This window comes from Sarcophilus harrisii, chromosome 6 (assembly GCF_902635505.1).
Source record: "Sarcophilus harrisii chromosome 6, mSarHar1.11, whole genome shotgun sequence".
Classification (NCBI taxonomy): domain Eukaryota; kingdom Metazoa; phylum Chordata; class Mammalia; order Dasyuromorphia; family Dasyuridae; genus Sarcophilus; species Sarcophilus harrisii.
This window is the reverse complement of record NC_045431.1, coordinates 236,440,657-236,512,745: the sequence shown is the minus strand read 5'-3', so window position 1 is coordinate 236,512,745 and position 72,089 is coordinate 236,440,657. Positions and strand designations below refer to the sequence as shown.

Genomic DNA, 72,089 nt, shown 5'->3' with positions numbered 1-72,089 from the left:
AGGTGAGACACATGTACCCCCATCTTCTCTAAAAGATTCATTTCTATACCTCTCTGTCCCATCATGACAAGAGGGAGATGCAAAGGGGAAAATGAAACCAGCTTTTTCTAATGATCTACTTGAGTCCTAGGCACAATGTTAAGCACACCACAAATACTGTCTCATTTGATCTAAAGATCTCTGTGAGGTTCCTGCTATTTTTGGTCTCATTTTGCAATTTGGAACGCAAAGGACACAAAAGTTGTATATGTCCAGGGTTACACAGCCAATGTAAGTAATGACAAGTCCTGGAGACAATTTGGGGGTAATTAATAATGGGTTTTTAATGATGGCTGGGAAATAAGACATTGAGATCAGGATCTTGGCTGGAAGCCAAAGATGCCTCTGGAGAGTATTGAATTCTTTAAAAGTCTTTAGAAAGGAGGCTATACCTGAGGGTGGAAACCAACAATCCTCGAGGAAGTGGCCCAGGAGCTGGACAAGAGCCTTCCTGTCCACCTGCTGAGGGCATGAGGAGCTTTAGCTGCCCCAGGTACCTGGACAAAGGCATCCATTTCTCCCCAGCCAATGAACCAGGAACAGTGATCGGGTAATAATACCTACATAAGCTTCTCTTTCGTGATGGAAAATCATGTACCTCAAGGATTGGAGCAAATTCATGCATCAGCAATGTCCTTCAGAGACCGAGGAATAACCTACAAGGGACTGGTTTCTGGAGGAGGAAATAGGAAGGGAAAGTCTTAACCCTAATTGAATAATTAGTTATTAATATGGGTTAAATAATGATTTTTTTTCACTAGTAAGTTTCCAAGTCAATATTATAATTCATTTTTTCCCTAGACCCAAAGCTCTGTGCACTGTGGCGCCCCCAGGAGCATCCTAGAAAGAGGCAGTGAGGAAGAGGAGTCTTGAAGGGAGAGAGAGGCATAAAAGGCCGGGAAACTCCTTGATGTCCTTCTCTGTCTCTGTGTCCCCAGGGTGTCTGAGAGGAGCAGGGCTCCATGGAGCGCAGACCACCCAACATGACGGTGTCCCCCACACCTGAATATCCAGGATATGGTTCTGACAATTCAACACAGATTAGGAAAGGTGGTAGTTCATCTGGAAGCCTTGACTTTTATGGCTGGATGAACATCCTCTCTCTGCTCATTGCCCTGCTTGGGCTGGTGGGGAACGGCGCCGTCCTGTGGCTCCTGAGCTTCCGCATCCGCAGGAATCACTTCTCCGTCTACATCCTCAACCTGGCGGCGGCCGACGCCCTCTTCCTTTGTGGCTCCTTGCTGAAATCTATAGTGCAATTTAATGAATATAGTTTTAAATTTTCGATGCGGAGAAATCTGTACTTCCTCAGATTCATGTCCTACGCTGCGGGCCTGAGCCTCCTGGCCGCGATCAGCACCGAGCGCTGTCTCTCCGCGCTCTTCCCCATCTGGTACCGAAATTGCCGATCCAAGCACACGTCGGCCGCGGTCTGCGCCGGGCTCTGGGCTCTGGCCGGGATGTTCTGGCTACTACCTTTTGTTCTTCCAAATAAGTTTTCTCATAACTTTGTCACCTTCGTCACCATCCTGGGTCCGTGGCTGCTCCTCCTCACCTGTGTGATGGGCGTGTCCAGCCTGACTCTGCTCCTGAGGGTCCAGTGCCGCTCCCGGCGCCGGCGCCCCCCCAGGCTCTACCTCCTGGTCCTGCTCACGGTCCTTTTGTTCCTGCTCTGCGGCCTGCCCATGGGGGTCGAGGACTTCCTGGAAATTCGGTTCAACAAATATTTGCTACCTTATTGGCTCTATGACCCCCTGGCCTGTGTGAACAGCAGCGTGAACCCCCTCATTTACTTCTTCGTGGGCAGACTAGGGAATAAGCGGAGGGAGCCTCTCAGGGAGGTGCTCCAGAGGGCCCTTGGGGATGAGCAGGAGTTAGGAGATGGGACAACAAACACCCCCCACACCAGCAGCCCAGAGACTACACTCTGAGCCTAAGAAGTTGTTCAGACACAGCAGCCCTTGAAATGACCCCCCTGCCCCAAGCCCAGTAGCAGCTCCCCCCTCCCTGGGAGGAAAATCAGGATTCCCCTGCCATTATTTATGTGGATACCTAAGATGGGAACTCTAGGCAATGAACATTTATTAGGTGCCTATTGTATACCAGGCAGCTGGATATCCAAAAAGGACAGAACTCCAAGGCCTGGAATGGGAAGAGCTGAGGTCACATCTAGTCTAAGAACGTAGCTGTATAACCCTGCACAAGTCACTCAACTCTGCCTCAATTTCCTCATCTGTAAAATGAACTATCAAAAGAAATGCAAAGCTCTCAAGTATCTTTGTCCAGAAAACCCCAGATAGGGTCATATGACTGAACAAGAAGACTATACCAGGAACTGTACTAAGCCCTTCAAAACATCGCATTTAGGGGCTGATAGGTGGCACACTGGATAGAGCAGCAGCCCTGAAGTCAGGAGGACCTGAGTTCAAAACTGGTCTCAGACACTTAACACTTCCTAGCTGTGTGACTCTGGGCAAGTCACTTAACCCCAATTGTCTCAGCAAAGAATTAAAAAAAAAAAAACCATTTAATCCTCACAATACACGTAGGAGGGATGTGTTCTCCACACATCCATTTTATACCTGAGGAAACAGAGGATCCTCAGAGGCAGAGGATCAATGACTTGCTCAGGTGCCCAAAACCAGGAAGCATCTGAGGCTACATTTGAACTCAGACTTGCATGGACTGCTACTGGGTAAGTGAGCAGAACCAAGACAACATTGTACACAGTAACAACCAAATTATGGGATGATCCATTGTGATGGACTTATCTCTTTTGAAGTGTGGTGATTCAAGGAAATTCCAATGGACTTGTGATGGAAACTGCCATCTGCATCAAGAGACAGAATTAGGGATGCTGGGTCTGGTTTAAAGCACAGTATTTTCACATATTCACTGTGATTTTGTTTGCTTTTTTTTTCTCTCTCTCATATTTATTTTCTCCCTCTTGACCTGGATTTCCTCATGTAGCATGATGTAGTATGTTTGGAGGAACTGCATATGTTGAACCTGTATTGGTTGGCTTGCTATTTGGAGGATGAAGGGAGAAGGAGAAAAATTTGGAACACAGTGTTTACAGGGGCTAATGTTAAGACCTATCTTTGCCTGTATTCAAAAAAATCAACTACCTATTTAAAAAATTAAAGGTAAAAACTATTTATACATACATACATACATAAAGTGTGTGTGTGTAGCGATTCTATTTCTACTTCTAATCTTGGCAATTTATATTTTTATAAATGTGCTTCCATTTCACTTAAATTACTAAATATATTGACATATAATTGGATAAAATAACTTCTTACAATTGATTTCATTTCATCTTCATTAGTAGTAGATTAACACTTTGCAATTTTAATATCAGTGATGTGGTTGCCTTCTCTATTTTTTAATAATTAAAATGGATAAATAATTGGCTAATATGATTGGGGATTTTCAGTTTGTTCTTTTTCCCATTTTAATTGCAGACCCAATTCATTGGTCGGTTCTTTCTCTACTTTATTGATGCAAGTATTTAATCATATAAATTTTCCTGTGATTCTTGCTTTGCGTGTATCTGACAAGTTTTGTCATGTTGTCTCATTATGATATTTCTTAAATCAAGTTATTGTTTCTTTGATTTCTTCTTTAATCTGCTCATCCTTTAAAAGTAGGTGGTTTCATTGCCAATTAATTTTTAATCTGTGTTTCTCTGGTCTCTTATTAAATGTATCTCTTATTGCATTGTAATCTAAAAAGGATACCTTTAATATTTCTGATCCTAACTATGAAATTTTATGTCCTAATAGATGGTGAATCTTTTGAAAGGTATCATAACGTGCTGAGGAAAAAATGGTTTATTTATTTCTATTTCTAGTCAATTCTCTCCAGATAGCTATCACATCTCGTTTACCTAAATTTCTATCCATTTCCTTAACTTTTTTCTTATTTACTTTCAGTTATATTTATCTTTCTCAATGCCAAATATTAGACTCACACTATTAATGTATTAATACCTATAATTCATTAACTGTTTAAAAGTTAGTTTCTAGAATTTCATATACTTAACAAATATTGATTACTTCTTGTCTAGGGAAAAGAGGTGGGAAAAGAAGAGTAAAATTTGGAACACAAGGCTTTGCATGGGGTGAATATTGAAAGCTATCTTTGCATGTATTTCAAAAATAAAAAGTTATTATTAAAAAATAAAATAAAATAAAAATCAGTTTCCATTGTACATATAGTTCAGTACAGAACTCATTATCTCATATCAAAATATACCTAGCGTATTTATCTTTTTTAATTGAATCTATTTTAGCCTTAACTTTGATATCATGATTGCTATTCTAGTCTTTTTTCTATCAGATGAAGCACAGTAAATTGTTTACCACTCTCCATTTTAACTCTGTATATCTCCCACTTATAATTGTGTTTCTGGTAAACAACATATTGTTGGGTTCTGATATTTACTTCATTTTTCTATTTGCTTTTATTTTAATGTACCAGAAAAGTTATATATATATTTACTGACAGGACAGGGATTAAGTGACTTGCCCAGGGTCACACAGCCAGGAAATGTTAAGTATCTGAGGCTAGATTTGAACTCAGGTCCTCCTGACTTTAGGGCTGGTGCTCTATCCACTACACCAACTAGCTGCCCCCTAATTTTTCATTTTAAAAATTGACATTTAATAAACTTAAAGACTTTTAGATATTTGTGATAATAATATCAGAATTAAATGAAAATTTTGATATTGAAGGTTCAAAAAAATAAGGAAAACATTAAAGACTAATTATAAGGGATTCATTAAATTCAAACATTAAATTAATAATCCTAATCAATGAAAATGTTATCAGTATTATTCTTAGGGTGATCATCATTACCAGGTACTTTGAAACAAAGGTTGAGGGTGGATTAAATATTATGAAGTGAGTCTAAAAATCAACATTGGGAGGAAAAGGTAAAAAGGAGGACTTATTCCATACAAAAGAAGCATGAAAGGAAGAATTGATACAGAGACGGAACGGAAGATTTATTAAAATGACCCAAAGCTTGTACCATTTCTCTGGTTAATAGTTCCTTTGCTGATGAAGAAGGTTTCCTTGCTCACAGTCAAGTCTACTCCTTGTCCTCTGGACCTCAGGAAATCAGGAGATTGCTTTACACTTGGACATATTTGCTGATAACCAGTAATCTCTGGGTATGAGGCACTTACCAGAAGGAAGTCCTGATAAATGGCACAGAGCAGGGGGGCTTTGGAAGACTGCTGGACCGGCCAGCCCCTCTGGGATTCGGGGTCTGAGGTGAGAGGTTCTGTGTGTTATAGGATCTCATACCATGAGAATGCAGCTGCTCTCCCCGGAAGGGAAAGGGGAAGGAGAAGTTCAAACCCAAACCTTCAGAGCAGAAATCTAACACACCACCAGAGAGTGCACTTGGTGAGAGATTGCTATTTGGGTGGGGAACGGACGGCCCTCTTCCTTGTAATTTTTGTCTGGGTGTTTCTGCAGAATGTCTGCATCATGCCTGTTCTGTGAACTAGATTTTATTACCTGGAAAGATTTAAAATGCAGCCAGTGAGAAGAACTTCTAAGCTGCAGTTAGAACATGGGAAGATGCTCTTGGCTCTTGCCTTAAAAGGGAAAAAAGCCTAACTTTTTCTGTGGCCCCCAGCTCCCTCTGGGAGGATACTGCATAGAGTAAAGAGAATCTAGTTCTCTTTCTCCCTCCCTCCTCCATTCCCTGACCATAGCAGGGATGCATGGACTAGGAGTGAGAAGATAAGAATACTCAATCAATTCAGTGAAATTTGTTATTTGGGATATAATAGTAAAAGCAGTTTTAAAAGAGCTCTCATCAAAGCCCATAAAAGGGACATGAAAATTGTAATCCCTTTGCACTGACTTGTGTTAATAAAAGATTTAAGAGTTTGGGAATTGGGGGAAAAAACAGAAAAGCACTTGGCTACTCTTAAAAGCTGGCAGCAAACAGTCTAGTCCTCGATTCTGATTGGCAGAGGAAAGGGGAAAAGATTCGGATGGACTGACAAAAACAATCAAAAGGGAATGGTTTCTTTCTAAAATTGTAGAACGAAGATTTGGCTTCTAACTAAGTTTGTATCTGGACCAATAAATAAATAACTTATCTGGATCAGGTTTGCATTGTAAAAGCCTGGAGACTTGAGAGTATGCAGCTTTGAATTTGAGGGGTTCAGGGGAGAGAGGGAGTACAAGAGAACAAAGAAAGCTGATGACAATAAAAAAAAATATACAGAGAGCAAGTGAAGAGGAGCTTTTTTCTGGAATTCCTCCTAAAATGTAAATTCGTTAGGCTTCTTAAAACTACTTTGTGAGCAAGATTATTATCCCTGAGAAATAACTTGAGTTTCATTGGTCCCAGTGAAGGACAAGTTTACTGATAATCTCCAACTTTGTTAAGTAGGAACAACTTCTAAAGATTTAGACTGGGAATGCTGAGTTGAGATTACCTCCTTAGATATGAACATGAGTTTTAAGTTTCATATGATGAATCTCATACAATTACAATTACGTGAAATGATAATTATTAAATGGTAGGTGCTAGAATTGAGAATTTCTTTACTTTAAGCACGTGATCTTAGAAATTTTTGTGCAAATATTGAAACATTACTGGAAACTTAAATCTGTATTTGATTTGATTTTAGCTTTAAAAATGAGTTATTAAAACAGAGGTCTGGTAACAACTAAAGAAGTCACATGTTTGTCTTGTCTAATTAGATGAAATATAGTGCTTTCTAAAATGCACACTGGCTAATTTGTATAAATTGTGAGCTATGCTTTGAAATTTTGTCAGCTCTGCTGGAAATATGTATGAGTTTTATGAAATTATATCCAAAAGCTAATTTCTTATTGGCTATATTGTGAATCATTATTTATATTTATATTGTGAATTTTTTTTTAAAGGTGATTTGGAAAACAAGGGACAAGACTGATTTGCAAAAGCAAGTGATAGTTTTCATGGAACATCTAATTAGAATATCACAAAATAAAATATTGATTTTTAATCAATGTTAAAATTGGAAAGGATTGTAAATTACATGAGATTCTTTTCTATTTTTATGATTGGCTATGCTATGTCTTATTTGGGTATCACTTATGAAAATTGTGACATTGCTAATTAAATTATTTGGGCTTACTATCATAATACTGAAATCTAAAATTATTAGGTATTATGTGGGTTAGGTAGGCATTAGATGATGATAGACACCAAAGAATTCACATTGCCCATTGTCTTTCTTTTTTTTTTTTTTTTTTTTTAATTTAATAGCCTTTTATTTACAGGATATATACATGGGTAACTTTACAGCATTAACAATTGCCAAACCTCTTGTTCAATTTTCACCTCTTACCCCCACCCCTCCCTAAATGGCAGGATAAGTAGATGTTAAATATATTAAAATATAACTTAGATACATAATAAGTATACATGACCAAAACATTATTTTGCTGTACAAAAAGAATCAGACTCTGAATTATTGTACAATTAGCTTGTGAAGGAAATCAAAAATGCAGGTGTGCATAAATATAGGGATTGAGGAATTCAATGTAATGGTTTTAGTCATCCCCAGAGTTCTTTTTCTGGATAGCTGGTTCAGTTCATTACTGCTCCATTGAAATGATTTGGTTGATCTTTGTTGCTGATGATGGCCTGATCCATCAGAACTGGTCATCATCTAGTATTGTTGTTGAAGTATATAATGATCTCCTGGTCTCTCATTTCCTCAGCATCAGTTCTGTAAGTCTCTCAGGCCTTTCTGAAATCATCCTGTTGGTCATTTCTTACAGAACAGTAATATTCCATAATTTTCATATACCACAATGTATTCAGCATTCTCAACTGATGGACATCCATTCAGTTTCCAGTTTCTACCACTACAAAAGAGGCTTGCCACAAACATTCGTGCACATACAGGTCCCTTTCCCTTCTTTATAATCTCTTTGGGATATAATCCCAGTAGTAACCTGCTGGATCAAAGGGTATGCACAGTTTGATAACTTTTGAGCATAGTTCAAACTACTCTCCAAAATGGTTGGATTCGTTCAAATTCCACCAACAATGAATCAATGTCCAGTTTTCCCACATCCCCTCCAACAATCATCATTATTTTTCCTGTCATTTTAGCCAATCAATGTGTAAGTAGTATCTTTTAGAGTTTCTTAATTTGCATTTCTCTGATTAATAATGACTTGGAGCATCTTTTCATATGACTAGAAATAGTTTCAATTTCTTCATCTGAAAGGTTCTGTTCATATCCTTTGACCATTTTTCAATTGGAGAATGCTTGATTTTTATAAATTAGGTTAATTCTCTATATATTTTGGAAATGAGGCCTTTATCAGAACCTTTGACTGTAAAAAATTTTCCCAGTTTATTGCTTCCTTCTAATCTTGTCTGCATTAGATTTGTTTGTACAAAAACTTTTCAGTTTGGTATAATCAAAATTTTCTATTTGTGGTCAGTAATGATCTCAGTTCTGCTTTGGTCATAAGATCCCCTTCCAAGGTCTGAGGATGTAAACTATCCTATGTTCCTCTAATTTATTAATGATTTCATTCTTTATCCTAGGTCATGAACCCATTTTGACCTTATCTTGGTGTACGGCGTTAAGTATGGATCAATGCCTAGTTTCTGCCATATTGTTTCCAATTTTCCAGCAATTTTTATCAAACAGTAAGTTCTTATCCCAAAGCTGGGATCTTTGGGTTTTACAAAGACTAGGTTGCTATATTTGTTGACTGTTTTATCCCTTGAACCTACTCTATTCCATGATCAATAATCTATTCCTTAGCCAATACCAAATAGTTTTGGTAACTGCTGCTCTATAATATAATTTTAGATCTGGTACAGCTAAGCCACCATCATTTGATTTTTCATTAATTCCCTTGAAATTCTTGACCTTTGTTTTTCCATATGAACTTTGTTGTTATTTTTCTAGGTCATTAAATAGTTTTTAGGAGTCTGATTGGTATAGCGCTAAATAAATAGATTAGTTTAGGTATATTGTCATCTTTATTATATTTTCCCTATCCAAGAGCATTTAATATTTTCCAATTGGTTAGATCAGACTTAATTTGTGTGAAAAGTGGTCCTAATTTGCTCATAAAAGTTTCTGATTTTCCCTTGGCAGATAGATTCCTAAATATTTATATTATCAGTAGTTACTTTAAATGGAATTTCTCTTTGTAACTCTGACTGTTGGATTTTTAGTGAATATAAGAATCTGATGACTTATGTGGGTTTATTTTATAACCAGCAACTTTGCTAAAGTTGTGGATTATTTCTAATAACTTTTTAGCAGAATCTCTGGGGTTCTCTAAGTATACCATCATGTCATCGGCAAAGAGTGATAATTTGGCTTGCCCATTGTCTTTCACAAAAGGTAGATTTATTATGGACAGGGCAAGCTCCCTACTGGAACTTGCCATTTGCCAGGAGAAAAGGACATGTCCTAAACTGACAGACCAAATCCTAAAAAGAACTTGGCTCCTAAAAGGATTAACTATAAGGAGGAGAAGTGGGGTTGAGAAGCCTAGTGGAGTTAGGAGAGATATCATGTGGCATGGGGGAAGGGGAAAGACATCAGAAAGCAGAGTGCCTTGGTGGGCTAACCCAGGGGAGGGCAGCAGCCATGGGTAGAATTTGTGGGGAGGATTTGGCCCCAGGGACATACTTGGCTTTCTGGAGTTGGACAGGCAAAGGGAAGCCGACTTCAGCCCCTGCTTTGTGAAATTGCTGGGTTTGGGAAAAGCTTGGCTCTGGGTGTAAGTACCAGTCTCTTTACCTTTAGGTTTCTGGAGGTCTTTGATCGGGAATTTTGGCAGCTAATCGAAAATTTAGCATTGAAAACTGTATACTAATTATTTGCATTAATGCAAAGTCATTTTCTTGATTTTACTGCTTAACAATGCAAGAAACTTTTAAGAGGTTTGTTAGAACTACAAGTTCTCTGAAAATGACTGTTTCTACCAGAATGAAAATTCCTACCAAGGTCTCCATCTGTCTTCAGCAAATTATTTAATATTTATTTAAGTGTCTCTCAGGCTGAGGCCCTGCAGTATCACTTTTGACTGATTATATTATATTATGATCTTGCCCCTGCTTTTCCCTCCTATAGCTAATTTCTGTAGTGAGAAAAGTGGTCAGCAGAAGTCATAAGCACAATATAAGTTTATTGACATCTTGATCTGCAGCCCAGTCCTGGAGGCTTCTCTGGCTGCTGCTATAGAACCCTTAACTTTCTGGCTTCCTGGGGGGAGATTCTCTGCCTGAAGGGCCACTTTGCCTATCATGCCATGAACTAACTCCCACTTCCCTTTTTCTTACCCTGGGGAAGCAGATAGCTTACCCCTCCCTGATCAGGCCAAGATTTGTAAGACCCTGAAAGCTAAACTGACCTCTCCCTCACCCTAGCCCTACCTAAAGCCCTTTATACTGTATGTTGATGAAAGGATAGCTCAGTCCTAGGGGTCTGGACTCAGTCTCAGAGAATCCCAGACTCCTTGCTTACTTCTCAAATAATTTAGCTATCTTTAGGGGGACCCTCCCACTTAGAGCAATGGCTGCCATAGTCTTTCTTACTGAGGAAGCTTCCAAGCTCATTAGCCAATCATTGGAGATTCTAACTCCCCACCAAACTCAGAGAATGTAGCCCTCTATCGGAGCTTCAGAATCAGGGCAAGACTGAGAAGGAATCTCCATACTGACTCCAAGTATGCCTTTCATGTTTGCAGGCTCATGGGCTTAAATGGAAAGAAATGGGATTTATGTATTTTGACAGCAAAACAAACATACCCAGTAAGTGTGCAGAGGACCAATTACTGCAAGCTGTGCATGGACCTGGAGAGGTTTCTGATATGACTTGTAAAGGACACCAGAAGTGGGATTCACTTCAGCCCAAGGGAAACAGGCTTGCAGATTCAGCCCCTTGTGCTGCTGCTTGTTTGCCCTTGACCATGGCACCTTTCCTTCCCCAACTACTGACTCCTACATTCCCTAATTATGGCTCCCAGGCTAGTAAATTCTGAAAGGGCTGTTAAACCCTCCCACCCTGAGGTCTATCAGGAGGAGGAATACACACTTAGGAGAGGATTGGCAGATGGATTTTGCACCTATGTTCCCTGGCAGGGTTTCAAACAGCTTTTGATTTTTCTTAACACTTGTAAAGGTAAAAGCTTTGTCTTGTACAACTGAAAAGTTTTTGCTAAAAGAGATCCTACTCACTTAAGGCCACACTGTTCCACACATTGCCCCTATTCCTTTGAGGAAACAAAAGCAGGAATTTGGGGGAAATATTCTTTGGTATTTATTCTAGGAAAAACTGTTTGGAGAAGAGATATTCATGAAAGCCTCATCTTCCCCCAGTCTTTGTCTGGATCAGGTTCCTGGTTATGTCCCTAGTAACCCCCATCCTGACGCCACTTTGGTTTATTCTTTTCTTTTTTCTCCTATTTTGTCCTTAAATTTTTAATCTATTTGAGAGGCGTTTCTTCCAGACTCCATGCCATGAAATCCAACTACTGGGTCACTCTGAAATCCCCTGAGACCTCATTCTGACATTCAGCAATCCCCTAGATGCTTCTGAAACCACCTACAAGTCCCTTGTCTCGCCTCCTCAGTCTGGGCCCCCTGAGGGAACAGCTCTATCCCTATATCAGCCTGAAGCTGCTCCAGAAGATGAGACCCTCTTCCCTTTGGCCCAAATAAGTCTGGGTCTGGACTGCTTGAGTGGGGATGATGGGATAATGGCCCTGAGGCCCCGGGCTTTGACACAGCTGTAGTTCTCTGGGTGACACTGGCAGCCAGGTGCCAATCTGTTGCTTTGTGATGACTGGGTTTCCCAAGACAGATGGTGTTATTGGTGGAAGCAGCGTCTCCGATTCCTGCTCATTTCTTTAAGTAGCAATATCCTATCACCCACTTGCTTATGCACCAAATTACTACAATATTTCAAGATTTCTCAGCTAAAATGGGTCCTGAAAGCTCCCACTGGTGTATGGGTGCAGGTTCTAAATGGTAGAAGGTGGGTCACAGATAATACTGGAGAGAGGAACCAGCCTGACGGCTTAGATAACAAAGATGTCCTATGGGAAGAAATGTATCAGGATTTGTGAGAGAAATCTTCAAATGTATGAAATAAAGAGGAGGGACTGAATGGGACCAGGTGAAGATTGCTCAGAGGCTGGAGCACCATAGGGCTGAGTTTCAGGAAGTCCTGTGATCCCTGTTCTCAGAGGGCTGTAGGACAGAAAAAGGTCAGACCCTAGGTCTAAAGTTCAAGAAGTTATGTGTCCCATAGGAACACAGCATTGTTGTTCCTAGGAAGGAGACAGCACTGCTGACCACTGGTCAGTGGTTGCTTCCTTTTTAGTCCATCCAATGAACCCAAGGCTTTTGCTATATAATTCTCTCCCTATTTCTGGCCCAGGCCACACACCATGGTAGACTGTTCACTGGTGTGCTTGGACCTCTCCTTGCAAGGTCCAAATTCTCTACTATTAAAATATTAAAAACCTGATCTGTCTTGCCTCAGTTCCTCTGGCATTACAAAAGGAGAAACAAGAGTTTGCTTGTGGAGTGTGCTCTAGAAACTCAAGTGCCTGCCCTTCCCTCTGCTTCTGAGGAGAGTTTCCAAGTCTCATTTCCAGTTCTGTTCCCCTCCCTCCTCTCAGAACTACTTCCCCTCTATTATAGCACAGGAAATGATTCTTTACATCTCACCAGCAATGCTGAAGTGTGATGTCATTTCTCCCTTTCTGATTTTACTCTGCATGATCTAATTCTAGATCTGATCATTGTTTATGTAGTTCAGCTGATATGGTACAAATTACCTTATTGTAGTCAAAAAAAAGAGCTTTCTCATGTCTCAAGCATGGGAATCTATCTCTCTGTGTCTTTTTCTCTCTATCTCTCTGTCTCTGTCTCTCTGTCCTGGTTTTAGAGATGAAACAATAGTAGAGGCAGAAGGCTAGTGACTGGCCCACAGGTGAGTAGCTAGTGTCACATGCCCCATCCTGGGCATCCTCACTGTCAGACCAACATTCCATTCACTCCTGCTCAGAAAAGATCTGGCAAGATCTTTGCAATAAACTCTATCATGACAGGACACTGGCCTAACACACTTGGACTCAACTGCCTCATGGGAAGCACCTGAAATAAAAAAGAAAAGAAACTCATCAAGAAGTTCTGAATCAGAGTGAATGTACACAAAGGAGGTCAGTTTTGTAGGAAACATGACATTGAGGATTCTGTCAAAGCAATCCCCCATAAATCTCAGTGTTGGAAATATTCCAGATATTTGGGAATTGAAACATTTGTACCTAAAAAGGGAATTGAGGGAATAACACTGGCTATTGCCTCACAGGTTAAAAAAATTTTTAAACTAAAAACAAGGCAAATTAGGAGCAGAATTAAAGCAAGGATCCTATCAAGGATAGGAAACATGTCTGTGTCTATGTGTGGAAGTATGTGTGTGTATGTATGTGTATGTATATATCTACATAAGTATATATAAATATATCCTTTCTTAACAATAGCAAAAAGAAGTAAAAAACATTCACAGCAAAAACCAGAAAAACAATTTATAAGGAAATAAAGAAAAGATGGACATTCATGAATATAGTTTCTTCTACCAACATATATATATACTTTCTTGAACTGGCATTTGTTGTTATACATTTTGATTTCACCCTGACTTTCTACTAAGCTCATCTCAATGTTCTCTTTTCTTTCATTTTATTTTGTTTTGTATTCCTTTTCTGTTTTTCTTTTATCTTATTTTGTTTCTTTAAATAAAACACATTTTTAAACATTAAAAGTAAAGACAAACACACCTGTCAGAATGGCTAGAATGACAGGGAAAGATAATGTGGAATATTGGAGGGGATATGGGAAAACAGGGATACTGATACATTGTTGGTGGAATTGTGAACACATCCAGCCATTCTGGAGAGCAAATTGGATCAAACTGTGTATGCTCTCTGAGCCAGCAGTGTTCCTACTGGGCTTATACCCCAAAGAGATACTAAAGAAGGGAAAGGGACATGTATGTGCCAAAATGTTTGTGGCAGCCCTCTTTGTAGTGACTAGAAACTGGAAAATGAATGGATGCCCATCAGTTAGAGAATGGCTGAATAAATTGTGGTATATGAATGTTATGGAATATTATTGTTCTGTAAGAAATGGCCAGCAGGATGAATACAGAGAGACTTGGAGAGACTGACAGGAACTGATGCTAAGTGAAATGAGCAGAACCAGGAGATCATTATATATCTCAACAGCAACACTATATGAGGATGTATTCTGATGGAAGTGGATTTCTTTGACAAAAGAGAAGATCTAACTCAGTTTCAATTGATCAAGGATGGACAGAAGCAACTACAGCCAAAGAAAGATCACTGGGAAATGAATGTAAACTGCTTGCATTTTTGTCTTTCTTCCCAGGTTATTTTTACCTTCTGAATCTAATCCTTCCTGTGCAACAAAAGAACTGTTCAGTTCTACACACATATATTGTATCTAGGATACACTGTGACATATTTAACTTGTATAGGACTGCTTGCCATCTGGGGGAGGGAGTGAATGGAAGGAGGGGAGAACCCGGAACAGAAGTGAGTGCAAGGGATAATGTTGTAAAAAAAAATTACCCAGGCATGGGCTCTGTCAATAAAAAGTTATAATAAAAAATAAATAAATAAAAATAATCCCCCCCCAAAAAAAAAAGTAAAGACAAGGCAAGAGGACCACTATCCAACTACTATTTCTCCATGTTAATACTCTCACAATCATTAAAAAGTTGGGTCTAGTAAACCAGGGGGCAAACTTCCTTAGAGTGTTATAGGAACAAAACAACTGGAAAGGTGCCTACATATCTGGAGAGGTTTCGCCCTGTTTTCCACTTGTAGACAAGGCCTCTAAATCAGTGGGTGAAAGACCAACACGCCTACCTGCCAGTTAGTGAGGCAGGGCTGTGGGACATGACTTTCCTTGTATACACCCCCTCTGGGCCTTTCTTTACTAGATAGCAAAAGGTGCATTAAATGGAAACCTGACTCATGACATCCCACCTGCCTGAACATGACTTTGGTGAGCGATTTGAACAGCATGTTAGCCTTGCTTAGTTTTGGCCCCTGCTGGGCCTAGTTCTTACTGTTTTACTTTTGTTTGCCTTTGTTCTGTTTTATACACTCTTGTTAGGGGCTTTCTACAAATGGATCAAGCCCAACACAAACAGGAGGTTGTGGAGTGACCCAGAAGTAATTTCTGCAGCCACAGACTGCCCCATGGGAGGGACACTGGTCATATTGAGATAGCTTCATAATCAGAGACAGCGCCTTCTCTGATTGGCTCTGCATGTGACCTCACAGACTCTTAAAGACCACCAGGGTCTCCTGGGGTAGCTGAGCCAAGTGGATGGATAGCCAAGAGAGGTAAGGTGCTTGATAGTGAACACGTGGGTCTCACACAGACCTAGTGTTCACTTGGGAGTTAATTGTAGAGAGCTTAAACTCTTGAGTCCATGCACCTCATGAGGTTAGGACAGCTGAGCACTTGAGGATAATTACCAGCTGATCAATACTCTATGGGCATATACTTGGAAAATGCTCCTTCCCACTATCCTGTGCTGGCTGGATGATTGATGTCTACAGAGGATTGTAGGAGGGACTAGAGGGTGGAGTAAGACTAGCCAGAGTCACTTTGGTGGTAGAGGAGAAAAAAGGAAGGTTGCAGAGATTCTGCTTCCATCCCCTTCACTTCTAGCCCTAGAGACCAAGAATAAAGACTGAGGACTTTTGCTTATCCTGACTCCAGCTGATTCTAAGGTATCCTGGGTGCTAGTGCGGTCATCACAGTTAACAGGACAGGGCATTAGGTGAGCAAGTATAATAAAGACCTTAAGTTTGCACATGGCTGTTCTTGAGCGAGCTATTGGTTATTAAACTACGGTTTGAGAAATCGTAGCCAGAGACCTCTGAAGGCCTCCGAGTTTGGCTAAAGTTAGTTGACACTGAAAAGGTCAGTGGCCAGAGGGTTCTCTGATGCCCTGGGAATTAGGAGAGACTGGCAATGTGAAGGTTACAGAGTAACTCTAGGGCATTCGCACATGAACTGACTGACTGCCCAGGGTAATTTTCCTGTCCTTTACACACTCTGTAATCTCACTGATCAAGCCAGCTCTTGTTGATGTTAGTTAGCTTGATGGGATGAGCGGCCCTGCTAAACAAGAGAAGGGAATTAATTGTAAGGGTCCAGAGAGGAAGCTCACACAGCACAATCAGGAAGTAAAGAGACCTTAATGTAAGAGACACCTGGATGTGGTCTCTGTGATCAGTGCAGACCGCCCCATGAGTAGAAGCTCTGGTCACATTGAGGTTGCATAATCAAAGGGAGATGTCTCCTTCTCTTATTGGCTGGGTGGGTGACTTCATAGATCCGATAAAAGGAGTGGGGACCAGGAATTGGGCAAGAGCAGGGTATGAACACATGGAATAGACCCGAGCTTGCGAGCTGCTGTCCTCGGATGCTCTGTTGGACTGAGAACCAGTGCTTGGAAAGGCAGTGGACAGACTTGGAGTTGATTGGGTGATTGGAAGAACCACTGTAGCAGACAGTGGTCAGAATTCTCAATCCGGGAACTACAGACTGATAACCAGTAATCTTTGGGTAAGGTTACGGGGTAAAGTGAGCCAAAAAAGTCCCAAAACGGCACAAAACAGGGGCTTGGAAGACCTTTGGGGGCCAGGGCCAAGGGGCTTGGGTGAGGTCAGGCTCTGTTTATGGGACCCCTTTGGAATCGCTTTCCCAGAAGGAAAGGAAGGAGAATAAACCCAAACTTCAGCAGAAATCTAACACACCACCAGAGACTGCACTTGGTGAGAGATTGCTATTTGGGTGAGGAAGGGAAGGCCCTCTTCCATGTAATTTTTGTCTGGGTGTTTCCATAGAATGTCTCTCTCATGTCGGTCCCGTGAGCTAGATTTTATTACCTGGAAAGATTTAAAATGCAGCCAGCAAGAAGATCTTCTGAGCTGCAGTTAGAACATTAGGGAAGATGCTCTTGGCTCTTGCCTTAAAACAGTAAAAAGCCTAACTTTTTCTGTGGATCCTACCCCTGGCCAAGCTGGGGGCTACAGAAATAAAGTTAGCTGATTGTGGAGAGCAGTCACTGGGGAGCTTGGCAATTGGTGGTTTCCAGATTACAAAAGTGCTCAGCATAAAACAGATGCTATCCGAGTGATAACTTCTTTATTGCATTTAATTGCTTCACATTGGGCAGCCTTATAAGGGTTTTAGTATGATCAAATACAATGCCATGATGAGATAAATGATTTTTCTGTTAATTTTAAAAAATTCAACTAAATTAAGGTCCTAGGTATATCATAGAGTAAAGAATCTCGTTCTCCTCCCTTCCCATTCCCTGACTGTAAAGGGATCATTGACTAGGAGGGAGGATGAGTCTCAATCAGTTCATTAAATTTGCTAATTGGAATATAATAGTAAAAGCAGTTTAAAGGTTAATCAATAAAAAAGGGACAAAAAATTTAATCCCTTTGATCGACTGTTTAACAAAAATTTAAAAATTTGGGAATTTGGGGAAAACAGAAAGCTTGGCTGTCTTAAAGCTGGTACAAAACAGTCTGTCCAAAGTTTCTGATTGGCAGAGGAAAAAGGAGAAAGATTTGGGGGACTGACAAAAGAATCAAAAAGGTAAGGTTTTTTCCGAGAACAGATTTCTGATTTGACTTATAACTAATTTGTATCTGGAAAAAAAAAATCTTATCTGGATAAGGTTTGACCAAAACCTGGAGATCTAATATCCAGTTCAAATTTGAAGGCTTGGGGGGGGGGGGGGGGGAGGGTACAAAGAACAAGAAAAGCTGATGACAATAAAAAAATATATATATACAGATAGCAAGTGAAAAGGAACTTTTTTTTGGAACTCCTCCTAAAATGTAAGTTCGTTAGGCTTCTTAAAACTATTTTGTGAGTAAGATTCTTATCACTGAGAAATAACTTGAGTTTCATTGGTCCCAATGAAGGATGAGTTTACTGATAATCTCCAACTTTGATAAGAAGGAACAACTTCTAAAGATTTAGACTGGGAATGCTGAGCTTAACATTTTCTCCTTAGATATCAAGATGAGTTTTGAGTTTCATATGATGAATCTCTTACAATTACATGAAATAATCATGTGCTAGAATTGTGAATTTGTTTACTTTAAGCACAAGATCTTAGAAATTTTTGTGCAAATGTTGAAACATTACTGGAAATTTAAACCTGTATTTGATTTGATTTTAGGTTTAAAAATAAATTACTAAAACAAAGTTCTGGTAACTTAACTAAAAAAGTCACATGTTTGTATTGTCTAATTACATGAAATATACTGCTTTCTAAAATGTACACCAAATTTGTATGTTGTGAGCTATGCTTTGTTTTCCCTCTGTTGGAAATATGTATAAGTTTTATGAAATTAGGTTCAATGCTATTTACTCATTAGCTATGTTGTGAATCATTATTTATATTGATATTGTGAATTTTTTTTAAAAAGGTGATTTTAAAAACAAGGGACAAGAATGATTGATTTGCAAAAGCAAGTGATAGTTTTAATGGAACATCTAGTTAGAATATCACAAAATAAAGTATTGATTTTTAAAACAACTTTTTTTTAAATTGGTATATAAGTTAAATTGGAGGGATTTGTAAATTAATGAGGATTCCTTTCCATTTTGTGATAGGTATTTATGTCTTATTTGGTATACTTATGGAAATTTTGAGATTACTAATTAAATTAAATTATTAAAAAATTTATTTCATAATATTGAAATGAAAATTGTTGGGATTTATTTAGGACTAGATGATGGGACAAAAAAGTTGGGGTTGGGTTCATCATGTAAAAATTCACTTGGTCATTGTCTTTGGCAAAAAGGTAGATTTTATGGACAGGTCCCTAGTGTAATTCCATTTGCCGAATAAAGGGAAACATGTCCTAAGCTGAAAGGCCAAATCCTCAAAAAATTTAGCTCCTAAAAGGTTAACAAGGAAAGTGGGTTGAGAAGCCTAGAGGAGTTGGAGATAACATTGGCATGGGGAAAGGAAAGACATCCAAAGCAGATGTTTTTGGCTAACCTGGGGAGGAAGCAGCCATGGTAATTTTGGGAGGATTTGATCCCAGGGACCGGACTGGGATTTCTGGGTTGGGCGGAAAAGGAAACAGATTTTCCCCTCTTTGTGAAATTGCGGGTTTGGGAAAAGCGTTCTGGGTGTAAGTACCAGTCTCTTTACCTTTGGTTTCTGGGGTTTTGATTGGGAATTTGGTACATTGAAACTGTCTTAATTATTTGCATTAATGCAAAGTCATTTCCTTATTTTACAATTGTTTAACAATGCAAGAAACTTTTCCTGTAAACAACATATTGTAGGGTTCGACTTTTGATCCAGTCTGCTATTCGCATCAAACTTTTGGGAAGTTCATCCCATTCACATTTACGTTAAAATGACTAATTCTGTATTTTTGCCATCTTTTATCCCCAGATTACTTTTTTTTCTTGCCCCCCAACCCTCTTTCCCAGTTTTAAACTTATTTTCCCCATTGTATATTCCACCCTCTTTGGATCCCTCCCACCTTTGACTCTCTTTCCCTTTCTTGTCCCTTCCTTATTCTCTTTTCCTTTTCCTTTTCCTCCCCCTTTTTTGAGTTGAGAAGATTTTCTTAAAACATATTCAATTATTTTCTTTTGACCAACTATTATGAGAGTAAATTCACATTGTTCCTCCCCTCCTCTTAAATTCCCTTTATGATAAGTTTCCTTTGCCTCTCGGGATTAGTTTCCCTTTTTTCCCCCCTTTCCCCTTTTCTGAATTATCCCTTTTCCGTTTCTCTTCCATATCAGTAAAATAAATTTATATTGTCTTTTGTATTCCACAACATTACAATTCTCAAGGTTCTTTTACTTTTCTGCTTCTCTTGAGTCCTATTTTTTTTGTTTGTTCTGGTTTTTTAAAACAAAAATTCATCTTTTCTTAAATTCCATCTTCTTCCCTAAAAATCTCAACTTTTAGTTTTTGTGGCTGCATTCCAAATTCTCTTGCCTTTTGAAATATCAGATTCAAAGACCTTTGATCCTTTAATGTGGAGGCAGACAGATCTTGGGTGATCCTTAATTTGAATTGGTTTTTTCTGGCTGCTTGTAATATTTTTTTCCTTAATCTGATAGTTCTGAAATTTGGCCTCAATATTCCTTGGAGTTTTTATTTCAGGGTCTTTTTCAGAAGGTGTTCTATGAATTCTTTAAATGTTATTTTGCCTTTTGGTTCTATTACCTCTGGACAGTTCTCTTTGATGATTTTCTGTAAAATATTATCTAGGCTCTTTATTTCATCATAATTTTCCGAACGTCCAATAATCCTCAGATGATCTCTCCTAGATCTATTTTCCAGGCCTGTCATTTCTCCAAGTAGATATTTCATGGTTTTTTCCAATTTATCATTTTTTTGGTTTTGCCTGACTGATTCTTCTGTCTCAATGAATCATTAGTTTCTTTTATTCAGTTCGATTTTTTAATGAATTATGTTCTTGATTAGCCTTTTTACTTTTTTTGTATATGTCCAATTGAGTTTTTAAATGAATTGTTTTGCTCTATGGAATTCTTTTCAATTTCACTAATTTTTTTTAGTGAATTATTTTCTTTTTCCAGTTCACAGATCCTATTTTCTAATGCAAGAAACTTTTAAGAGGTTTGTTAGAACTACAAGTTTTCTGAAAATGATGATTTCTACCAGAATGAAAATTCCTACCAAGGTCTCCATCTGTCTTCAGCAAATTATTTAATATTTATTTTCAGGGCTCTCGGGCTGAGGCCTCAGTATCACTTTTGACTGATTATGATCATCCCTGCTTTTCCTCCTATAGCTAATTTCTTATCAGAAAAGTGGTCACAAAGCCATGGCACCAAGTTTTACATATGTTGTTCTGGCCCAGCCCTGGGGCTTTTCTTCATGCCCTTAACTTTCTGGCTTCCTGGGAGGATTTTTTTATCTGAAGGCCCCTTTGCCTAATACTCTTTAAGTATTTGGACCATGAACAATCCACTTCCCCTTTTTTCTTTTGGGTGGGCAAATAATCTTACCCCTCCTGATTGGCCAAGATTTGTAAGATTAAAGCAAACTGTCTCCCCTCATTAGCCCTACCAAAGCCCTTTATACTGTATGTTGATGAAAGAATAAGTTTCCCAGGGGTCGGACTCAGTCTCTGAGACCCATCCCAGACTCCTTGCTTCTTCTCCCTTATGCTTTTGGGGTGTGAGGGGATAGAAAATCCTTAAAAATGATACCAGAACCTCTCGTAAAAAGGCAGAAAAGTTTTTATTTAATTAATTTTCTGAAATGAGCAACCCACTGAGAGGAGGGAAGAGAGGGCTCATGGTAGAAGGGCTAAAGAAGGGGCATGGTATCAGTTTTTAGATTTTAGATGGATTAAATCGGTTGGAAATTAATGATGGGGCCCCTCATCCAATTGTGTTATTCGGGCCAAAAATAAGAATTCCATTGGGAGGAACCATACATCAAACAACTAATTATCCAGATGTTAGTAACGAAAGTGATAAAAATGTCATTTCAGAAAATCATTGTCTAAAATCTAATAAATTGGCTACCATAAATACTCACAGGTCACAAAGACCCAGAGAAACTAAAATATAGAAGAGAATTTAAATGTCCTTGGAAGTTCTTCACCTTATCTTTACTACATGCAGCTGCTGGAAATTCTTCAACTATACACACACACACACAGAGGAGACCCTCCCACCTAGAGCAATGGCTGCCATAGTCTTTCTTACTGGGGAAGCTTAGCCATTGGCCCATTGGAATTTAACTCCCACCAAGTTCAAGAGAATGTAGCCCTCTCCAGGCTTCAGTCCGGGCAGGAATGGGGAATATCCAACTCCCAAGTAGCCTTTTCATGTTATCATGCTCATGGGCCCAAATGGAAAAAAAGGGGTTTTTATTTTGGGAAAAACAAACATATCCAATAAGTAGAGGGACCAATTATAAGCTGTGCATGGCCTGGAAGGTTTTTATATGACTTGTAAAGGACACCAAAGTGGGATTACCGCCCAAGGGAAACAGGCTTGCAGATTCAGCTGCTTCTGCTGCTGCTTGTTTGACCCTGACCATGGCACCTGTCCTTCCCCAACTACTGATTCCTACATTCCCTAATTATGGCTCCCAGGCAAGTAAATTCTTTTCTTATTATTATTATTATAGTAACTTTTTATTGACAGAATCCATGCCAGGGTAATTTTTTTTACAACATTATCCCTTGCACTCACTTCTGTTCCGATTTTTCCCTCCCACCCTCCACCCCTCCCCTAGATGGGGTCCTATAATTGTAAATTGTCCTATATATCCTAGATATAATGTTGTGCAGAATCAAAAAGTTTTTGTTGAAGGGGGGTGGATTAGAAGGAAAATAAAGGAAGAAAAAAAAATGAAAAGTTTATTCTTTCCCAGTTTTTTTTTTTTTGGGTGTATTTTTGCCTATTATCAAATTAAAATGTAGGTTTTTGTAAAGAAATCCATTCCTGATTATATTTCTACATATTTTGGATGTATATAATGAGTTTGGTTTCATTTCATAGATTTATTAATTTCTAAGTTTTGTATTCATTTTGGTGTTTTTAAGAAAATAATATTCCATAAATTATATAAATTTTCCCAACCATTCTCCAATTGTGGGCATCGCTCAGTTTCCCTTTAATAAAAAGGGGTTGCCAAAATTTTTGGACATAAGGTCCCTTTCCTTCTTTAATTCCTTGGGGTATAAGCAGTAGAAACATTTTGGATCAAAGGGTCATTTGATAACCGGGATAATTTGATTGTCTCCAGAATGGTTGATTTATTCAAGCTCACCAACAATGTATAGTGTCCCAGTTTTTTCCAATCCCCTCAAATTCATATTTTTTTCCTGTCATTTAGAACGCATTTTAGTGGTATCTCAGGTTGTTTAATTTGATTTCTGATTAATTGATTTGGAAACTTTTCATATGAGTGGTAATGATTTCAATTTCATCATCTGAAAATTGTCTGTTCTTTTTACCATTTATCAATTGGAGAATGGTTGGTTTTTAAAATAAGTCATCTTATATTTTAAAAAGGATAGAATTTTAATGTGAAATGTTTTCCCAGTTTGTTCTTCCTTCTAATTTGTTTACATTAGTTTTTGTTTTACAAATTTTAATTTGATGTAATAAATTTTTATTTTGATAATAATGGTTCTAGTTTCCTTTGTCCCTTTTCTTCCTTTCCAAAGTCGAGGATAAAATCATTTCTCAATTTTTTATAATTTGTTTTTTTTAAATAAATTTTTGATTTATTTGGATGTGTTTTTGGGGGTCCATGCTAATTTCCCAATAAATTTCCATTTCCCCGTTTTTTGTAAATAATGAATTTTTCCCAAAGTGGGATTTTGGGTTTGTCAAAACTAAATTGCTATATTGATATTCTTATTGTGGAACCTAACCTGTTCCACCGATCAATAATTATTTTTCCAATTTTAAAATGGTTTTTGTGATGCTGTTTATAATATGTTTAGATCAGGTACAGCTAGGCCCACCTTCTTTGATTTTTTTTAATTTAATGCCTTTTATTTACAGGATATATAATGGGAGCTTTATTAAAATTTTAAAACCTCTTGTTAAATTTTTCACCTCTACCCCCACCCCCCTAAATGGCAGGATGACCAGTAGATGTTAAATATATTAAAATATAACTTGATACCAATAAGTATCTAAAAATTATTTTGTTTACAAAAAGAATGACTCTAATTATTGTACAATTATTTGGAAGGAAATAAAATGAGGTGTGATAAATTAGGGGTCTCCTTGAGACCAAATTTGTTTTCGTAAAGATAAAAAAGTAAAAGGAACGGGAGGAAAAAACTTTTTGCAGCCCTTTAGGCAGTATTCTTTTTGTTCCTCTGTATCATCACAATCAAGCAGTGCAGGAGGTTGTTTTACTTGTGGAAAACCCAGTCATGGGAGGAAAGAATGTAAGAGGGAGTTGGAGGAGATGCTGCAAAGAAAAGAGAAAACCCCCAGACAACCCTGAAGGGCCGGTACTCTATCCCATTCACTCAGCATGATACATCTCCAGGGAGGGGAGGCAGGAGGGCTGGCACAAGGAGGGGGATATTCAGGCCACCGTGCTGCTGACTCCTGTTGGAAGTGGCTCCTTCTATAAGGGTCAAGAAGGGTCTGTTCTATTGACTTGGTGCCATTTCAGTGTTAAACTCATCTTTCCCCACTGTCCTCCCCCAGCATCAAAGTTCTCATCGGGGAGATTGCTAAGACGATTCCAGCCTATATCTCAGAACCTCTCTCCCTTTTTATGGTAGGAGCAGTACTTTCACACTTTTGTCTTAGTCCTTGTAACCCTTAGCCACTTACTAGAATGTGACCTGCTCCATAAATTACAGGCCACTATTTCTTTTGATCATAAAGGAACCATTACATTGTGCCTTTTATCCCTGCCACCTTCCATCTCTGAAAGTCTCCCCATTCCTTTAGGTCTCTTTCCCTTCACCCCATATGAACATCCAGCACTTAATCAAAACCCTTTTATCTTGGGATTTTCAGAGGCTGCTGAAGTGGGGTTGTTATAGTGTTATTGTTTAAACTTCATCTCAATCCTTCCTCTCCATAGGTCAATTTCTCCTCAGCACTGAAGACACTGAAGGCTTGTGACCCCTTTTCAATGCTTATCTATTTAAGGGCTTCATTATTCTGTGTTCTTACCTAATGAGCACACCCATCTTTCTAATCCATAAGTCTGGTGGATTGAGCTGGAAGAAAATAACTCCTTGAAAATTAAGATTCAGCAAGTGGAATAAAATTGTGTTAAAAGATTGAAAAATTAAGAAAATGTGATAGAAAAACAAGTGATCTGGAGAACAGATTGAGAAGAGACAACATGAGAATTGTCACACTACCCAAAAGTTATAATTTTTTTAAAATCTGGGAATTATTTATTTTCCATTCACATAAATAGTGAGATGGTGGTCATCTGTCAAGCTGCATTCCAAAATTTCCTGGACTCTGCTGCTTGAAGTCAGAATCTGGGAATTATCAGATTGTCTATTGGGGTATGTATAGTAAGCCTGATGCTACTATTTCCCTGTTGATAAATCACAGGTTGTCTACCTGTGTTGGTGACTACTTTAGCTCGATTCCCATTTCCCACATCAGGTGTGGATGGCTATTGTTTTATAAGCACTCTCTGGGGTAAAATGGTCAAGCCTACTGTGCCTGGGCAAGGGATCCATAGGCTGGACAGGAACATTTTCATTTAGGGGATATCTCAGTAGTCTTCCTGATACAACTTTTTCCTAATTAACCCCACCCTCCAAATTGCCTTTTTGCGGATTGATTGTGAATCCTTCTTCCATCTGATTGCCTTTTGACTGATTGATCAAATCTCACTATCAAATTTCTAAAGACTCTCTGGGTGTAACCTTGGCTGCCATCTTGCCCCACCTGGGGCCCTGAACCTGGGTCTCTCATTTCCCCGGGTCAATCTACATTCAGAGGCCCAATGAAACCCTCAGTTACATTTTGGACATGGGGTTTGGGGTTTTGTCTCACCCTGTCTTCTCATTCTATCTCCATATCTACATTGAGCTCTCAAATGTCCAACTTTTCCATAAAAAATCGACAATTTTCTTAAATCCCCTTAAGAGGGACCCTGTCTTTCCATGTTCTTAGTTTGGGATAATAAGACTGTGCCAAACCTGGTTATGATCTCTTCTAAAGGGGCATTTTTGTCTTCCCCAACAATTCTTTTAAATCTCATTGGCATTTTCCTTAAGATTCTCATCTTTATTTCTGTAACAACTTATCTCCCAATGGTTCTGATTAAGTGTTTGCAAATGTCCCAAAAATCCAAAAGGTTCATTGGGACCTTGCTCTATTTTTTTGAAAGCTTCCCCTCAATCTTTTTTTCCCAGGAGGGAACACCGCTTTTTTTGGCCTTTAGAAATTTGCTCATACACTGTTATGGGATAATAAATCTATTCGAATTCTCTGATACTGACCTTCCCCTTATTGGTCAAAGTATTTATCAATAGCCCTGTTTGCCGTTGCATTGGGCTTGAATTATATAATTATGAAACTCTAAAAGCTTAACAAATTTTGCCGGTTCTAAGATGTTTCCTATGGTTTAATCATTCGGGCTTAAATTTTAAGACAAATTATCTAGTAACATTTCCATAAAGATGATGTAGCCCCATAAAAAGGTGCAACCCTTTTAAATCTTTAATTTTTTCCAAATTAAAAAGGTATCTTTCTCTTTTTGACCGAAGGGTCAATTTTCAATCACAGGATAATGTATAAAATCAGATAGATCTTCTCCTTTATTTTTGCTTTAATTAAGTTTTCCTTCTTGTCATATTCTGCTTCACAGGAGAAGCTGAGTGTTTCTCCTCTCTCTCTTCCTCTTCTTCCCTCCACCCATGAGGGGGGAGGGTCAGGAAAAGGAATGATCTAATTTCTCCTGCTGGAAGTATCCACCTGGTGTACAACTCCATTTTTTCTGAATTTTTCCTGCTTATCACCTAGTTTAGTTGGCCTTTTCTTCTTTTTTTTAACACAAATAACTCTTATTAAAGTTGTATTAAATTATTATTAAAATGTCTTTAGAAATTGAGTTAGGGCCATTTTTTTTAAAATTAAAAAGATCCCTCCTACTAAGTTCCATTATCTAGATCCAATTTTTTCTCCAAGAGAAACAAGGACAATTTCTTAAAGTTTAAAAGTTCAGTGATCTGCTCCATAATTATAATCAAACCTTGGCTTTCCATCACTTTGACAATGCTCTCTAAACATTTTCCTTGTACAGAAACAGAAGGCTAGAGAACATCATGAAGTGCAAAATGGACAGCTGTGATTATATTTTATTAAAAACTTTTTGCACAAACAAAACCAACACAAGCAAAATGAAAAGGGAAGCACAAAGCTGGGGGAGATTTTACAACCAGTGTTTCTGATAAAGGCCTCATTTCTAAAATAAATTTCTAAAATTTATTTTAAAATAATTTCTAAAATAAAGAACTGTGTCAAACTGATAAGAACAGAAGTCATTCCCCAAATGATAAATGATCAAAGGATATAAAAAGATAACTTTTTGATGAAAAAATGAAAGTCTTATTGAAATGAGTTATGGTCCCTTTAAGAAACTGTATTTCCTATTGATCTGTGATTCCTTTCAGATTCCCAGCCCCTCCTGGCTGAGGCATATCCTCCCCAGACAAGTTGTCTTTCCAGGTTGCCAGGTTCCAGGTTGATTCAATTACAACTCCTAGTCAAAAGCATCCCTTTGAATTCCAATAGGAGATCCAGGCTTGTCCCAGCCCCCATTCTAACTTTCTTGGGCTGCCCAGCCCCTATTGCTTCTGATCTGCTCGGGCTTCCCAACCCCGACTAAGATACCCAATATAATGAGCTTCCATCAACTAAAGTCTTTGCAGATGGACCTCGATGGCTCACTAAACTGCCAAGACTTTCTGTCCCCTGAGAACTGCATCCTCAGTGCAAAACTCTATTTTCCACAGATCTGCCACTCTAGAAGTCAGTCTCTGAGTAAACTGATTTCTATCTAACACTAAACTTTCATTTTGCAACTAATATTCAGGAATGATTGATTTCTTTCACTCCTGAAACCTGTGGCCGATTTGATGGGGATTCTTAATTCTCTCATAGCCACTTTCCTCTAGACCACCAGGAATCTAGACCACTCTAAACCTCATCACAATGATATGTCATCCATTTCAACTGTCTCTCTTTAGATGTGTTTTTTTTCACACATTATTGTTGATAGGAATTCTATTCTCATGATGTAGCTTTAACTGGGTATTGTGCAGAAGGACTATACTTTAGTATTTTAAAATTGTTCAATTATTATTTTGGCAAGACAATCGTGGTTATGTGACTTGTCCAGAGTCACAGACCTATTAAAAGTTAAATGTCTGGGGGCAAATTGGAACTCGAGTCCTCCTGAGTCCAGAGTTGGTAATCTATCCCCTTTGCCATCAAGATGCTCCTCTTTAAAAATCTGTCACCTGGAAGAATAATTAGTCTTATTTTAAGCCCAAAGGTAGAACAAAGATGAATGGTTAGAAGATCCTAACAGAAAAATTGAGGCTTGCTATCAGGAAACATGTGCTAACATTAAGAGCTCTAATGACTTGTCTGGTAAATAGAACATCTCCCTTCATTTCTTTTCTTCAAGAAAACATTCTTAAAACTTAGAACGGATTTTAAATTTCACTTAAGTTTAGTTCATGAGATTCCCTAAATTCTAATTAAATGTTCCAAAAATGAATTGCCATTTTTATTTTTCAATTCAAAAACTTTTCTTTGTGGTCCAAGAAAAGGGTAAAATGTCAGTTTGTTTTTTTTTTGTTTTTTAGCTGAAAGGGCCCTTAGAATCGGTTTTGATAACTCAAAAGCAGGACATATTTTAGGTTGTCAAGATAGATCTAACTCTTTAGTTTTCTTAATGTTTACAAACTCTTAAAATCTTCTATTAACACTCGTAAAAAGTTAAATTTACTATCTCTTTATTGGGCTTTGATTAAAGTTTTAAAACTGCTTTTTACTATCCTTTCAAATAAAAATTTCACTGAATCAGTGAATATATTTTTTCTCCCTCTTCCTTTTATCTAAATATCCTGGTTTGGGAAGGGGAAGGCGGAAAGAGAGACTCTCTTTCCTCTATGTACTATCCTCCTGGTCCTGGGAAGAGCTTAATTTGGTTGAATTTCTTTCCAAATCACTGTACACATAAAAAAAATCATTAATCTTTACATTGACATTGTATATTGGTCACATCTAAAAACACATAAAGTTATTGAATATGAAGCAATTATATACAATATAGCAATTTCAAAATTTGTTTCATTAACACTTTGCAATTGTAATCTTCTTAATTTCTGTTTCTCTTTAAATTAAAAATAAGAAATAAAATAATTTGTCATAAATTAGGAGCAAACATCCACAATGAACAGAGAATGGTGCTCTTGCCAAAAAGAGACGACTCTTTCTCAACTCCACCACCATTTCTGGGGTCCAATACCCGATTCTTCCCAGGCAGTTATGGACAGAATAAAAGACCAGGATGACTGGTGACATGATCTTCAGATACAAATAAACATTTTTCCATCATTAAAAGAGGTCCAAACATCAACTGGACAGTCCAATGGGAACATTAAACTAAATGTTATAAAGAAAAAATAAGGATACATCTCCTCTTTCCTACTTATTTTTAAATACATTGGATGGACTGAAAAGGAAATAACCATTGATCAATGGTCAACAATGCTGTCTACTTCCTGGAGGTGATGTGACTTCCTGAAGACTAGATCGAAGGTTTGACCTACTTTACCCTATAGACTCTGAGAAATCTTCACTAGTCCCATTCACTTTGATTTTAAAATATTGATTTAGGAAAAGTTATTGATAAATATTTTAAATGTAAATAACTAATAGGATGAATGAATTTATGAATTAATCAAAGAGTCAAGAAACAGAAAATGGCATGTATACATCCATCAAATGAATTACCAAATGTCCATTGTTTTAAATGAAGTGCTTCAGCCCACCCTTAGGCCTGTCCACATTGGGTTTAGAAGGAAGCCAAACCCCCAAGTACGAAAGAAAGAGGAGAAGAGAGAGGGAAACAAAGGGTGAATTTGAGTGTGGTCAGAGAAGAAAGGTGAGACACATGTACCCCCATCTTCTCCAAAAGACTCATTTCTATATCTCTCTGTGACATCATGACAAGAGGGAGATGCAAAGGGGAAAATGAAACCAGCTTTTTCTAATAACCTACTTATGTCCTAGGAACAATGTTAAGCACACCACAAATACTGCCTCATTTGATCTAAAGATCTCTGTGAGGACCATCTGGTATTGGCTAAGAAATAGCCTAGAAATAGATCAATGGAATAGATTAGGTTCAAAGGACAAAACAACCAATAACTTTAATAATCTAGTGTTTGACAAACTCAAAGACCCCAGTTTTTGGGATAAGAACACATTATTTGTCAAAAATTGCTGGGGAAATTGGAAATTAGTATGGCAGAAACTAGGCATGGACCCACACTTAACACCGTACACCAAGATAAGGTCAAAATGAGTTCATGACCTAGGCATAAAGAATGAGATTATAAATAAATTGGAAGAGCATAGGATAGTTTACCTCTCAGACCTGTGGAAGAGGAAGGAATTTATGACCAAAGAAGAACTAGAGATAATTATTCACTAAAAATGGAAAATTGTGATAAAATTAAAAAGGTTTTATAACAAAACTAATGCAGACAAGATTAGAAGGGAAAAAATAAACTGGGAAAACATTTTTACAGTCAAAGGTTTTGATAAAGGCCTCATTTCCAAAATATATAGAGAATTGACTATAATTTATAAGAAATCAAGTCATTCTCCAATTCATGAATGGTCAAAGGATATGAACAGACAATTCTCAGATGAAGAAATTGAAACTATTTCTAGCCATATGAAAATATGCTCCAAGTCATTATTAATCAGAGAAATGCAAATTAAGACAACTCTGAGATACCACTACACACCTGTCAGATTGGCTAGAATGACAGGGAAAGATAATGGGAAGGGAGGTGTGGGAAAACAGGGACACTGATACATTGTTGGTGGAATTGTGAACACATCCAGCCATTCTGGAGAGCGATTTGGAACTATGCTCAAAAAGTAATCAAACTCTGCATCCCCTTTGATCCAGCAGTGTTTCTACTGGGCTTATACCCCAAAGAGATACTAAAAAAGGGAAAGGAACCTTTATGTGCCAAAATGTTTGTGGCAGCCCTATATGTAGTGGCCAGAAGCTGGAAAATGAATGGATGCCCATCAATTGGAGAATGGTTGGGTGTTATATATGAATGTTTGGAATATTTTGCTCTTGAAATGCCCAGGATGAATACAGAGATGATTGACGAGACTTACATGAACTGATGCTGAGTGAAATGAGCAGGACCAGGAGATCATTATATACGTCAACAACAATGCTGTATGAGGATGGATTCTGATGGAAGTGGATTCTTTGACAAAGAGAAGATCTAATTCAGTTTCAATTGATCAAGGGTGGACAGAAGCAGCTACACCCAAAGAAAGAACACTAGGAAATGAATATAAACTACTTGCATTTTTGTCTTTCTTCCCGGGTTACTTTTACCTTCTGAATCCAAGTCTTCCTGTGCAACAAGAGAACTGTTCGGTTCTGCACACATATATTGTATCTAAGATACACTGTGACATATTTAACAGATATAGGTCTGCTCGCCATCTGGGGGAGGAGGTGAAGAGAGGGAGGGGAAAAGTCGGAACAGAAGTGAGTGCAAGGGATAATGTAGTAAAAAAAAAAATTACCCAGGCATGGGCTCTGTCAATAAAAAGTTATAATAATAAAAAAAAAAGGATCTCTGTGAGGTTCCTGCTATTTTTGGTCTCACTGTACAATTTGGAATGCAAGAGACACAAATGTTGAATGATATGTCCAGGGTTACACAGCCAATGTAAGTAATGTTAAGTGACTAATTTGGTGGTGACTAATAATCAATTTTTTAATGATGGCTAGGAAATAAGACATTGAGATCAGGATCTTGACTGGAAGCCAAAGATGCCTCTGGAGAGTATTAAGTTCTTTAAAAGTCTTTAGAAAGGAGGCTATACCTGAGGGTGGAAACCAACAATCCCTGAGGGGGTGGACCAGGAGCTGGGCAAGAGCCTTCCTGTCCACCTGCTGAGGGCATGAGGAGCTTTAGCTGCCCCAGGTACCTGGACAAAGGCATCCATTTCTCCCCAGCCAATGAACCACGAACAGTGATCGGGTAATAATACCTACATAAGCTTCTCTTTCGTGATGGAAAATCATGTAACTCAAGGATTGGAGCAAATTCATGCATCAGCAATGTCCTTTAGAGACCGAGGAATAACCTACAAGGGACTGGTTTCTGAAGGAGGAAATAGGAAGGGAAAGTCTTTTTTTTTTTTTTTTTTTTTAATTTAATAGCCTTTTATTTACAGGATATATACATGGGTAACTTTACAGCATTAACAATTGCCATACCTCTTGTTCCAATTTTTCACCTCTTACCCCCCCCACCCCCTCCCCTAAATGGCAGGATGACCAGTAGATGTTAAATATATCAAAATATAACCTAGATACACAATAAGTATACATGACCAAAACATCATTTTGCTGTACAAAAAGAATCAGACTCTGAATTATTGTACACTTAGCTTGTGAAGGAAATCAAAGATGCAGGTGGGCATAAATATAGGGACTGGGAATTCAATGTAATGGTTTCTAGTCATCTCCCAGAGTTCTTTTTCTGGGTATAGTTAGTTCAGTTCATTACTGCTCCATTAGAAATGATTTGGTTGATCTTGTTGCTGAGGATGGCCTGATCCATCAGAACTGGTCATCATCTAGTATTGTTGTAGAAGTATATAATGATCTCCTGGTCCTGCTCATTTCACTCAGCATCAGTTCGTGTAAGTCTCTCCAGGCCTTTCTGAAATCATCCTGTTGGTCATTTCTTACAGAACAGTAATATTCCATAATTTTCATATACCACAATGTATTCAGCCATTCTCCAACTGATGGACATCCATTCAGTTTCCAGTTTCTAGCCACTACAAAAAGGGCTGCCACAAACATTCGTGCACATACAGGTCCCTTGGAAGGGAAAGTCTTAACCCTAATTGAATAATTAGTTATTAAGTGGGTGAAATAATGATTTTTCTCACTAAGTTTCCAAGACAAGATTATAATTCATTTTTCCGTAGAACCATACCTCTATGCACTGCGGCGCCCCCTAGGGGCATCCTAGAAAAAGGCAGTGAGGAAGAGGAGCCTTGCAGGGAGAGAGAGGCGTAAATGGCCGGGAAACTCCCTGATGTCCTTCTATGTCTCTGTCCCCAGGGTGGCTGAGAGGAGCAGGGCTTCACGGAGCACAGACCACACAACATGACGGTGTCCCCCACACCTGAATATCCAGGATCTGACAATTCAACGCAGAATAGTGAAGGTCATAGTTCATCTGGAAGCCTTAACTGGCTGAACATCCTCTCTCTGCTCATTGCCCCTCTCGGGCTGGTGGGGAACGGAGCCGTCCTGTGGCTCCTGGGCTTCGGCATCCGGAGGAATCACTTCTCTGTCTACATCCTCAACCTGGCGGCGGCCGACGCCCTCTTCCTTTTTTTCTCTTTTCTTAGCTCCATTCTTAGATTTTTTCCATTTTTCGATTTAACACGGAAAATTCTGTCATTCTTCACATCCATGTCCTACACCGTGGGCCTGAGCCTCCTGGCCGCGATCAGCACCGAGCGCTGTCTCTCCGCGCTCTTCCCCCTCTGGTACCGATGTCGCCGCCCCAAGCACACGTCGGCCGCGGTCTGCGCTGTCCTCTGGGCTCTGATCGGGACGCTCTGGTTACTTTATTTTGTTCTTTGGTATCATTTTAATTTTAACTTTTTTACCTTAATCACCATCCTGGCCTCGTGGTTCCTCCTCCTCACCTGCATCATGTGCGTGTCCAGCCTGATTCTGCTGCTGAGGGTCCAGTGCCGCTCCCGGCGCCGGCAGCCGCCCAGGCTCTACCTCCTGGTGCTGCTCACGGTCCTCATGTTCCTGCTCTGCGACCTGCCCTGGGGCATCTGGGATTTCATGAATTTTTATTCTAAATTAGACGTCAGGCCTTCTTGGCTCTGTGACGCCCTGGCCTGTGTGAACAGCAGTGTGAACCCCCTCATTTACTTCTTAGTGGGCAGACTAGGGAATAAGAGGAGGGAGCCTCTCAGGGAGGTGCTGCAGAGGGCCCTTGGGCATGAGCAGGGATTAGGAGGTGGGACAACAAACACACACACCCACATCAGCAGCCCAGAGACTACACTCTGAGCCTAAGATGTTCAGACACAGCAGCCCTTGAAATGAGGCACCTGCCCCAGACCCAGTAGCAGCTCCCCCCTCCCTGGGGGGAAAATCAGGATTCTCCTTTCATTATTTATGTGGATACCTAAGATGGGAACTCTAGGCAATGAACATTTATTAGGTGCCTATTGTATACCAGGCAGCAGGATATCCAAAAAAGACAAAACTCCAAGGCCTGAAATGGGAAGAATTGAGGTCACATCTAGTCTAAGAATGTAGCTGTATAACCCTGCACAAGTCACTCAACTCTGCCTCAATTTCCTCATCTGTAAAATGAACTATCAAAAGAAATGCAAAGCTCTCAAGTATCTTTGTCCAGAAAACCTCAGATAGGGTCATATGACTGAACAACAAGACTATACCAGGAACTGTACTAAGCCCTTCAAAACATCCCATTTAGGGGCTGATAGATGCCACACTGGATAGAGCAGCAGCCCTGAAGTCAGGAGGACCAGAGTTCAAAACTACTCTCAGACACTTAACACTTCCTAGCTCCGTGACTCTGGGCAAGTCACTTAACCCCAATTATCTCAGCAAAGGAAAAAAAAATCCTGTTTTATAATCAAAATACAATATGTTCTCCACACGTCCATTTTATACTTGAGGAAACAGAGGCAGGCAGAGGTTCAATGACTTGCTCAGGCTCCCAAAACCAGGAAGTATCTGAGGCTGGATTTGAACTCAGGCTTGCATGGACCACTACTGGGTAAAATGAGCAGAACCAAGACAACATTGTACACAGTAACAACCAAATCATGCGATGATCCATTGTGATGGACTTGAAGTGAAATTCGCGCTTATCTCTTTTGAAGTGTGGTGATTCAAGGAAATTCCAATGGACTTGTGATGGAAACTGCCATCTGCATCAAGAGACAGAATTGGGGATGCTAAGTCTGGATTTAAGCATATTATTTTCACATATTTGCTGTGATTTTGTTTGTTTGCTTTTTTTTTTCCTCTCTCACATTTTTTTTTCTCCCTCTTGACCTGGATTTCCTCATGTAGCATGATGTAGTATGTTTGGAGGAACTGCATATGTTGAACTTGTATTGGATGACTTGCTATTTGGGGCATGAAGGGAGAGGGAGAAAAATTTGGAACACAGTGTTTACAGGGGCTAATGTTAAGACCTATCTTTGCATGTATTTGAAAAAATGAAATACCTATTTAAAAAATTAAAGGTAAAACTATTTATAGATACATACACACATATATACATAAAGTGTGTGCATATAAGCTATTCTATTTCTACTTCTAATCTAGGCAATTTATATTTTATAAATATGCTTCCATTTTACTTAAATTACTAAATATATTGACATATAATTGGACAAAATAACTTGTTCCAATTGATTTCATTTCATCTTCATTAGTAGTAGCTTAACACTTTGTGTTTTTAGTATCAGTGATGCAGTTTCCTTCTCTATTTTTTATAATTAAAATAGATAAATAATTGGCTAATATGACTGGGGATTTTCAGTTTGTTCTTTTTCCCATTTTAATTGCAGACCCAATTCATTGGTCTGTTCTTTCTCTACTTTATTGATGCAAGTATTTAAGGATATTAATTTTCCTGTGATTCTTGCTTTGCGTGTATCCCACAGGTTTTGGCATGTTGTGTCATTATGGTATGTCTTAAATTAAGTTATTGTTTCTTTGACTTCCTCTTTAATCCATTCATCCTTTAAAATTAGGTGGTTTCACTACGCCCAGAGAAACAACTCTGGGTGATGACTAAAAACCATTTCATTGAACTCCCAATCCCTATATTCATGCCCACCTGCATTTCTGATTTCCTTCACAAGCTAATTGTACAATATTTCAGAGTCTGATTCCTTTTGTACAGCAAAATAACGGTTTGGTCATGTATACTTATTGTGTATCTAATTTATATTTTAATATATTTAACATCTACTGGTCATCCTGCCATCTAGGGAAGGGGGTGGTGGGATAAGAGGTGAAAAATTGGAACAAGAGGTTTGGCAATTGTTAATGCTCTAAAGTTACCCATGCATATAACCTGTAAATAAAAGGCTGTTAAATAAATTAATTAATTAAAAAAAAAAGAGAGAGATTTGAGACTTGAGGTAAGGAGAAGATCGAGAATCATCTTTAGGCTGAGTTCTTACATAATGTAGCTTAATAAATAAATTTTAATTCATTCACTCATAAAAAAATAAAAAATAAAATTAGGTGGTTTCATTGCCAATTAATTTTTAATCTGTATTTCTCTGATCTCTTATTAAATGTACTTCTTATTGCATTGTGATCTGAAAAGGATACTTTTAATATTTCTGATCATAACTATGAAATTTTATGTCCTAATAGATGGTGAATCTTTTGAAAGGTATCATAAAGTGCTGAGGAAAAATGGTTTATTTATTTCTATTTCTAGTCAATTCTTTCCAGATAGCTATCACATCTAGTTTACCTAAATTTCTGTCCATTTCCTTAACTTTTTTCTTATTTACTTTTAGTTAGATTTATCTTTCTCAATGCCAAATATTAAAGACTCACACTATTAATGTATTAATGTCTATAATTCATTATCTGTTTAAAAGGAAGTTTCTAGAATTTCATATACTTTACAAATATTGATTACTTCTTGTCTTAGGAAAAGAAGAGTAAAATTTGGAACACAAGACTTTGCATGGGATGAATATTGAAAGCTGTCTTTGCATGTATTTCAAAAATAAAAAAATTGTTATTAAAAAATAAAATAAAATAAATAGTTTCCATTATACATATAGTTCAGTACAGAACTCATTATCTCATATAGAAATATACCTACTGTATTTATCTTTTTTAATTGAATCTATTTTAGTCTTAATTGTGTTTGATATCATCATTGCTATTCCAGTCTTTTTTCCATCAGGTGAAGCACAATAAATTGTTTACCAATCTCCATTTTAACTCTGTGTATCTCCCACTTATAATTGTGTTTCTGGTAAACAACATATTGTTGGGTTCTGATTTTTACTTCATTTTCTTTTTGCTTTTACTTTAATGTACCAGCAAAGTTATATATGTATCTGCTGACAGGATGGGGGTTAAGTGGCTTGCCCAGGGTCACACAGCAAGGAAATATTAAGTATCTGAGGCTAGATTTGAACTCAAGTCCTCCTGATTTTAGGGCTGGTGCTCTATCCACTACACCAACGAGCTGCCCCCTAATTTTTCATTTTAAAAACTGACATTTAATAAATGTTTAGACATTTGTGATGATAATATCAGAATTAAATGGAAATTTTGATACAGAAGGTTCAGAAGAAATATAGGGAAAACTTTAAAGACCAATTATAAGGGACTCATTAAATTCAAACATTAAATTAATAATCCCAATCAATGAAAATGTTATCAGTATTATCCTTAGGGAGATCATCATTACCAGGTACTTTGAAACAAAGGTTGAGCCTGGATTAAATATTATGAAGTGAGTCTAAAAATCCATATTGGGAGGAAAAGGTAAAAAGGAAGAATTATTCCATACAAAAGAGGCATGAAAGGAAGACTTGATACAGAGATGGAACAGAAGATTCATTAAAATGACCCAAAACTTGTACCACTTCTCTGGTTAATAGGTCCTTTGCTGATGAAGAAGGTTTTCTTGCTCACAGTCAAGTCCACTCCTTGGACTCTGGACCTCAGGAAATCAGGAGATCGCTTTACACCTGGACGTATTTGCTGATAACCAGTAATCTCTGGGTAAGAGGCACTTACCAAAAGGAAGTCCTGATAAATGGCACAGAACAGAGGGGCTTTGGAAGACTGCTGGACGGGCCAGCCCCTCTGGGATTAGGGATCTGAGGTGAAAGGCTCTGTGTGTTATAGGATCTCATACCATGGGAATGCAACTGCTCTCCCCATAAGGGAAAGGGGAAGGAGAAATCCAAACCCAAACCTTCAGAGCAGAAATCTAACACACCACCAGAGAGTGCACTTGGTGAGAGATTGCTATTTGGGTGGGGAAGGGACGGCTCTCTTCCATGTAATTTTTGTCTGGGTGTTTCTGCAGAATGTCTCCATCATGCCTGTTCTGTGAAGTAAATTTTATTACCTGGAAAGATTTAAAATGCAGCCAGTGAGAAGAACTTCTAAGCTGCAGTTAGAACACGGGAAGATGCTCTTGGCTCCTGCCTTAAAAGGGAAAAAGTTATTCTATGGATCCCAGCTCTGGCCAAGCTGGGGGCTACAGAAATAAAGTCAGCTAATAGTGGAGAGCAGTCACTGGGGAGCTTGGCAATTGGTGGTTTCCAGATTGCAAAAGTGCTCAGCATAAAACAGATGCTCTCTGAATGTTAACTTCTTTATTGAATTTAATTGCTTCATATTGGACAGTCTTATATGGGTTTTTAGAGGTGATCAACATAAAATGCCAGTGATGAAATAAATGATTTTCTTTACGTGTAATTTAGAAGCAAATTCAACTAAATTAAGGCCCCTCGAGGAGGATAGTGCATAGAGTAAAGACAATCTCCTTCTCTTTCTCCCTCCCTCCTCCATTCCCTGACTGTAGCAGGGATGCATGGACAAGGAGTGAGATGGTGAGAATACTCAATCAGTTCAGTGAAATTTGTTCATTGGGATATAATAGTAAAGCAGTTTTTAAAGAACTCTAATCAAAGTCCACAGAAGGGACATAAAAATTGTAATCCCTTTGCACTGACTGTGTTAACAAAAGATTTAAGAGTTTGGGAATTTGGGGAAAAAAGGGAAAGCACTTGGCTGCTCTTAAAAGCCGACAGCAAAAAAATCTAGTCGGCAAGCCCTTTCTGATTGTCAGAGGAAAGGGAAAAAGATTTGGGTGGACTGGCCAAAACAATCAAAAGGTAATGGTTTCTTTCCAAAATTGTAGAACAAAGATTTGGCTTCTAAGTTTGTATCTGGACAAAAAAAAAACAAAAACAAAAAAAAACCTTATCTGGATCAGGTTTGCTTTGTAAAAGCCTGGAGATCTGAGAGTATCCAGCTCTGAATTTGAGGGGCTATGGGGAGGGAGTACAAGAGAACAAAGAAAGCTAATAACAATAAAAAAATATACAGAGAGCAAATGAAGAGCAGCTTTTTTTCTGGAATTCCTCCTAAAATGTAAGTCATTAGGCTTCTTAAAACTACTCTGTGAGACAAAACTAATGCAGACAAGATTAGAAGGGAAGCAATAAACTGGGAAAATATTTTTACAGTCAAAGGTTCTGATAAAGGCCTCATTTCCAAAATATATAGAGAATTAACTCTAATTTATAAAAAATCAAGCCATTCTCCAATTGAAAAATGGTCAAAGGATATGAACAGACAATTCTCAGATGAAGAAATTGAAACTATTTCTAGTCATATGAAAAGATGCTCCAAGTCATTATTAATCAGAGAAATGCAAATTAAGACAACTCTAAGATACCACTACACACCTGTCAGATTGGCTAAGATGACAGGAAAAAATAATGATGATTGTTGGAGGGGATGTGGGAAAACTGGGACATTGATTCATTGTTGGTGGAGTTGTGAACGAATCCAACCATTTTGGAGAGTAGTTTGGAACTATGCTCAAAAAGTTATCAAACTGTGCATACCCTTTGATCCAGCAGTGTTACTACTGGGATTATATCCCAAAGAGATTATAAAGAAGGGAAAGGGACCTGTATGTGCACGAATGTTTGTGGCAGCCCTTTTTGTAGTGGCTAGAAACTGGAAACTGAATGGATGTCCATCAGTTGGAGAATGGCTGAATAAATTGTGGTATATGAATATTATGGAATATTACTGTTCTGTAAGAAATGACCAACAGGATGATTTCAGAAAGGCCTGGAGAGACTTACACGAACTGATGCTGAGTGAAATGAGCAGGACCAGGAGATCATTATATACTTCAACAACAATACTATATGATGACCAGTTCTGATGGACCAGGCCATCCTCAGCAACGAGATCAACCAAATCATTTCTAATGGAGCAGTAATGAACTGAACTAGCTATGCCCAGAAAAAGAACTCTGGGAGATGACTAAAAACCATTACATTGAATTCCCAATCCCTATATTTATGCACACCTGCATTTTTGATTTCCTTCACAAGCTAATTGTACAATATTTCAGAGTCTGATTCTTTTTGTACAGCAAAATAACGTTTTGGTCATGTATACTTATTGTGTATCTAATTTATATTTTAATATATTTAACATCTACTGGTCATCCTGCCATTTAGGGGGGGGGGGGGGTAAGAGGTGAAAAATTGGAACAAGAGGTTTGGCAATTGTTAATGCTGTAAAGCTACCCATGTATATATCCTGTAAATAAAAGGCTATTAAATTAAAAAAAAAAAAAAAACTACTCTGTGAGTAAGATTATTATCCCTGCAAAATAACGAGTTTCACTGGTCCCAATGAAGGATAAGTTTGCTGATAATCTCCAACTTTGTTAAGTAGGCACAACTTCTAAAGATTTAGACTGGGAATGCTGAGCTTAACATTACCTCCTTAGATATCAAGATGAGTTTTAAGTTTCATATGATGAATCTCTTACAATTACAATTACATGAAATGATAACTATTAAATGGTATGTGCTGGAATTGTGCATTTGTTTACTTTAAGCACGAGATCTTAGAAATTTTTGTGCAAATATTGAAACATTACTGGAAATTTAAACCTGTATTTGATTTGATTTTAGGTTAAAAAATAAATTATTAAAACAAAGTTCTGGTAACTTAACTAAAGAAGTAACATGTTTGTATTGTCTAATTAGATGAAATACAGTGCTTTCTAAAATGCACATGGGGTAATTGGTATAAATTGTGAGCTATGGTTTGAAATTTGGTCAGCTCTGCTGGAAATAGGTATAAGTTTTATGAAATTAGGTCCAATGCTATTTACTCATTAGCTATATAGTGAATCGTTATTTATATTTATATTGTGAAATTTTTTTTAAAAGGTGATTTGAAAAACAAAGGACAAGGAAGATTGATTTGCAAAAGCAAGTGATAGTTTTAATGGAACATTTACTTAGAATATCACATAATTTATTATTAATTTAATATTGATTTTTAAAATAACTTTTTAAAAATTAGTTTATATGTTAAAATTGGAAAGGATTGTAAATTACATGAGACTCCTTTCCATTATTGTGATAGGCTTTGTTATGTCTTATTTGACTATCACTTATGAAAATTGTGAAATTGCTAATTAAATTAAATTATTAAAAATGCTTATTGTCATAATATTGAAATCTAAAATTGTTAGGGGTAGGTAGGCACTAGATGAGGATGGACACCAAAAGTTGGGGGTTAGGGTTCATCATGTAAAGAATTCACATTGGCCATTGTCTTTGGCAAAAGGTAGATTTATTATGGACAGGACAAGCTCCTAGTGGAACTTGCCATTTGGAGAAAGGGACATGTCCTAAGCTGACAGGCCAAATCCTGAAAAGAACTTAGCTCCTAAAAAGATTACCCATAAGGAGGAGAAGTGGAGTTGAGAAGCCTAGTGGAGTTAGGAGAGATATCATGTGGCATGGGGGAAGGGGAAAGACATCACAAAGCAGAGTGATTTGGTGGGCTAACCCAGGGGAGGGCAGCAGCCATGGGTAGAATTTGTGGGAAGGATTTGGCCCCAGGGACATGACTGGGATTTCTGGGGTCAAAGGGAAGCAGACTTCAGCTCCTGCTTTGTTAAATTGCTGGATTTGGGGCAGGAATGAGAGGGAATATCCATACCGACTCCAAATATGCCTTTCATGTTTGCATGCTCATGGGCCTAAATGGAAAGAAAGGGGATTTATTTATTTTGACAGGCAAACAAACATTCCCAATAAGTATAAAGGGGACCAATTACTGCAAGCTGTGCATGGACCTGGAAAGGTTTCTGATATGACTTGTAAAGGACACCAGAAGCCGGATTCACTTCAGCTCAAGAGAAACAGGCTACAGATTCAGCCCCTTGTGCTGCTGCTTGTTTGCCCCTGACCATGGCACCTTTCCTTCCCCAACTACTGACTCCTACATTCCCTAATCATGGCTCCCAGGCAAGTAAATTCTGAAAGGGCTGTTAAACTCTCCCTCCCTGAGGTCTATCAAGAGGAGGGATACACACTTAGGAGAGGATTGGCAGATGGATTTTGCACCTATGTTCCCTGGCAGGGTTTCAAACTGCTTTTGATTTTTGTTAACACTTGTAAAGGTAAAAGCTTTGTCTTGTACGACTGAAAAGTTTTTGCTAAAAGAGATCCTACTCACTTAAGGCCACACTGTTCCACACATTGCCCCTATTCCTTGGAGGAAACAAAAGCAGGAATTTGGGGAAACTATTCTTTGAAATATTTTCAAACAGGAAAAACTGTTTGGTTAAAAGATATTCATGATAACCTCAACTTCCCCCTAGTCTTTCTCTGGGTGAGGTTCCTGATTATGTCCCTAGTAACCCCCATACTGACACCGCTTTGGTTTATTCTTTTCTTTTTTCTCATGTTTTGTCCTTACATTTTTAATCTACTTGTGAGAGGTGTTTCTTCCAGACTCCATGCCATGAAATCCAACAACTGGGTCACTCTGAAATCCCCTGAGACCTGATTCTGACAGTCAGCACTCCCTACATGCTTCTGACACCACCCACAAGTCCCTTGTCTCCCCTCCTCAGTCTGGGCCCCCCTGGGCAGGGCCAGCTCTATGCCCCTTATCAGCCTGAAGCTGCTCCAGAAAATGAGACCTTCATCCCTTTGGCCCAAATAAATCTGGGTCTGGACTGCTTGAGTGGAGATGATGGGATAATGCCCCTGAGGCCCCAGGCCTTGACAGAGCTGTAGTTTTATGGATGACACTGGTTGCCAGATGCCAATCTGTTGCTCTGTGATAACTGGGTTTCCGAGACAGATGGTGTTAGTCAGTAGAAGCGGGGTCTCTGATTCCTGTTCATTTCTTTAAGTAGCAATATCCCATCACCCTCTTGCTTATGCACTGAATCACTACAACAATTCAAGATTTCTCAGCTAAAATGGGTCCTGAAAGCTCCCACTGGTGTATGGGTGCTGGTTCTAAATGGTAAAAGGTGGGTCACAGTTAATACTGAAGAGAGGGACCAGCCTGAAGGCCTAGATAACAAAGATGTCCTACAGGAAGAAATGTATCAGGACTTGTGAGAGAAATCTCCAAATGTATGAAATAAAGAGGAAGAACTGAATGGGACCAGGTGAAGATTGCTCAGAGGCTGGAGCACCATAGGGCTGAGTTTCAGGAAGTCCTGTGATCCCTGTTCTCAGAGGGCTGTAGGACAGAAAAAGGTCAGACCCTAGGTCTAAGCTTCAAGAAGTTATGTGTCCCATAGGAACACAGCATTGTTGTTCCTAGGAAGGAGATAGCATTGCTGACCACTGGTCAGTGGTTGCTTCCTTTTCAGTGGAACCCATCCAATGAACCCAAGGCTTTTGCTATATAATTCATTTCCTATTTCCGGCTGAGGGCCACACACCATGGGGGACGTCTCAGATGGTGTGCTTGGACCTCTCCTTGCAAGGTCCAAATTTTCCACTATTAAAATATTAAAAACCTAATCTGTGTCTTGCCTCAGTTTCCCCGGCATTACAAAAGGAGAAACAAGAGTTTGCTTGTGGAGTGTGCTCTAGAAACTCAGGTGCCTGCTCTTCCCTCTGCTTCTGAGAAGAGTTTCCAAGTCTCATTTCCAGTTTCTGTCCCCCTCCCTCCCAGAACTACTTCCCCTCTATTACAGCACAGGAAATGATTCTTTATATCTCACCAGCAATGCTGATGTGTGATGACATATGTATATATCTACATAAATATATATAAATATATCTTTTCTTAACAATATAACAATAACAAAAAGAATAAAGTAAAAAATGTTCACAACAAAGAACAAAAGAATAATTTATAAGGAAATAAAAGATAGATACTCATGAATATAGTTTCTTCTACTATATGTTCTAATATATATATATATATATATATATATATATACACATACATACACTTTCTTAAACTGTCATTTGTTGTTATATAGTTTGAATCCACCCTGATGATCTGCTGGACATGTCTCAATGTTCTCTTTTCTTTTGTTTCATCTTGTTTTGTATTCTTTTTCTGTTTTTCTTTTATCTTATTCTGCTTCTTTAAATAAAATACATTTTTAAAAATTAAAAATAAAAACAAGGCAATTGGACCACCATCTAACTACTATCTCTCCATGTTAATAGTCAATCACAATCAATAGATTAAAAAGTTGAGGCTATTAGGCCAGGGGGCAAACTTCCTTATTGTGTTATAAAAACAAAACACCTGGAAATGTGCCTACATATCCAAGCAGACAAAATTCCTTGCTGGAATAGCAGTAATGGATTAATGTGGCATTATAGTACACATTTATGTAAAAATAATTGTGATTTTCATAATTATTGATATGATTTATGTAATTAATATACTTTTTCAGAGATAATATTTTCCCAGCACTCTGCCTTGGGAGTCAGACTCCTACAATGTAGTTTGAAATAATCAGTTATATTGACAATGATCTCCCGTGAATGTTAAAAAATTGCATATCTTGCTCCCATCACAGAACTCTGGTCCTATCCCTCACCAAGTTGCAACACCCAGGATTTCAAAAATCAATTAAGAACTGTTCCTACAGGAGAATATTGTCCTGCACCACTAGAAATCAATCAAGTGTTTGTTTCTTAGGGGGTTTTGCATATTGGCTTTTGCTTGCTCTTTTCATGTCAGGCTATGAAACTGTGGGTTTTATTTTCTGCATGTGGTAAATTTCATTTGCATAAGAATTGCTAAAATGTTTAGTTTTCTATGTGGTTGAAACTAGTTGAAATTAACAGTTTTGTTGCATGCTTAGTTGTAGCATGTTTGTTTTTGTAATTCAAGTGGCTTGCTAGCACAGTGGTATTGTTTGTCTATTTGCATTCTCATATCCTTTAAGAGCACACACTTTATAGTATACTTGCGTCTGTGCATTGTGTGTACTTGTTACTTAAGTTGTTATTATTCACCTTTGAAATGGAAACAATGTGTGATGAAGATAAAAGGAAGGTCAAGGCAATTCCCATAAACTATTCCTCAGAACAAACGTGACTTTCAAAAGGATAAAAAAATATGATGCTGACTCTCACTTCTATTGTCAGTATTGGGTGGATTTGACTAGTGACAACTCCAAATTTTGCTGACCTCATTGCAACAGCTCTCATAAGATGAACTTTGAGTATTTATGGAAGAAACTGATGAACAAGAAAACTCAGTCCCTTTAATAGAACAATTATAATAAATGGCATTCAGAGACAAAGGAAAGAAAATATGAGTCTGAATTAGAATCAGTGAAAGAAAGGATTAAATCATTTGAAAATCTCCTTAACAACCCCCAAATACCCACCTTTACCAAAATATTCCACCAACCCCCCCCCTCGATTTCATATTCCCTTTCAAGGTATAAGCCAAAATGTGTGCAGGAAAAACTCCTTCAGATTGTACCTTGGTCAGGACCTATGGTTTCAAGCTCTGGCAGCATGGAGAATTGCAGTATTTTGCCTCCCTTCCCCAGAGAGGATCCCACAAGCTTTGCTAAGCAGTTCCCATTTACCCTGTATTCATACACATCCAGGTATCTGGAATTGTACCAATTCATAGTTACTTTGGTTAGGAAATGGGGAAATTGGTGCCAAAAAGCTACTTGGGAAGCCCCAGAGGAGAATCTTAAAATATCTTGGGACTCAGAGGCTGAGGAAAGGAGCACTACCATTTCACTCAAGTTATGGGTGAAAAACTCCTTGAGGCCACACCCCTTATAGTCATTTAACCCACCTATTTAACAAAGCTCCCAGATGCTCCCAAATCCCTGGAAATCTATCATTCCATTTTATGATAGACTCACTCAAGCTTTTAATGTCAACTCAGGTCTCAGTGAGGATATGAGCTAGTTCCCATTTCACAAGGCTTTCTTAGAAGATTGCATAAAGGATCTTAAAAGAGAGAAGAAAAATGGGGAAAGGAAATTATATCATTGCAAGAAGGAATGGAAAAAGCATATAATGCTGTACAAAATAGATATGAAAAAGATACCGAATTACTGAAAAAAAAAAATTTGTGAAATGAGAAAAAATTCAATGAACAAAACAATTCAATTGGCCAAATGAAAAAGGAGCTAAAGAAAAAGTAACTGAAGAAAATAATACACTAAAAATTAGAATTGAACAAATGGAATTGAATGACTCAATAAGACTTCAAGAATCAGTGAAAAAATAGAAGAAAATATGAAATACCTCCTTGGAAAAACAACTGATTTGGAAAATAGTTCTAAGAGAGACAATCTAAGGATTGTTGGACTTCCTGAAAGCCATGATGAAAAAAAGAACCTAGATATTATCTTATAAGAAATCATAAAGGAAAACTACTCTGATATCTTAGAATCAAAAGGTAAAATAGCCATTGAAAAAATCCACCAATCACTTCCTGAAAGCCCCCAAAATTAAATCCCCAAGGAATACTGTGACTAAATTTCAGAACTATCGCACCAAGGAAATGATATTGCAAGCAGCCAAAAAGAAACAATTTAAATACCAAGGAACCACAATTAGGATTTCCCAGGACCTAGCAGCTTCCACCTTAAAGGATCGCAGGGACTGGAATCTATTGTTCAAAAGGCAAAGGAACTTGGATTACAGTCAAGAATAAACTATTCAGCTGAAATGAGCATTATCTTTCAGGGAAGAAGATGGACATCCAATGGTATAGGTGAGTTTCTCCTGTTTCTAATGAAAATACCAGAACTCCACAAAAAAAAAAAAAAAAAAAAAAAAAAATTGATCTCCTGACACAGAATTCAAGAGAAACATAAAAAGGTAAAAAGGAAAGAACCCTTGAGAACCATATTTATGTTATGGATATAATTAGAGAATGTAGATATAATTTGATTTTATTATGACAACATGAAAAGGAAACTAGAAGTGGGGAGTGGATCATACTGGAAAAAAAGGAAAAAAGAGGCAAAATAAGGGAAATTACATCTCACAAAGAGGCAAAGAAAACCTATTATAATTGAGGGAAAGAAGGAAGGGGATGAGCATTGTGTGAATCTTACTCTCATCAGATTTGGCTCAAAGAGAGAATATCAGACATATTTGGTTTCATAGGGAAACTTGTCTCACCTTATAGGGAAATGGGAGGGCAAAAGGGAAAAGAAAGGGAAAGGCTAATAAAAGGGAAAACAGAAGTATGAAGGGAAAGGTGTAAAAAGGGGGAAGGGGCTGTAAAGGGAGAGGGCTGGTTGAGGGAGATGGTCATCAAAAGCAAAATACTGGGGAGGAGGGAAAAGGGAAAAGCATAATTTAAGGTAAATAAGATGGCAGGAAATAAAGAATTAATTATTTTAAATGTAAATGTGAATGGGATGAACTCTCCTATAAAACAAAAGCAGAAAGCAGACTGAATTAAAAGCCAGAATCCTACAATATGTTGCTTATAAGAAACACATTTAAAGCATAGTGATACAGAGTAAAGGTAAAGGGCTGGAACAAAATTTATTATGCTTCAGGTGAAGTAAAAGAAAAAAAAAAAAAAGCAGGGGTAGCAATCCTGATCTCAAATCAAGTAAAAGCAAAGATAGATCTAATTAAAAGAGATAAGGAAGAAAACTATATTTTACTAAAGGGTACCATATATAATGAAGCAATATAAATACTAAACATTTATGCCCCAAGTGGTATAGCATCCAGATTCCTAGAGGATAAGTTAAAAGAGAAGTAGGAAGAAATAAACAGCAAAACTATACTAGTGAGGGATCTTAACCTTACTCTCTCAGAACTAATATCGAACCACAAAATAAATAAGAAAGAAGTAAAGGAGGTAAACAAAATGTTAGAAAAGTAAAGTATGATAGGTCTTTGGAGAAAAGACAATGAAGACATGTGGTGTTTTTCTTCTTTTAAAATATAATGGTTCTCTCTGGGAGCAGGTTTCTTGGGGAGGTTTTCTGGAGGCAGCTTTAGTTTCAGTTGAAAGCAATAATCACTCTAAATACAGCCAGCTGAAAAAATCCAAATGTTTATTTTTATCTCTTTCCAAGCCCGGTTAACTTTCTTAGAGGCCTCTCTCTCTCCTTGGTTCTAAGAGCTCTTGCAGCTTGTCCTTTGCTTCTGCCTCTGCTTCCTTCAGCCTCTAGCCAGCACAAAGGTGAATCTCTTGTCTCCTTGCCTGGGGCTGAGCAGTTTTCTGGAGAGCTTTTCAGACCAGCCTTGGTCTCAGTGGGGAAAGTGCAGGAGCCCAGCCACCATAGTGGTATGAGATGAAATGAATCTGGTTGTGCCTCCAAGAGAGGGCTTCTCTCTGAACTGAACTGATGCTCCCCTCTCAATCTTGTCAGCTGAACTCCCGACTGAGCCTCTGTCCACTTCTTATATATGATCTCCCAAAGGTTGACTCCTCCTCTGAGAGAGTGGGATTATGGGTTTCCTCCCAGAGTGCTCTCTGGCCCTAAGAGTTTCTTGCTTATATGAGCTCTCTAAAGGTGTGAACACAAGCATTGTTTCTCAGTTCCACTTAGTACCTTGTTTCTTCTGGACCATAACATCTCCTCGTAAGATCAGATCAACCATATTGAACCATGCTAAATTAGATAATTATTGTCTCTATCAACTCTAATGAGTTAACACTTTGTAAGGATTCCAACAGAAACAGAAAGAAGTTTACTTTTTTTCTCAGTGGTTCATGGAACCTATACAAAAATTGATTATGTATTAGGGCATAAAAACCTCAAAATCAAATGCAGAAAGGCAGAAAGAGTAAATGCATTTTTTCAGATCATGATGCAATAAAAATCACCTACACTATAAGGCCAGGAGAAAATAGACCAAAATTTAATTGGAAATTAAATAATATAATCCTAAAGAATCATAGACACAATCAACAACTTCATCCAAGAGAATGACAATATTGAGACAACATAACAAAATTTGTGGGATGTAGACAAAGCTGAAATCATTAAAGATTAATTATAAAGTACTGAAAGGGGTTAATATGTTTTCTTAATAGTATATAGGCATATTATCAGTATTCTTAAAGCTGCTATTATTCCTAAAGTAGTTTGAAAGAAAGGTTGTGCCTAAGTTGTGTATGGTGACATTAGTCTAAAAAACAAAATGAACCCGTAAAAATAAGGCATGAAAGGAAGAATTGTTACAGAGAGAAAGGTGGAGGTGGGGAGCAGGTGATGTTGGAACCTTCTCTCATCTGGGTGGAAGAGGAGTCAAAGTGTAGATCTGAAAAGTTTAGAAGTCGTCTGAACTCTTAGAGAGATGAGATTACTAGGGGAGGGTGTAGAATGAGGAAATGATTTTCAAATCATTTTTCGATTTGATGATTTCAAATCATCAAATATAAAATAAGATTAGGAGGTTGGGGTAAGAAGATAAGGGAAGGCATTTGAGAAGGGTAAATAAAATAAGGAATAAGAGGGTAAGGAGGGAAGATAAACTAACAGGATAGTTAATAAAAATAAGATGGAGAGAAATTCACAAGTTGTAATGAAAACTTTGTCCAATTTATAACAGTATGAGTCATTCTTCAGTTGATAAATGGTCAAAGATATGAACAAGCAGTTTCTCAAGGAAGAAATGCAAACACTCTCGCACCTAACTACTGCTAATCAATCCTAATTCTCAAGTCTAATCAAAGAAACTCTGGTAAGTATTACAAATCTACCTCTTCTTGAGGTCCTCAGAAATTCTCTGGCTGCTATCTCATATGGACGCAGTTTGAGCACAACAGAGCACCCAAAATGAAGGAGTCCTACCAAATTCCTTCTATGACACAGACATGGTACTAATACCTAAACCAGGTAGGTTGAAAACAGAGAAAGAAAATTATAGACCAAGCTCTCTAATGAATATTGATGCTAAAATCTTAAATAAGATATTAGCAAAAAGACTACAGAAAATCATCCCCAGGATAATACACTATGATCAAGTAGGATTTATACCAGGAATGCAGGGCTGGTTCAATATTAGGAAAACTATCAATATAATTGGCCATATTAATAACCAAATTAACAAAAACCATATGATCATCTCAATTGATGCAGAAAAAGGATTTGACAAAATCCAACATCCATTCCTATTAAAAAACACTTGAGACTATAGGAATAAATGGACTTTTCCTTAAAATAATCAGCAGCATCTACTTAAAATCATCAGTAAGCATCATATGTAATGGAGACAAACTGCAACCATTCCCAATAAGATCTGGAGTGAAACAAGGTTGCCACTATCACCGTTACTATTTAATATTGTATTAGAAACGCTAGCTTTGGCAATAAGAGCTGAGAAAGAGATTAAAGGAATAAGAATAGGCAATGAGGAAACCAAATTATCACTCTTTGCCCATGATATGATGGTATACTTAGAGAACCCCAGAGATTCTACTAAAAAGTTATTAGAAATAATCTACAACTTTAGCAAAGTTGCTGGTTATAAAATAAACCCACATAAGTCATCAGCATTCTTATATATCATTAACAAAATCCAACAGTCAGAGTTACAAAGAGAAATTCCATTTAAAGTAACTACTGATAATATAAAATATTTAGGAATCTATCTGCCAAGGGAAAATCAGAAACTTTATGAGCAAAATTACAGACCACTTTTCACACAAATTAAGTCTGATCTAACCAATTGGAAAAATATTAAATGCTCTTGGATAGGGCGAGCAAATATCATAAAGATGACAATATTACCTAAACTAATCTATTTATTTAGCACTATACCAATCAGACTCCCAAAAAACTATTTTAATGACCTAGAAAAAATAACAACAAAATTCATATGGAAAAACAAAAGGTCAAGAATTTCAAGGAATTAATGAAAAAAAATCAAATGAAGGTGGCTTAGCTGTACCAGATCTAAAATTATATTATAGAGCAGCAGTTACCAAAACCATTTGGTATTGGCTAAGGAATAGATTAGTTGATCAGTGGAATAGGTTAGGTTCAAGGGACAAAACAGTCAACAACTATAGAACTCTAGTCTTTGGCAAGCCAAAGACCCCAGCTTTTGGGATAAGAACTTACTGTTTGACAAAAATTGCTGGGAAAATTGGAAACTAATATGGCAGAAACTAGGCATTGGTCCACACTTAACATCGTACACCAAGATAAGGTCAAAATGGGTTCATGACCTAGGCATAAAGAATGAAATTATTAATAAATTAGAGGAATGCAGGATAGTTTACCTCTCAGATCGGTGGAAGGGGAAGGAATTTATGACCAAAGAAGAACTAGAGATCATTACTGATCACAAAATAGAAAATTTTGACTATACCAAACTGAAAAGTTTTTGTACAAACAAAACTAATGCAGACAAGATTAGAAGGGAAGCAATAAACTGGGAAAATATTTTTACAGTCAAAGGTTCTGATAAAGGCCTCATTTCCAAAATATATAGAGAATTAACTCTAATTTATAAAAAAAAATCAAGCCATTCTCCAATTGAAAAATGGTCAAAAGATATGAACAGACAATTCTCAGATGAAGAAATTGAAACTATTTCTAGTCATATGAAAAGATGCTCCAAGTCATTATTAATCAGAGAAATGCAAATTAAGACAACTCTAAGATACCACTACACACCTGTCAGATTGGCTAAGATGACAGGAAAAAATAATGATGATTGTTGGAGGGGATGTGGGAAAACTGGGACATTGATGCACTGTTGGTGGAGTTGTGAACGAATCCAACCATTTTGGAGAGTAGTCTGGAACTATGCCCAAAAAGTTATCAAACTGTGCATACCCTTTGATCCAGCAGTGTTACTACTGGGCTTATATCCCAAAGAGATCATAAAGAAGGGAAAGGGATCTGTATGTGCACGAATGTTTGTGGCAGCCCTCTTTGTAGTGGCTAGAAACTGGAAACTGAGTGGATGCCCATCAGTTGGAGAATGGCTGAATAAATTGTGGTGTATGAATATTATAGTTCTGTAAGAAATGACCAACAGGATGATTTCAGAAAGGCCTGGAGAGACTTACATGAACTGATGCTGAGTGAAATGAGCAGGACCAGGAGATCATTATATACTTCAACAACAATACTATATGATGACCATTTCTGATGGACCTGGCCATCCTCAGCAATAAGATCAACTAAATCATTTCCAATGGAGCAGTAATGAACTGAACCAGCTATGCCCAGAGAAAGAACTCTGGGAGATGACTAAAAACCATTACATTGAATTCCCAATCCCTATATTTATGCCCACTTGCATTTTTTATTTCCTTCACAAGCTAATTGTGCAATATTTCAGAGTCTGATTCTTAGTTTGATCATATATACTTATTGTGTATCTAATTTATATTTTAATATATTTAATATCTACTGGTCATCCTGCCATCTGGGGGAGGGGCAAGAGGTGAAAAATTGGAACAAGAGATTTGGCAATTGTTAATGCTGTAAAGTTACCCATACATATAACCTGTAAATAAAAGGCTATTAAATATATATATATATATATATATATATATATATATATATATATATATATATATATATATATATATATATAAAACCAGAGCACCTAAGAGTTTTGGCAGACAAGCTTAGAACTTATTCACTTGGTTTACACCTTATTCTATGACTTCCTGTACTCTTAGTGTCTCTCCCCAAGGCTGAGCTCCAGGTGAAAAAGTTGTAAAGGAAAAGAGGTCAAGCCCTTCCTCCACTGAGCTTATATAGGGCCCATGAGATCACAGGCACAAGCCAATCGGAGATGGAGATAAATTCCCGTTCTTGACACGATTTCAGAATTTTAGAATTCCCTCTGTAGCTGGAGGTCCCACCCACGAAGGAAGTCCCTATGTACTCATATCCAATCACATCCAGGGACCTCAAGACCATTGGCCTACTTACATCCCAACTGCCCTTGCCTGACCTCTCTAATGGACTCTTACATTCCATAAATATGCTCTAAATCAGCATTGATTAGTGAGATACAGATTTTTAAAATCTTGAGATATCATTTTATACCTAGCAGATTGGCTAAAATGATAGGAGAAAGCTAAAATGTTAGCAAAGACATGAAAAAAATTGGGACATGTTCAATGTTTGTGGAATTAAAAAATAATTAAAGATTGTAGAGAGTAATCTGAAATTAAGCTAAAAGAGTTAATAAAGTGCCTGTATCCCCTTCACTCAGCAATATTACTATTTGTTCTATTTCCAAAGATGATCAGGGAAGAAGTATATTTTACAAATTTTTATACTAGCTCTCTTTGTGGTGGCAAAGGACTGAAAACCACAGGGAGACCCTTCAATTGTGGAATGGTTGAACAAATTGTGGTACATGATGATGATGGTATACTACTGTGCTACAAGAAATTATGAACTCTATGACATTAGAAAAATATGACAAGACTTACAAAGAACAAAATGAGCACAACCAAGAGAATATGGTATGCAGTGATAGCACTATTGTTTTAAGAACGATGAGTGATTTTGTCTATCACAAATACCCAAAGTTATTATAAAGTAAATATGAAAAAAGACATTACCTGCATCCAAAAAAAAAAAAGATCAGATAAATAGAAGTATGTGAAGAATAATTGTTTGCGCACATACACACCTATTTAAGTCTAATGGCAAATATCTTTAGTGGGAAGAAGGAAAGAATAAAAAAATTACATGATAAGTTTATTGTGTATTTGAAAGGAAAAAACATGTTGTGTACAGTACATGTGCTATTTCACGTACAATTGTCTTTTTACTGTTTTTATTCTGGTTTTATTCTATATTTTATATTATACTGGTTTTATTCTATAATTTTAAAAAATAGCAAAAAAATTTGGTGTGAGGACTTAGAATATTAATCTCAATGATCATATGGGGTGGAAGCAGCTAGATCACAAAGCATCAGAGGAAAAGAGACATGATCAGCATTGGGGAAAATGCTGAGATTATCTTCCATGAGAGCCCATGTTCCAATAATTCTGGGACCTAACTGGAAAGTTCTACTGTACAGGAAACCACAGAGACTTCTCCAAACTCTTGACATCATCTGCTGTTGCCTCAGTGTCAGAGCAGAAACTCTTTCAGACAAGTCTCAAGACCAGAGAAAAGAGCATCATCTCCAAGTCAGTAAAGCAAGCGATATTCATTGTCTTTCAGACAGATCTGTTCCCCCTGCCCCCAATGGAAATGGGAGAAGGGAGAAGGGCAGGTGTTCCCTTCACCTTTGGGGAATGTAGTATTTGATAAAGAGTTGAAGTTTCTGGAACAACTCTATGGGGATCATAGATAGAAAAGTAAATTTACCTCCCCTTACTTTCCCCTTTTTCTCATCTCAACAAAAATTCCTATTACATTTTTGTCTTTGTGGCCTATGCTTCCACCATTCCTTTCTTGTCTGACTGTATCTAAATAGAGAAATTAGTTTAGCAGGGAGGTGAAAGAGATACCTTCAGATCTATAGACGGAAAAAGTGAATAATCTGAATTTAGGGCTTCATTTTACTGATCTTTAAGCAGGTTAATAGATAAGATATTTCTCTATTTTCTACTCCTTTTGCTTACTTTAGGAAGCAGATTCCCTCTAATCACTTTGTCTTCTGAGAATAATAAAAGGTCAGAGCAAGCAGGGACCACAGTAAAGCCTTCCCCTAACTAAGAAATCCCATTCAATAGGAAGTTATAGCCAAAGAACAACTAGAGATTATTATGAAGTGCAAAATGGGCAACTGTGATTACATTACACCGAAAACTTTTTGCACAAACAAAACTAACACAAATTAAATTAAAGGGAAGCACAAAGCTGGGGGGAAATTTTACAACCAGTGTTTCTGATAATGGCTTCATTTCTAAAATATATAAAAAACTGTGTCAAATTGATAAGAACACAAGTCATCCCCCAAATGATAAATGGTCAAAGGATATGAACAGATAATTTTCAAATAAAAAAAATTAATCATCTTATTGTCATATAAAAATGTTCTAAATCACTATTGATTAGAGAAATGCAAATTGGAATAACTCTGAGGTACCAATTCATATCTCTCAGATTGACCAAGATGATAAAAAAAGATAATGATGAATGTTGGAGGAATTATGGGAAAACTGGGACACTAACACATTATTGGTGGATTTGTGAACTGTTCCAACCATTCTGGAGATCAATTTGGAACTATGCCCAAACAGCTATAAAACTGTGCATGCCCTTTGATACAAGTGCCACTACTGGGACTGTATCCCAAGGAAATCATAAAGGAGGGAAAAAGACCCACATGTGCAAAAATGTTTATAGTAGCACTTTGGTGGCAAAGAATTGGACAATGAGTAGAAACCCATCAGTTGGGGAATGACTGAATAAATTATAATATATGAATGGCATGGATTTTTTTTGTTTTATAAGAAATGAATAAGCTGATGTTAGAAGGGCCTGGAAAAGATTTACATGAACTGATGCTGAGAGAAATAAGCAGAACCAGGAATACATTGTACACAGTAACAGTAAGATTGTATGATTAACTATAATGGACTTTGTTCCTCTCAGGGATTGAGTGAGCCATTGTATGTTGGTCACATCTAAAAAACCTATATAAAATTATCAAATAGGAAGCAATTATATACAAGACAGCAGCTTCATATAGTATTTGTTTTAAGATAAGCATTTTGCAATCATGTGATCTTCACAACTACCATTACTAGTTTTCTTTACAAATCAGAAAACTAGTCAGAGATAAAATAATTTGCCATAAATTACATCGCTAATACATATCCACAACTGAAACAGAGAATGGTGGGCTTACCAAATGCAGAGGCTGAATGGCTTTCTCAACTCATACCACCATGCTGGGAGGTACCAGGGGCACCCAGGTTCTTTCCAGGTGGCTGAACAGAACCAGCCAAAAACTGGAAAGACTGGTGCCAGGATCTCCCTTTGATGGTAGGTTCAGGTGCCAGGGCTCAGGAAATACTGATCATTGCACCATTCTCCCACTCTATCTCTACTCCTCCAAACTGGATTGCAGAGGTATTTAGGCAAGGTTGTGTGGGGTCCCCACTGCTGTTGCTGCTTTCCCTATTTCTACAGGTGAGGTAGAATTTAGCATTCTCTCTTCTTAATCTGTTCTGAGATGAGAGGAGTTGGCAAACTAACGGAGCTGGGCTCGGGAGTCGGGAGGCGCGCTGGTCTCATTTACAATTTGGAACCAGAGGGACACAAATGTTGAATAATATGTCCAGGGTTACACAGCCAATGTAATGATAAGTTGGTAATTAATAATTTTTTGGTGATGGCTAGGAAATAAGACATTGAAATCAGAATTTTTGCTGGAAGCCAAGGATGTCTCTGGAGAGCATTGAATGCTTTAAAAATCTTTAGAAAGGGGGCTGTGACAGAGAATGGAAACCAACAATCCCTGAGGAGGGGGTCCACCAGGAATTGGACAAGAGCCTTCTTCTCCACCTGCCGAGGCCATGAAGAGCTTTAGATGCCTCCAGGTATCTGGACAAAGGCATCCATTTCTCCTCACACAATAAACCATGAACAATGATCAGGTAATAATAGCTACATAAGCTTTTTCATGATGAAAAATTAGATCCTCAAGGATTTGAGCAAATTCATGCATCAGAAATGTCCTTCAGAGACTGGCTGGATAACCAGGGACTGGTTTCTGAAGGAGGAAATAGGGAAGTCTTAACCCTAATTGAATAATTAATTATTAATATGGGTTAAATAATGATTTTTCTCACTAGTAAGTTTCCAAGACAAGATTATAATTCATTGTTTCCCTAGAGCCATACCTCTATGCATTGTGGCGCCCCCTGGGGCATCCTAAAGAGGCAGTGAGGAGCCTTGAAGGGAGAGATAGGCATAAATGGCCGGGAAACTCCCTGATGTCCTTCTATGTCTCGGTGTCCCCAGGGTGTCTGAGAGGAGCAGGGCTTCATGGAGCAGGGACCACCTGCCATGACTGTGTCCCCCACACTTGAATATTCAGGATATGGTTCTGACAATTCAAAGCAAAATAGCGAGAGATCATTTGGAAGACTTAACCTTTATGCCTGGATGAAGATCCTCTCTCTGCTCATTGCCCCGCTTGGGCTGGTGGGGAACAGCGCCGTCCTGTGGCTCTTGGGGTTCCGCATCCGGAGGACCCCCTTCTCTGTCTACATCCTCAACCTGGCGGCAGCCGATGCCCTCTTCCTTTGTAGCTCTTTTCTTAGATCCATATCTAAATTTTTTGGATATGTTTTTGATTATTTAATATGGAGAATATTGTCATACTTCATATACATGTCCTACACTGCGGGCCTGAGCCTCCTGGCCGCGATCAGCACCGAGCGTTGTCTCCCTGCGCTCTTTCCCATCTGGTGTCGATGTCGCCGCCCCAAGTAGAGTCGGCCGCGGTCTGCGCTGTCCTCTGGGCTCAAGCCGGGATGCTCTGGGTAGTACCTTTTTTTCTTTCCTATAGGGATTATAATAACTGACCCTGGGCAAGTCACTTAACCCCAATTGCCTCAGCGCAGATAAATAAATGAATGAATGAATCAGTAAATAAATAAATAAGTGAATAAATGCATAAATAAATAAAAGAAAAGAAAACAAGACACAACATTAAATCAGACTTGAACTTCTCCTAAGTTTTTCTTTAGGAAATTTGGAGGTCAAGGTCTTACCTGTCTCCTCTATTAAGTATAGAATATATAAACATCTTGTAACTAAGGACCTGTTGTCAGCTTAAAAGAATTCTTCTGTCCCCAAATTATGCTGATTCTTTAAAAATCTTATCAAAACGAAATTTAGTAACAATACAAAATTGTCCTAGTCTAATTTGCTAATTGGATTCATCAATTTAAAATGCCCTTAATATTTAATCCTAATTAATAGAAAGACTTGGGTTAAAGTTCCATTTCTCCAGACTGTTTGCCAAAGTAAAACCACAGGAAGAAAAACTGAGACTGATGAAGAATTTAGTAATTTTATATTTCATTTGCTCTAAACTTATCTTCGAAATTGTTAAGTAAAATTCCATGACTTTCTAAGTAATCAAAAGTTTTACACTTTAGATATGAACAGACAATTCTCAGACGAAGAAATTGAAACTATTTCTAGCCATATGAAAATATGCTCCAAGTCATTATTAATCAGAGAAATGCAAATTAAGACAACTCTGAGCTACCACTACACACCTGTCAGACTGGCTAGAATGACACGGAAAGATAATGTGGAATGTTGGAGGGGACGTGGGAAAACAGGGACACTGATACACTGTTGGTGGAATTGTGAATACATCCAGCCATTCTGGGGAGCGATTTGGAACTATGCTCAAAACGTTATCAAACTGTGCATACCCTTTGATCCAGCTGTGTTTCTACTGAGCTTATACCCCAAAGAGATACTAAAGAAGGTAAAGGGACCTGTATGTGCCAAAATGTTTGTGGCAACCCTGTTTGTAGTGGCTAGAAGCTGGAAAATGATTGGATGCCCATCAATTGAAGGATGGTTAAATAAACTGTAGTATATGAATGTTATGGAATATTATTGTTCTGTAAGAAATGACCAGCAGGATGAATATAGAGAGGATTGGTGAGACTTACATGAACTGATGCTAAGTGAAATGAGCAGGACCAGGAGGTCATTATATACCTCAACAATGATACTGTATGAGGATGGATTCTGATGGAATCAATTGATCAAGGATGGACAGAGGCAACTACACCCAAAGAAAGAACAGTGGGAAATGAATGTAAACTGTTTGCATTTTTGTTTTTCTTCCTGGGTTATTTTTTTATCATCTGAATCCAATTCTTCCTGTGCAACAAGAGAACTGTTCGGTTCTGCACACATTGTATCTAGGACACACTGTGACATATTTAACCTGTATAGGACTGCTTGCCATCTCAGCTCCGCAGCAGAGGCCCATCAATGATCCCACAGTCTCATCTATCCTTCAATTCCACACTGTCTCTTCAGTGAAAAAGGTCAGTGAGACCCAGCTGTTCAAAGATTCAAGTTGCCTTAGCCACATGTTTTTCTCTGTAGGTCCCTTTTATATTTCATATTCACAATATTAAACACTCCATCTCCAAATCCTGCTGATTGTGTGTCTCAGGTTTGGAGGGAGGATGCCCTACAGCTACTGTTCTTATGATACCTTTTAAGGAAATGTCTTTTAAAGGACTACTTGAGTGTACTGGCTGATTGGAAGTCATACCACTGGAGGTTTATAAATTACAGTATAAGGAAGAATCAGTGTTCTATGGTTACCTTAGAACCCAAGGAAACAATCAGGAGGCCATTAGGCCTCTTCACTCAAGAATGGAGAATGCTGGGAATGAGTTCGAATGTAAAGGAAAAGATTTTTTAAATGTTGCTCCAACAGCTCATGTGTCCTACTCATTCCCGTGATAGAAGTCTGATATTCAGGCAGTTTGTTCCCTAGAATATGAAGCCTAGAGTCAAGAAGACCAGCATTCAAATCTGTCCTCAGACACTATCTCTATGATTCTGGGCAAGTCATTTAACTTCTGTTGGTCTCAGTTTCTTCATCAAATCCCACATGCCTCACAGAGTCGTAAGACTCAAATGAGGTAGTATTTATTTAAAAAAAAAAAAAAAAAAAGCTCTTGGCACAGTGTCAGGCACATAGTAGGAAGTGTATAAATGCTTGATTCTTTCCTTCCTCTTTCCTCTGTGCAGGGAAGACACCTTGGCCTGGCCTAATATTATAGGAACAGAGACATAAATAAAGTTGTATATTTCCAAACAAAATAGGAACAAATGATCACCAACATGGTCAAAGGAAAATAAAATCTGGATACTTTTCTGTTTGTTCAGTCTGAAGCACGTCTAAGAGAAAGCTTCAGGGCACTCTAAGTTTCTGCACTGAATCATTGCAGAGATGGTCCACTTAAGCAGTCTGTTATAAAAAAAAATTCTAAACAAAATCCTTTGGCCTTTCTTAACTGTAAAATTGGGAAACTTAAATTCTACTGTTTTCCTCCTTTCTGGAGGGATGGGTTGGGATTGGGTGGGAACAGTAGTGTAGGGACTAGGAAGGTGCCAGGCTGCCAACATACATATATGACATCCTAATTTTAACCTGCTTTAACATATGACTACCCTTCTGTATAAAGCCTTCATTCAGTTTGTCTTTGTAAGTGACCTTTAGTGAAACAATAGGAATCTGATCAGCAGGACAGGGGTAAATGACCTGGTAGCTTTGACTACAAGTTGCAGATATGCCCCACTCTATAGCCTTATAAGATCTCTACTCCACTGGCAAAGAGGTAAAGACAAGGACTGAGAAACTTCTGACTGAGAACTTCATTGAGAAATAGGGGGCTTGGACAATAACTCCATAATGTTATGGCGGGTGCTTATTGTTTTCCTTTATAGCACACATTGAGCTTTGAAAATTACCTGATCTAACTGTGAAGGATTTGGCTCTTTTCAACCATGAGGTGATTTGAGGTCATTCCAATAGACTTGTGATGGAAAGAGCCATCCACATCCAGAGAGAACTGTTGAGATTGAATGTGAATCAAAGCATAATATTTTCAGATTTTTGTTGTTGTTTGTTTGCTTGGTTTTTTTCTTATTTTTTTTTCTTTTTTCCCTTCTGATCTGATTTTTTTTGCATAGTATGACCAATATAGAAATATGTTTAGAAGAATTGCACATGTTTAATTAGATTGCTTGCCATCTAGGGGAGGGTAAAGGGAAAGGTGGAGAAAATTTGGAATAAGAGATATTTTAAAGGTGAATGTTGAAAACTATCTTTGCATGTATCTGAAAAGAAAAGTTATTTTAAAAGAGAAGGAAAAAAGAAAAAAGAAAACCACATGATCTCTTCCAGTTCTCACAAGATCCTTGTGAGGGAGGTGCAATGGATATAGGAGACTAGTTTTATAAATGAGAAAATAGCAAGTAGGCTTGGAGAGAGAGTGTGATTTGCCCACATTGGACTAGTTAATATCAGATGTAGAATTTGAATCTGGATCCTCCTGATTCCCAAACCAGCACTCCATTCACTGGTGTCCAAGAAAGATCTGTCTAGAGCTTTATAATAAATTCCGCCATCTGAGACAGCAGGACCTCACTAGAACTCAAATGCCTTTGGGGAAGGAAATAGAAATGGCAGTGAAAGAAAGAAAGAAAGAAAGAAAGAAAGAAAGAAAGAAAGAAAGAAAGAAAGAAAGAAAGAAAGAAAGAAAGAAAGAAAGAAAAAGGAACTCATATCCAACTTCCTATCCTCTAAAACCATAAAAAAAAATTTTAGATAAATTGACGTCTAGCCATTTTCTAAATCCTATATCCTGAAGTATCCCTATATTCTTTGCTAGAAGATTAGAATCACCAGTTTTGCTATCTTCTTGGAAGAGATTAAGCAAGAACAGGCAACACATCTTTTGAGGATGTACCAAATTAACTTGGTGAGACTTAACGATAACAAACATACGCCCTGCAAGTATCTCAATGGCTTCCAGTATGAGATTTAACAACTTTTTAAAATTGTAACTTTAAACTAAGATGGAAATCTAAATTCCTGAACTCAAGAACATAGAAAGGGTACTTAAGCAAATACATAATCAATTAAATATGACATCAAAACAAAGAATCATTTACAAAGTTGAATTAATTTCAATTTCTGAGATTCAAATGTACAACCTTGCAATTAATTCTGAGTTTGAAATTCTTTACCAGTCTAGTTCCAACCAACCTACCCAATTCATGTCTCTTCTCCCCCATGCTATACACCTGAGCTAAGTCAGCCTTGTTTTGACTCCTTGTATAGAATGCTTCATCTCATACCTTGATGTCTTCTCACTTAATGTCTTAGATGTCCAGAATGCACTACAACCTCACCTTTACCTCTTATGTGATAGAAATGTTTATTTTTTTATTTCCTTTTGTTAATTTTTATTAATTTATTAATTTAATAATTAATTTATCAAAGCTCAGGTTCCTTCAGCTTTTTATTACTGAAAACCTATTTTCTGCTGTGTTCTGTCTACTCAAAACCTGAGTTGTGGAATAAAAGTATTAAGGGAAGACTATCTGGCATTATTTAAATAAAAATCAAAGGAAAACCAAAATGATATCAGTTATTAAAGAAATTACAACTGTTCCCAATTCCTTGGTTATTTGGGAACATGTGAATTCCTTTCCCCTCCAATCATCCCACTATTAAACCTCTAAAACTAATTTAATCTATAACATGACTTAGTTTACATATAGGTCTGTTTTCTTAGATTTGTTTTCTTAGAGGATGTATGAAGTTGTTTTTGTTGTTGAGTTTTTGTTCTCAAAGAGGACTAATGATATCATGAGAATGATATCTGTCTTGTCTGTAAGTTGGATTTAAGCGAGGCAAAAATGTGCAGTCATTAGCCTCTCTCTCTCCTCCAGAATGATTGGAGTTCAGTGACAAGACAAAAGTTAAGACAACAGGTGATGACCCAAGACGCAGTGAGTGATCTTGGTCTTTCTAAATTAAGGTCTTTCCTGGGTCTCAGTTTTTCTGAGACTTTGACCAGGATCTATTATTGGCCATTCAATAAAAGTCGGTGCTTTGAATTTAAAGGCATAGTCAAGTGGCTCCATGTTGACTCACAATGGGTTTTTTCAAAGCCTGTTTTTTCTGCACTGTATTTCAAGAAATCATAAATGAAAATGTGTAAGACAAAGAGCTAATTGTCCCAACTTTTTGAAAAAATAATAACATAAATAGGACATTTTCAAAAATTCAACCCTTCCCCAACCCAAAATATCTTACAAAATATGTGACTGATTATTATATTCCTTTGGACAGAGCATCCACATGTAAGGTTATGACTCCACATTTATACTGAGCTACCAGATGAGAAGGAAGAGGAGGAGGAGGAGGAGTGAGAAGGACAAAGAGAGGGGAAAGGGAAGGAAAAGGGGGAAGGGAAGGAGAAATAGCAACATTGCCCAACTCTGAAATGGCAGAGGTTGAATCCCCAGAGAGCAGCTACTACTACTTAGATTATTGTTCAAAGACCAGTGATTCCACAATGTCTAATTCTAAAGATGCAAGTGTGAAAAACCTTTCAAATCTGGCCTTGGGTCCTTTGAAACATTTTCCTTGGAGATTCTGGAATAGCCTCATTTCCAGGGCAATGCAGATCACAGAATCAGAGCCGAAAGGGATCTTTGAAAGGGAATTCATTTCTCTAGTGATCATCCATCATTTGTCAGTAGAGCTTCGTTGAGAATGAACTATACCTGCTTGCCATCTGGGGAAAGGGGTGAAGGGAGGGAGAGAAAAAGTCGGAACAGAAGTGAGTGCAAGGGATAATGTTGTAAAGAAATTTTTTTCAAAATAAAAAAAAAAAAAAAGAGAATGAACCATACCCCCACTCCTGCTCCGTAGTCTGCAATGGGCAGCACTCAATAGTAGAAACCTTTTCCAAACATTTTGGACTAATTTGGACTTTCCATAACATCCCCTACAGCTTCTAGCCCCTTCCTCTGGGGCCCAAAGGAACAACACTAATTGTCTTCCATCAAATGATTAAAAACAGCGCTCAATGGGAAAAGTGGGCATTTCATAGAGATTAGCTGACAAATAGGTGTCAGAAGCAGGGAGTGCTGGCAGTGTGCTGTTAAGAGCCTCTGAGATCAGCTCAGGCCTTCCTGTGAGAGGGACTTAAGAAATACTTAATAAACCGGGAGAGCAGCGCTAGCTGGATCTTAGTTTGTCTCACTTCCAGTAGTTCTAGTAGCTCCACAAAACCAAGCAAAAATGAAAGTACAGGCAGGACCTTTCAGGACCAAGGGCAGCTCCCAAATTTGACCAAAATATTTAAAGCAGAAGGGGCGGAGTAATTTGTTCCCCAAGGAGAAAAAAAAAAAAAAACCATTCTGCAATCCTGACACGTCCTGTGTTATCCTCTGGCTTCCAACGAGATTCCTTCGAGGATCCCTGCATTGCACTGAATTGAAGAAAGGGGTACTTGTTCTGCATTGGGGAAGGGGAGGAATCCTGAGGATTCCTGGGCATGGGACCTGCGAGAAGTGATTCCTGAGAGCCTGAGACCAGAAGAAACCTAGGTTTCTTTTTGGTAACTATGTGACCCACGACAAACTACTTCACATGCTGTTGCCTCAGTTTCCTCATCTAGACATGTAGGGTCTGCTTTCCTGGTTCCCCCATTACAGGAGCGTCATAAGGAGCAAGAGAGACCTGGAGCCCGGAAACTGGGGCGACCATGAAGAGCTGTTTGTCCAAAGCCAGGCAGGAGATTTGCCCAGATTTCCTCTCCCCCTCCCCCTTATCCCTCTCCCCACCCAGCCAAGCCTTACTTCACTTCTGGGCCCCTCGGGAGCAAGCTGGAAGAAACAGAAGATGGTTCTGGAGAGGCGGTGATGGTGCGGGCCTCAGTAATGTAGCTGGAAGGAGGAGGCGGAGGCAGCTAAGGGCTGGAGCCTCTGACAAGTGGATCGACACCACGTGACACTCCCCTGCCCCACTCCCCAGCATCCTGGGGATGCCAGAGGCTGCAAACAACTGTCCGGGAGCCGCCCTGATCCCGTGGCTCGCTGGGCGGGGAAGGAGGCGCCTGCAGCTGGAACTTCCCGGTGTGGGCCGGCAGTTCAAAGCCCCCTGCACCCAGGAAGGTGAGAATGAGAGCGATGGCCTGCAGGCAAAGCCCTCCTTGGGGGAAGGGGGGCGCTCACCCCTGAGCTTTCTGTCTCGCATTCTTGCTCTTCTCTGCTAGGGGAAAGTGTTCGAGAAGAGGAAGGGAGTGGTGTTAGGGCACCAGAGGAAAAAGCTGGCGGAGGAAGGGTTGGTGAGGGTCATCTCCATCCCCCGCCTCCAAGGTAGGTCAGCCTCTAATCTAACAGCCTTGAAATGGGTTTCCCTTACTCCCCTTGGCAATGTTTACCTTCACTAGAGCATCTGTTCCTAAATTGGACTTAAGTCTATCCTACATCCTTCATGCTGCAACATGAGCTCACTTCCTTGGGTTCTGGGCTCTGGGGACATAAAGAGCAGCTGCTTCCCATGGACCCTGTTTAAGGCAGCTGGGCGGCTATCACCTTCTCCTCTGCCCTCCCCACTGCCCTCAAGGGCAGATAATGAAGTGAATCCCACTCCCTTTGGACCAAGGAAGGTGGGAGAAATCGCTGTTCCCAGGCGTAGCTTTGCAGAAGCTGGGGCCCCTGGGTTCTCCCTCCTGATTTCCTACTACAGGTGGATGGAGTCCAAGACAGAGCTGGGTGCTGCCCGAAGCCACTGGGCTGACAGAAGAGGCTCCCTAGGATCCTTGACTGCCCAAGGGGTAGGCAAGCTCTCCTCTCTTTTCTTCCATGCACATGGCACCCAGCTTTCCCATATGCAAGTCCTGTCCTCCCTGAACTTTGGGTTCTTTCTGGAGCTCAGGCTGCTGAGCTGATGGTGCGGCGCAGGGAACCTTAGATCTGGGAGGTGGGGGGAGAGAACTGGTATGGGAGCCAAGGAGCCTTTCCCTAGGGGGAGGGTTGGGGTGGGCATCCTAGCCTCTTTTAATTATCTGTACTTCTTCCCCTCAACTGTCTCCTTTTCCCTATCCTTTCTTTGTCCCTCATCTCTCCCTTACTGTCTCCCACAATGTCTCTACCCATTGGAGTAGAAAGGGAAGATCTAATTGTTAGTATATTAGGCCCCTCCCAGCCCTGTAATTCCAGCCTCACCCTGTGGGTGAGAGGGAGGCAAGCCCCAGGTAGACAAGTTATAAGGTTGAGAAGTTTGGACAGAGGGAGAAGGGAGGCAGGAGCTTTGGGAGAGATCAAACACCAATGGATTCAGGAAAATAGAGCCATGGGTCCTCGATGTGGAGTGTGGCTCCTCGTGTATTTTACAAAGGAACAACCTAAGACCCTGAGAGGGGAAATGTCTTGCCAACATTCATATTGGCTGTACAAAGCAGAGAGGGTTTGAAAGCAGGCCTCTGAAATAAGAACTTCTTAAAATTAGTGGTATCTGAAAGTAGAATAAACTGCCCCTAGAGGTATATAGCAATCCCTAGAGGCCTCCCAAAGACCAAGAGGGAGGAAGGAGGGAAGGAGAGAAGGAAAGAGGGAGGGAAGGAGAGAAGAAAGGAGGGAGGGAAGGAGAGAAGGAAGGAGGGAGGGAAGGAGGTCCTCACTAGCTGCATTTTACCATGACCCAGTGGACGTTTATTAACTATTTGCCATAGGCTGGGCACTGAAGCTGCAAAGATGCTGGTTTTCATGGTCTCTAGTTAGTGGCACCAGTGTCCATGCTCAGGAACTCACTTGGTTCTGCCTTGGAGACATAGTCCACTTTACAGGTTGTTCAGCAGGGTCTCTGATGGTCTTTCTACCTCAGGCCTTTGGGATTTGGCGATTCCAAATTCAGGCTTCCCTACTCAGCCACAGATGGGGTCAGCTAGAGTAGGGCCTCTTCAAGAAACATTATGAAGACATTAACAGGACTCTGGGAGATGAAATGGACAGACAGCTCAGAGAGCAAAGGCAGCATAGACCTGAGGACCTAGTGGAAGTCCCTTGAACAGGTCCAGAGGAACTGGGGAGGGGGGGAGAGAGAAGGGGGAAGATGGCAATGGGACTTAGAAAGAAGTTCCTGAAAGATGGAGTCTGAGCTTTCTTTGATACCAAGATGGGCAAGGGAGCAGGAAGACATGAAATCTCCCAACAAGTCCCTAACTACACAAGGGCACATCCAGGGTCCAATATGCAGATTTTATGAGGAAGAATCAGAAAGGACAGAGTAGGGGCAGCGAGGTGGTGCAGTGGATAGAGCATCAGCCCTGAAGTCTGGAGGACTTGAGTTCAAATCTGACCTCAGACATTTAATACTTCCTAGCTGTGTGATCCTGGGCAAGTTACTTAACCCCAATTGCCTCAGCAAAAATAAATAAATGAGTGAGCAAATAAATAAGAAGAAAGGACAGAATAAGGGAGAAGTAAACTTTGGAATGTCCAAGGATGCCATCACCCTCCTTTCAATCCCCAAGTCAAAGAAGCCCAAATAATATCCAGAGTCTGAGCAATCCCTGAAGGTCAAGTAATAAAAGCCTCTTTCCTCCCTCTACCCCCAAAAAGACCATCCCCACCTACCAAAAATCTCATACTTATTAGGAAATTGAAAAGGAGAGAAAAGGCTAGCATGGGCAAATAGCCTTTTCAGAGGCCACCCCTTCCTAACCCCCTAAAGAATACCAGACAATTATTGCAGTTTTCCTCTAAGAGCCAGCACCCAATTGGTTCTAACATTGGTTCTAACAACTCTTGCCCAATGATTCCGAACTTTAGTAGCAATCTGCATCCCAGGAAAGCAGAATGCGTCTCTCTTTGAGAAATGGTGCCCCAAAGTCCCAGTTCCCAGCTGAGAAGCTTCTCCGGGCTGCTCATTAAAAGCACTTTCAGCTTTTCCATGCATTAACTTCTAAGGAGAGCTGAGTCTCTCCAGCCTTCTGCAATTAGCCGTAGCTCCCAGTGACCAGCTCTCATCCCCCGCTGCCTTAAAATGTGAGAGGAGTGATCATTTCAACAATTACATCATAGATGGGATGGAGTCCTTCCTTAGGAAAAGGCTTCTTGCTTCCTATGGCCCATGACTCTGACCTCTACCTGTCTTGTCTCCCCTGAGTGTCACTGAGAGTTTGAGGTCAGAGGGCCTGTGAAGTCCAGCCCAGCCCCCCCACCCCCACTCCCAGAGTTCCTGGTGCATCACCACTTTATCCTTGTGTTTCAGGGACACTGGGTGGCAGCAGAGTCCCACAGAGGATTCCTGAGTGCAGAGACAGGCACCGGAGAGTTCTCAGCCTGGGATCCTGGTCAGGCTAACTTGTCGAAGGGCATGGGGCATCTCAACATAAGCAGGAGCAAGGACGAAGGGCTCGTCTTCCGCATCATCATCCTCGTGCTGACAGAGGCCGTGGGGCTGGCCGGGCTGGCCGGGAACGGCATCGTTCTGTGGCTCCTGAGCAGCCGCATCCATCGGAACAACTTCTCCATCTACCTCCTCGACTTGGCCAGTGCCGACTTCCTCTTCCTTTGTTGCCACCTGGTGATGGTCGTTCCCGAAACTCTAGACATTTTCTTCGCCTTCCCCGGTTATATCTCCGACAGCCTCCTGGCCCTGAGGTTCTTCTTCTACACAGTGGGCCTGAGCCTCCTGGGGGCCATCAGCATGGAGCAGTGCGCCGCCACGCTCTGGCCCGCGTGCTACCGGCGCCGCCGGCCCCCGCACACGTCGGCCATCGTGTGTGCGCTTCTCTGGGCCCTCTGCCTCTTGCTGCACTTCCTGTCTTATGGGACCTGTGGGGAGCTCTCGGGGGGCAACGGGGGGATGGTATGCAGCCACGTCGGCTTGGCTCGAGTGGGCTTGCTCTTCCTCCTCTTGTTCACAATGTGTGTGTCCAGTCTGATCCTCCTGGTCCGGGTGGAGTGTGGCTCCCAGCACCGCTGGCCCCAGAAATTCTACCTGATTATTCTCTTCACGGTGCTCACGTTCCTCTTTTGTGGCCTTCCCTTTGGCATCTACAGGCTCTCCCTCAACTGGCTGACCATCCCTCCCCACTATTATTGCCTGGGGATTCTCCTGGCCTGTGTCAATAGCTCAGCCAAGCCACCAATCTACTTCTGCGTGGGCAGCCTCAGGCAGCGCAGGTTCCGGGAGCCCCTTAAGGCCGTTCTGCTGAGGGCTCTAGGTGATGAGGAAGAGCTGGGGGAGGGAGGAGAGATGCTGGACACTGGGCCTGTGGAGATATAGGCCTCGGCCCCCGGGTGCCCCTCAGGACAAGCGCTTCATTTCCCTTGGCCCAGATCCCTTGCCCCTGCCAGTGAGATAGGATGCTACTCTAACTTGGTTCCCAGAATCTTTCTTTCTGGGATGGGTCTCTCCTCCTGTCTTTCTTGGAGTAGCCAGAGCCTAGATTGGTTTATTGCATGTAGAGGCTATAATTCAATACAACCCTCCTGCCCCTTGGCTAGGTAGAGGGAAGATGAGATTTCCCGATCCCCTTCAGGGGAATCCAAATGTGTTCCTCAATGGGATCAGGTACCTGAAAGCTCATGGTTGTGATGTAGACGTTGCTAAATGCTTTTAAACTCCTTCATCAAGTGAGTTCCTAGCTAGCAGGAATCACTCTCCTCAGGCAATCACCCCCAGTGGTCTCCTCCAGCACAGTCCCACTTCCAAGTGAGTTCCTGGCAGCTACCCCTCTGGATCCCAAGGTGTCTCTGCCCTCCCCCTCATCCCTGCCATGAGGCATTGTCCAGGGTATCTCACTCCGTGGATCCTAATTCAGAAGACCAGTGTTTCTCCCCACAATCCTTCCCTTCCCTCAGGCTGAGCAGCTGTGCTGTTTCTGTCGTGTGTAGATAAGCACATCATAGATGTACCCTCTCTGTATTCTTCCCTCCCAAGTTAGACTACAGCTGCTGCAAGGAGTCAGTGGATGGGATTTTTATATTAGAGGTTCACAAAATTTAGAGGACACATGAAGAAATCTTGCCACCAAAGATGGAGCAAGAACAATCTCATCAAGATGGTGATGGTTGGCAGGTCCTGGAGCCACTGTGATGACCAGTCTAATGTACAAAGATTCAAAGGTGAAGGAAGAGAAAGGACTGAGATGACCACTGCCTTTGGGGCCCTGGCTTAGCCCATCTCTGAAGAGACCTCCCTTTCACATGCTCTTGAACTTGGCATTGGAACTTTAAAGCTGAAATTGACCTGTAAGGCCACCTAGTCTTAAAGGAAACTGAGGTTCTGAAAGCCTACCAATAGTCAATAAGCATCCATTAAGTGCTTACTTAGGTGATTCTCCCAATCTAGCCACTCACTAAGTAGAGTCAAGAGCATTTATCATGTTTTTCTGACTCCCTACCCACAATACAACGTTACCTAATCTGGGAAGGGGGGCAAAAAGGACTAATTGTTCCCTGGATGGTGCTTTGAATATGTGAAACCCCACGATGGTGGGAGTAGGGGAAGGATACAAACTAGTATGAATCTAAGGGAGAGGGGGAAGTTATCAGATATGGTGGTTTTAAGATCCCAGGAAGGAGAAAGGAAAAACGGATGATCCTTTTAAAGGCTGCCCCTGGACTTGACCTATCCAGGTGCAGCTAAGTTCTTATCACTTCCAGTCCATGGGTGGGATGCCTGGAGCCTTTAACCCACACCTAGGCAATTCACTGACTTTTGGCAGAGTGACTTAAGCTCTCACTCTGACCCAGCAATCATTTTTCTCTCTCTGTTGCAACAGACAGATGCTAGGGATTCACTGGCAAGGCCTATGGTCCCACAGGGCATGGGAATTTCCAGAAAATGGCAGCAGAAAGAGATGGGACCAGAGAGAGGCAGCCTGCCAAATATGAGGCCCATGAATCTCAGGTCAAAGAAATTAAAAACCATTTTTGGACTAATGATTGCTTAACCCAAGTCACTGATAAACACATTAAATGGCATGGAGACAGTGACTGAGGTTCCACTAGAGAGCTCCATCCAAGTAACAATGCTGAGGTTAACAATGACCTCTTGGGTCTGGCCATTCAAGCAGTCTTGAATCCAATTATCTGATACCTTGCTCAAAACCCTTCATTATGTCCATAAGAATAAGCATGGAAGACTGTCAAATGCTTTGCTCAAACTTAGGTTCCCCATATCTGCAGCGTTGCCATGAACTACCTGTCTAGTTATCCTGTTAAAAAAATAATAATAATAAGATTGTTTTTGGCATGGATGATGCTTCACTAAGCCATGCTGTCTGTTAACAATTTCTGTTTCTTTCTTGGTTGTTCACTTCGTTATATCCATTCAAGAATATTGCCAAGGCTGGCATTCACACTTAAATAAGGGCTCTGGGAAGCAGGATTCACTCTCTCCCCCTTTAGAAATGTGCCATTTATGCTTTCCTACTCTTAAAGTACCTGTCCTGGTGACGGTCACAGTCATGTCTCCTCTTTGTTTCTTCTCCAGATTCATCCTCCCTAATTTCTTTACTCAGGTCTCCCTCCTCTGGCTGCTCTGTAGCTTATCTCAAGGCCCTTCTGACAATGGGGTCCCAGAGATGACCACAGTCCACCAGATATGGTCTGTCAAGAGCAGATGATGGACACCAGAAACATCATCACTTTCTTCCTGGCCTTTTAAACAACAGATTTTTAGAGTTTCCAAAGACATCACAGAATGTCTTAGGTGAATTTATGAGAAAGTCTTTTTCTGTTTTACAGAAAACAGCTGTTTTACAGCTCTGAAAACTGGCATCGTTGCTTTATTATTAGGTGAAAGAATGATGTCAGAGATTGGCTCAATTTTTCTTATGTTTCTATAACCACCATATTTGTCCCCAATTTTTTTCCTTCTATGATCTCATTTAAAACCACTCCTTTCTCTGGAACAACAGGAGAAAGGGTGGGGACCCAGGATATAGACTTTGGGGTGACAGGTTTAGGTTACTGGATGTTCCCTACAAGTAGATGCTGCTGATCTGTTTATTTATTAAAGAGAATTGGATCATTCCCTTGTGTGTGCCCCTTCCCATCGATTCAAGGTAACAGCTCACACTCTGGTCTGACAGTCAAGCTTCCAACACTTACCTGTGCCCTCCACACACTAAAACAAGACCTTCCCTCTCACTGATAAAGACCAAGAAGACTCCCATAACATCATCTGGAAGTAAGGTCTCATGTGATTGGAGGGAGGCTGCAGGCCCATCTATTGTCATTCAGAACTCATAACAGTTGAAAGCTACGCTGTGGATCTATAAACATGCATATGGGTGATATAAACATGTGCCTATGGGTAGTACTATGTATCTATATACATGTATGTGGGTGATACTGTGTATCTATATATGTGCACATAGGTGAGGCTGTGTATCTATATACGTGTATGTGGTCGATACAATCTATCTTGTATGTGGTCGATACAATCTATCTATGTGCACATGTTCAATACCATGCATCTATACATGTGCACATGGTTGATACAATGTATCTATATATGCACCCATGTGATTAATACAATGTATCTATATATGCCCGCG

General features: G+C 39.2%; 3 protein-coding genes across 4 annotated transcripts; all 3 read left to right on the top strand.

The window, feature by feature from the left end:
• The first annotated feature begins 849 nt into the window (after nucleotides 1-849).
• Nucleotides 850-2,452, top strand: LOC100931963 (mas-related G-protein coupled receptor member X1-like). Its single transcript, XM_003774616.2, has one exon. It carries the CDS (start codon nucleotides 1,002-1,004, stop codon nucleotides 1,968-1,970), a length of 969 nt encoding a protein of 322 aa, XP_003774664.2. The 5' UTR covers nucleotides 850-1,001; the 3' UTR covers nucleotides 1,971-2,452.
• A 30,592-nt stretch (nucleotides 2,453-33,044) lies between these two features.
• LOC100913366 (mas-related G-protein coupled receptor member X4-like) lies at nucleotides 33,045-34,510 on the top strand. The gene has a single exon (XM_003774626.2). The coding sequence runs from the start codon at nucleotides 33,102-33,104 to the stop codon at nucleotides 34,029-34,031; it is 930 nt and encodes a 309-aa protein (XP_003774674.1). The 5' UTR covers nucleotides 33,045-33,101; the 3' UTR covers nucleotides 34,032-34,510.
• A 29,909-nt stretch (nucleotides 34,511-64,419) lies between these two features.
• Nucleotides 64,420-71,022, top strand: LOC100919628 (mas-related G-protein coupled receptor member E). Of its 2 annotated transcripts, XM_031942011.1 has the most exons (4): nucleotides 64,420-64,683; nucleotides 64,785-64,887; nucleotides 65,261-65,348; nucleotides 67,787-71,022. In XM_031942011.1, exons 1-4 carry the CDS (start codon nucleotides 64,554-64,556, stop codon nucleotides 68,804-68,806), a joined length of 1,341 nt encoding a protein of 446 aa, XP_031797871.1. In that variant the 5' UTR covers nucleotides 64,420-64,553; the 3' UTR covers nucleotides 68,807-71,022. The 2 variants fall into 2 exon arrangements, with proteins under 2 accessions (XP_031797871.1, XP_031797872.1); XM_031942012.1 differs by lacking the exon at nucleotides 65,261-65,348 and having other exon boundaries at nucleotides 64,617-64,887.
• The last annotated feature ends 1,067 nt before the right edge of the window (nucleotides 71,023-72,089 follow it).

Excerpts from the sequence above, each read along its gene's own strand:
- LOC100931963 (XM_003774616.2), top strand. The coding sequence starts at position 1,002 with ATGGAGCGCAGACCACCCAACATGACGGTGTCCCCCACACCTGAATAT.
- LOC100913366 (XM_003774626.2), top strand. The coding sequence starts at position 33,102 with ATGACGGTGTCCCCCACACCTGAATATCCAGGATCTGACAATTCAACG.
- LOC100919628 (XM_031942011.1), top strand. The coding sequence starts at position 64,554 with ATGCCAGAGGCTGCAAACAACTGTCCGGGAGCCGCCCTGATCCCGTGG. Across the intron at positions 64,684-64,784 it reads AGCCCCCTGCACCCAGGAAG|GGGAAAGTGTTCGAGAAGAG; the intron begins GTGAGAATGAGA and ends CTTCTCTGCTAG. Across the intron at positions 64,888-65,260 it reads CTCCATCCCCCGCCTCCAAG|GTGGATGGAGTCCAAGACAG; the intron begins GTAGGTCAGCCT and ends TTCCTACTACAG.